Below are 72089 nucleotides of genomic sequence, written 5' to 3'. Positions count from 1 at the left end.
AAACATTTCTTTATATACAGTATTTGGCCTATTTGGAGTATGAGTGCAACAGGAGTCCCAGCTTGAGTCTTAGTAGACACGTCTGGCCAGCTTGTAGAAAACCCACCAGAAACCTACTTGAATGTGGGCTAAGAAGCATCCTGTGGAGAGACCTCACCATAAGAGAAGAAGGAGCCAGGCAAAGGACGGGAGGGATGATTCTGAGTTCAGCAAAGTGGTTGTCACTTAGATTTAACTCCAGGCCTAAACGCCACTGGACTTATATCTGAACTCCATAGAGAGAAAGCAGGGCTATCGTAAATAAAAACCAAGAGCAGCTTTACTTAAAAACAAGGTGCTGAGGCAAGAGCAGAACTGGCTGGCTACACAATGGCAAGAGAGGAATGAAACATTCTTGCCCACTTCCCAACACAACACGCTGAAGCTTTAAGCCTTTGACTCAAAGGGCTTTGTTGCCTTCACTACTGCAAAACACAGTGGGACCTTCAGACATGGTGGCATGCAGTGGTTGTCCAGTGGGTGGTGGCACAGCAGGAAATGCAGCTAGCAGAGCCAGGCCTCTCTAGGAGCACACAGTACACATCCAGGGGCATTCAGAAGTACTTGAGAAGCACAGGCAACTGAGGTTCTACAGAAGGATGCCCTGCAAGGTAGGGTAGGAGCCCATGGAATATAGATTTTTATCATTAATGTGACTCCTTTAGTATCCTCAAGCTATGGAAGCCTGGGGAAACATGAATTAAATAAAATTCTGAGATCTATGCTGGGGCAGAAGTAAAGAATGCCTGAAGTGAAATTAAAGAACAACATGACTATGTAGTTTTCTTCATATCAAAACTGGATATTCTGATGGAAAATAAATTTAGACCACAATCAGGCCACAAGTAATATATGCTTTTATATGTTTTGACAGAATAAAAACCAAATCCAAGCTGTCAACTGGTGACCTAACATCTCCAAAAAACTTGTAAAGCAAATTAATTACAGAATTTATAGTTGCAAGCACATATTCCCAAGTTCTTCTGGGTTCATGTTTTTTACTTTCAAATCTTGTTAACTTCTAATATACTTATGATGTGGATTTGTTCTTAATGCAGAACACATTTTAATATTCTTGTTTTTGGCAAGATTTTACACAAACATGTTACTTCCAGAAAGTGCCTTAGTAAGAAATGTTAATAGAAACACCTTTATAGTATTCATAGGCATTTAGTCTTTAATAATATATGGAAATCAGATTTTTAAATCCTATAATTGCTAAAAATAACAAATTAAGAAACTTAACTTTTATTCTTTGTAGTAAATAAGCACTATGGATAGGCATAGAAGATAAAAGAGAAATGAATATTAATTTAAAATTTTACTTTTTATTGATTTTTTAAATTACAAAAAATAGTGTTCTAATTGTAGAATATTTAGAAAATGTTGTAACACTTTAATAAGAAAACAAACCACAAAACCCATAATCTCAATCTGTTGGAGATGGCAACTGTTATAATTTTTTGTATTTTCCTATATTTATTTTATATACATATAGTAAAAAGGGGTTAATATTGTATAGTAGTTTTTATATCCTGTTATATCTTCACCAACTATGTTTTCTTAGCTCATTTCTCTAGTAGTTTGGAAGGTACAATTACATTTTTTTCTATTAGTAATTACTTTTGTTATTAAAATTTTGAAATATTTTTATCTCTGCTTAGCAAGGTTTAGAATGTAACTGTATCTATTAATTGTCATCTGTGTAAAATGAGAAATCTTTTAGGCTTTTACTGTCCTTACTGTCTCTTCCCACTTCACAATTTCGATTGATGTAATCTGGAATTCAGATCTAAATTATTATTATTTTACATTATCAACTTTTCTTTGAAGATATTTTTGAAATTTGTTTTGTCTTATAAATATATTATTGACAGTTTTCAAGATGTTACTCTAGGTTTAAATAGTTTCCTTTGCTTCCTACAATCTCTTTTTATTATGGCACTTTCCTTCTGTTATTTTGATCCACCCCTAGGTTGGCTGGATTGTATCCCTAAACTGTGAGTATAATACCTTCCTAGAACTGGCTAATAGGAGAATACTGGTCTTTCCTACAAATGACCTCTTGACCAAGTACAACATTCTTTTCCTCCCAAGTTTGGAAGCCAGTCTTCGTTTACTGCTGGTATTTGGTTCTCTGGAGGAGAAGTCAATGATTTTTCTTCCCTTGGGGCAGTGGTTCTCAACCCTGGCTGCACATTCAAATCACTGGGGGAGATTTTAAGAAATATCAATGCCAAGGCTCCTCCCAGAATAATGAAATCAGAATGCTTAAGGATGGAGCCCAGACACTAGTATTTTTTAAAGTCTCACCCATGATTTTAATGCACTGCTGCAGTTGAGAACTACTGCTTAAGAAATAAGCTGTTTTTTCTTGCCTCGATGCTTCTAGAGGTTTTTTTCTTCTTCTTAAATTTTGCAACATTCAACAGAATATATCAAGGTGCCTATGTCTCTTTGATACTGCCTGGTAACCTTTAATTCTACAAACTCAGCAATTTCCTCCTATTATTCCTTTGACTATTGCTTCCAACACATCCGTTCTATTTTCTCTTTTTCGTATTCTTAGGACATGTTGATTGGATTTCCTGCATCTCTCCCTTATATTTCCCTTATTTTCTCTCATCATTTTATCACTTTGTCCTTATGGTGTCATTGTGAATTCCATATTTCTCTTTGGTATTTGGCCTGCTATCTATTGCCTTTAACAACATTTGTAATTCTATGGTTTTGTTTCTCATTTCCATACAACCTGCATTGACCAATGTTAGCAAGAACACTGCTAAGTCAGTTTGGCAAGAATCCCCCACCCTCCATATCTGATCCCCCTCCATATCTGATCGGGTTCCTCATCCTACCTCACCCTCCAGGTGATACCTGGTCACCTGGCCTGAGTTCAGCTAGAATCCTGTTAGGTCAGTTCAGCCAGAATCCCCCATTACCCTTGATATTCCCTCTTAGTCATTTTCCATCCACTGACCTCCATCCTGCTTCTTTGACCATAAATCCCCACTTCTCCTTGTATTTTTAAATTAATTAATTAATTTATTTTTGGCGCATTTGGGTCTTTGTTGCTGTGTGCAGGCTTTCTCTAGTTGCAGCGAGTGGGGGCTACTCTGCTGAGGTGCACGGACTTCTCACTGCAGTGGCTTCTCTTGTTGCGGAGCACGGGCTCTAGGCGTGCGGGCTTCAGTAGCTGTGGCTCACAGGCTCAGTAGTTTTGGCTCACAGGCTCTAGAGCGCAGGCTCAGTAGTTGTGGTGCACAGGCTTAGTTGTTCCGCAGCATGTGGGATCTTCCTGGACCAGAGATTGAACCCGTGTCCTCTGCACTGGCAGGCGGATTCTCAACCACTGCGCCACCAGGGAAGTCCCCCCACTTTTCCTTGTTGTATTCAGACTTGTTGTATTCAATCTCTCTCCTCTACCTCAAAACCCCATTGTAGTAGTCTCCCTGAATAAAGTCTGCTTTTCTATTTTTTAGCAAGTATCAAGAATAATGTTTTTCTTTAACATATTCTCAGTTTAAGTTTACAAAGCAATTAGTACTGGTTCTGGGTCTTTTGGGGTCATAGACACTTTTAAGAACCTGATTCAATTTGGATCCTATTCCCAGAAGAATGGCTACATCATAAAATTTGCAGGTAACTTCACAGACCAACTCTTCAGATCTCTGTGATCCCTACACGAAGGTTCATGAACCCTATGATAGACTCCTGGTCTAGATGAAGTTCTATCTATACTGACTTATAATCAAACAGAAGGTGAAAGAGACTGGCTCAGAAATTGAGTGTGTGTCCCTGTACACATGTTACATCCATATGAAAAGGTGGTACCTCCACTGTTCTAGACTGGGTTTGATGAAACCTCTTTAAAAGGTTTTAGTGGTGTTCTGAAGGGCTGTCTGTCACTTATTTTCCAGTCATTCATTCTTGCCCTTTAGGTGTAATTGGCTGTATAACAGGTAGCAGAAATCACTTGGATTTTCTAGCAAGTACCCTTATAGCCCCATCTTCTAATATTTTACTTAGAAATTTAAAATACAGTGGTTCTAGCAAGAAAAGGAGCATCACTCTTTCTAATACAAGTGTACAGCTGCCACATCCCAGTTCTGATATATCACCGAGTGGATTTGCCCTTTCTGCCCTCTCACCTTTTTCTCTCCATGTATTATGTTTAGCCTTCTAATAGAGCTAAGGAGACACCAAAGAAAACATTATTTTCCTTTCTTTGTGGGTAAACAATATTTTTTCTGCCTGGATTCTGCCTTTATTTTACCTTAAAATTCAGACTTTGACCAGGATATGTCTAGATGAAGATTTCTATTCATTTATTTATTTTTTTCCTGGTATTTAAGAAGCTATGTTGATCTGCAGGTTAAAATTTACCTTCAGCTTATAAATGTTTTCTTTGTTTGTGGTTTTAAATATTGTTCCTCTTCTATTTGTTCAGATCTTTTTTTTTCCAAAACCACCATTATCCACACAATGACTCTTTACTCTTCATGTACCACATCTCTCTCTCTCCAAATGCACATCTTACTTATCTGTTTTCCCTATCTTATTCACTAGGGGAAAATGCATCAAGCTTATCAACTTTATTAATGATTCAGTTTTCTACATTGTCAGTTCTGCTCTCCACTGCTTCTGTTGAAGAACAAAATCTCACAGTGGCATAATTAACTTCAAAATGCTCTTTCTGCTGAGTGCTTTGTGACCACCTGGAGGGGTGGGATTGGAGGGGTGGGATAGGGAGGGTGGGAGGGAGGAGCAAGAGGGAGGGGATATGGGGATATACGTATGCATATAGCTGATTCACTTCGTTATACAGCAGAAACTAACACATTGTAAAGCAATTATACTACAATAAAGATGTTTTAAAAAATGATCTATCTCTCATCTAACTCTCTCCTCAACTCTGTTCAATTTATCTTTTATCCCTCATTTCCAAGCATATATATATTTTTTAAAATTAAGAGCATAATACACATGCATCTAAAAGTTTCTGTTTCTAAACTACATATGTTTCTTTGATCTGATTTTCCTCTACCTTTTGCATGCTCTGTTTTCTTTCCTTTATACTACAAATTCTTTGTGGGGTTATGGCTAAATCTGGTAGTTGTTCCCCAATATCTATTTTCCCTTTGGCCCTAGTAATAGAACTCTGTTTTTTAGCTGGGCACCTGGCACCTGAAATAAAACCTACATCTCCCAGACTCCCTTGTGGCTGGGTGTGCTCATAAAACTAAATTTCACCCAGTGGGAAGTAAGTGGAAGTGCTCTGTGTAACTTCTGGGAAGTGTCTCTAAATGGAATGGAGAATGTCCTTCGTTGTCTTTTCTTGGAGCTGGAATGCAGATATAATGATTATAGCTCAAGTAGCCCTCTTGGACAGTGGGATAAAAACCATGTGCCAAGAATGGCAGAACAGTAAGATAGAAGGAACCCACTGAGCAGCACCAAACCAGGCCTGGAGTGTCTACCTCTGGACTTCTTTTAGGTTATAGTGAAATAAATTCTATCTTATTTAAATTACTATTATTTGGGGTTTTCTGTCACAGCCAAACCTAGTCCTATTTGTTATGGGATTTCTGTTTACTTATATTTAAACAGTGCGATTCTTTATTTCCTCTGGAAACCGGAAGCCAGGTGAGGGGATTCTTTTTTTTTAAGTCTTTTCACTCTTTTTCTTAAAAATACTTTCAGGGACCTCTTAAAAAAATTATTTTTCCTTTTTCTTTCTTTCTTTTTTTTTTGGCTGCATGTCACGGCTTGAGGGATCTTAGTTCCCCTACCAGGTATTGAACTCGAGCCCCGGCAGTGAAAGCGCTGAGTCCTAACCACTGGACCACCAGGGAATTCCCCTCAAATCTTATAAGAAGTCATGTGGCTAGTTCCTTAATCTAACAACCTCAGGGATCCAGGCCATGTGCCGTCTTGGAAAGGAAACTTCATCTCCATCATTCCCTTCCTTTTTTAACAGAACTGTAACTTACATATCATAATTTGCATAAAATATTTTACATATATATGTAAATATATATGTTATATATATGTGTATGTGTATACACACACACACACAAACACACTTACATAACACTGTGCAGATCTAGAAATAGAGTATTTCCTACCACCTAGCAGACTTCTTCCTGCCCCCTCCGCGTCACAACCCCTTGCTCTTCTGAGCTCTATCAGATTAGATTTTATGGCTTTGGATTTCACACAAGTGCAATCATATAGTATGTAAATGTGGCAGTCATGGAGGTATGTCACTCAGATCTCCCTTTCAGAGAAAACCTGCCACAAGGAGTCAGTTGACAGTCTCCAGATGTGAGTGCTTCAGGATCTGCCTCAGCTTTTGAGTCAAGATCATGTACTTTCTGGGTAGTGCCAGTTGATGACTGAGCATGGTGGCACAAGGGTTTGCCATTTCTGGCTATGACAGACCCGTCTATGGGTAATCTTGTGTTGAAGCTCCTAACTGAGCTGGCCAAGATTTTCCCAGAGCTGCACTACAGGCTGAGGCTCTTTCTAGACAACTTTCCATCCTTTCTTCACTAAATGTCAGGCCTGAAGGCTTTCCCCGCCCACTCCTATTCCCAGCAAATCTTCTGCACCTCTAACTCAATCTTGGCAACTGCTTCTTGATGGACCCAACCACCATTCTACTCTTTTAAGTCTGTTTTCTTTTGCTTAACGTTAGGTTCAGACTAATCCTTTTTTTTGCATACAGCAGTTTTTTCTTTTTCATATGGATGTGAATATTCTAAAATATATATATTTTTGGCTTCACAAATAAAGCTGCTATGAGCATCCTTGTGCATGTATTTTGATAGATAAAAGTACTTGTTTCAGTAGGGTATATACCTAAAAGTGGAATTCTGGGCCATAGGGTATAGATAGATTTTAGTAGACACTGTCAAACATTTTTCTAAATTGATTTTTTAAAAATCAGTTTACATTCCTACCAACAATTTATGAGAGTTCCGGTTGCTCTTCATCTTTGCCAATACTTCATATTGTTAGCTACTTCCTTTTCCCCTAACTGATAATGTTCACGCATATTGTTTATTTATCTATTAACTTTTCTAAAGTGACTGTTAAAGTATTTTACCCATTTTTAGTTCATTTTTCAGTTTTATTCTTTTATTTGATCTTATTCTTTATGTAGGCTGGATATGAATCCTTTGTCAGTTATATCTACTGCAAATACCTTCTACCAATCTGTAGCTTGCCTTATCACTCTCTTAATATTGTCTTTTAATAAACGTAAATTATTTGTTTTAATAAAGTTCAAATTTTCAATCTTTTATTTTTTGGCTAATGTTTTTGGTATCCTATTTAAGAAATTTTGCTCTAACAAAAATCATGAAGACGTGCTTTCCTCTAGAAGATTTATTGGTTTACTTTTCACATTTACATCAATGATCCATCTCAAATTAATTCTTATGTATTGTGTGAGGGTGAGGTCAACATTTGAAAAAAATAGCCATCCAAACTCCAATTTATAAAGTTTTTTGTTTTTGCTTTTTTTTTTTGTATTTTGCGAAAGGGCTGTGCTATTGACAGATTTTGTAGTGTAATTCCTATCTAGGGCTTCTGTAGACACCCCCAAGCTCACTGCTAGTGTGTGATACAGCTGCCCAGATCAAAGTCTCTAGCCAGGTGCCCACTGTATCAGCAAAGATGCTGCTAGTGACAGCCTGCTGCTTGAGGGAGCCACTTAGGCCTCGCTTTCACATTCAGCTCAGCTCCACAGAGGCAGTGAAGGTCTCCAAAGCTCGGGGAAACCATCCAATAACACAACTATTGCCACCATGCATGGGCTTTCTGCTTGAAACATTTACCATTGTTTGCTACCTTTGCTACCCTCAAACTCATTCAATTTTCAAGAGCCAAAAGAACCACTGATGGGTCCTGTAGTCAGCCTCTGGGCCTCGTCCCTCCAGGTCAAGCTGCTCCTTGGTGACTGGCAAATTGGCCCTGGATGTCCTTTAATCTGGTCCCAACTGCACAGGATTTAGAAGAAATTCTTTGAAGTTTCTGGCATTTGTATGGTTTCCTTCTCTAGCTTCCAGTACTGATTTGGGGTTTTACATATAAAATTTTCTAGGTCATTTTGGATGGGACTGGGAGGCAGGTGGTTCAAATATGTGCTCTCAGACTCCCATATTTCCCCTGAAATGTAGTAAGATGTTTTTTACTTTTAGCCGTGTGGGGATTGTGGAGAAAATTCTTTATTTCGAGGAGAAAATAGTATTTATTTTTAATAGTAAACTATTTATTAATATTGGCAATAGGTATTTAATACTCATTTATTCACTTATTTGTCATATATTTCACTCCAGTCTTTTTTTTCTAGGCACTTTTTGAAATGTAATTGGGATCTTGTTGTATATCAAATTTTATATATTACTTATAAAACTTTTTATTGTACTATGAGCATTTCTCCATGTTATTGATAACTTTTCCTTTATATATGTGTTATAATCCAATTTTTCTTTGTTATATGTGAACGCATATCTGTATTTGTTTGTATAGACACAGGAAAAACTGTGGAAAGATATGCACTAGACTGTAAACAGTTAGGGGTGTGGATCTTATAGTAGGAGAGGAAGAGCATTATTTTTACTTTATAAACTTCAATATTGTTTAAAATGTTACCATAAAATGCTTTTTAAAATAAAAATGTTCTTTGTTTCTTTAATTTCTTAATTCAATGAATATATCATATTTTAGTACCCATGTTGCTATTTATGTAGTTTCTATTCTTCTTATAATGTGAATGTCTTTTGTTCTTAAAGCTTCCTACACACACACACACACACACACACATACACACTCCTTAGGATTTATTCCTGGAAATAGAATTACTCCATAAGAACATTTACAAGTCAAATACTTAATCATTTTCCAAAATACTTTTTCACTTTCTATTTACAAGCAGAATATAAAATGACCCTGTTTCAACTATAATTAGGTTTGGCAGTTTAAAGAACTAACAATGGCAAAAAATAAAGTCACTGTAATAGTCACTTTAAAAAATTAAAAAATTAAAACCTAGCCCTAAAATTAAATTAGCACTAACAGTGGCTAAAATACCTAAGGTTAACAATATTTTTTATATAAGACCCACAAAGCCCTTGTATTTTGTTAAGTCCAGAGGTAGGATGATATGGTGTTTCATGAAATCATTAGGCATCCAGCTTCTCTGTATGTTTCACCGTGGCTGCCATCCTCAAGGTCACAATGCTTGCTGGAGCTCCAGCCATTGCATCCCCATTCCAGACAGCAGGAAAGAGGAAGAGGGACACCAAAAGAGGAATAATTACTATCTGAGTCTATTTTCCTAAGGGACCTATTTCGAAGTCCAGCAATGCTTTGACATTTCAATGGCTTTATCTTAGCCATAAGGTCACACTTAACTACAAGGGAGGCTGGAAAATATATCCTTCTGTTAGAGCAAATTACTGTCTCAAATAAAGCCAGGATTCTGTTACCGGGTAAAAAGGGGAGATGGACAATGTATAGAAAACTGGCAGGCTCTGCTGAACCACTGTATCTACCATTCTACTTTCATTATAATTAAATGTTTTCTGGTTTAAATTTGAGCTTTTTTGTTGTTATTAGTGAGGTTTTATATTTATATACATACATATACGTTGCACATAAAGTTCTCCAGGATGCAGATCCTGAAATGGAAATTTGTGAACAGAAAAGTTCTTGGGGTCAATACCTGTGGGGGAAGGGAAGAAAGCAAGACTGGCAGGGGGAGAAGCTGGGCTGAGAGGCAGTCTCAACAGATGTTTCAGATAAGCCATAGAGAATTCTGAAGCTGGGACGTCTCTTCAGAATTGTTCCAAGTTGGGGTGATGGGAACAGGCTTTTATACCCTACATCGACCAGTCATTGAATGAAGGGTGACTGAGTAAAGGGAGCATGCCCATGGGTCAGGCAGCTTTTTACAGCCAAGGTAATTCCTAAAGCTGAGAGAGTAAGTCCCTTGGTCCAGAAGGGTAATTTGGGTGGGGCAATTTCATTTCCTCTTTTGTAACTTGTCTTTTCATTTCCTTTGCTCATTATCATAAGCTAGCAATAAATTTAAAAAGCACCATATAAAACTTCAATGTTCCTTTTAGTTAAATATTCCCTGTTTTGATCTGCGCATCAAAACACTCAAGAACTGCCTATCTAGATTTTACACGTGTTAAGATAAATGCCACATTTGCTTCAAATTTCTGTCTCTCTTTTTAAAAAAGGAAACAAATCTTTATCTACACAACTAAAAAGTCCCACCTCCAATCCCTTCCCATCTTCTCTCTCCAGAAATAACTATTGTCCTGTTTGTATACCTCCCATGCATGTTTTTATACTTTTAGCACAGATATGTAGCCAATGACTAACTTTTACAACTTAATAGATTATTAACATTTTAATAAATAATTTAATATCATTAATGAAGGTTCAAAATAAACAGAACATTATATTTATAAATATTACATCTAAATTTTCTTGCAAATCATAATAGAAAAGTATTTCTTCATGGAGCTACATTTGTTGATTCAATTCTCATTGTTTTTTGTTTTTGGGTTTTTTTTTGGCTGTGCTGTGCTGCATGCGGGATCTTAATTCCCTGACCAGGTATTGAACCCACGCCCCCTGCAGTGGAAGCACAGAGTCTTAACCACTGGACGGCCAGGGAAGTCCCTCAATTCTCATTGTTATCCACATCCCTGCCTCTATTAGAAAATTCTGAAAAATCTTCACTTGGCAGAAGCACCAAAGAGAGTGAAAGAAATCACTTTAGAGGGCTTCCCTGGTGGCACAGTGGTTAAGAATCCACCTGCCATTGCAGGGGACACGGGTACGAGCCCTCGTCTGGGAAGATCCCACATGCCACGGAGCAACTAAGCCCGTGTGCCACAACTACTGGGCCTGTGAGCCACAACTACTGAAGCCCGTGTGCCTAGAGACCGTGCTCTGCAACAAGAGAAGCCACTGCAGTGAGGAGCCCATGCACCACAACAAAGAGTAGCCCCCACTCGCTGCAACTAGAGAAAGCCCGCGCATAGCAATGAAGACCCAACGCAGCCAAAAATAAATAAATAAAATAAATAAAACTTTTAAAAAAGAAATCACTTTAGAGGTCAATGAACAAATCATACTCAACCTCTTCCACAATGATTCTTCTCCTCAACCTCAGACCAAGAGGAGTTGGAGTGAGGTGAGTAGTGGGGAAGCATGAACCATTCTATATTTGTTAAAAAGCAAGGGTTTATGACCAAGAAAAAAATGAAAAGACTCAAATTACTAAAATTATAAATGAAAGAGGGACCATTACTACTGACCTTATGTAAGTTAAAAAGGATTATAAGGGAATACAATGAATACTCATATGCCAACAAATTAAATAGCCTAAGTGTAATTGACAAATTCATAGACACAAACTACTAAAACTGACTCAAGAAGAAAATGAAAATTTAAATAGACTTATAACAACAAAGAATTCACCAATGAAGCCATCTTTCAAAACATCATTGGAAGAAATTAAAGAAGATAAAAATAAATGGAAAAATATCTTGTGTTCTTGGATTAGAAAACTTAATGCTGTTATGGCAATAATGTCCAAATTGATCTACAGATTCAATTCAGTCCTTATCAAATTCCCAGCTGTATTTTTTGTTTTTGTTTTTATTTTTATTTTTTTCAGAAAAAGCTGTGTGGTACTAGCATAAGGTAAATATATATAGATCAATTAAACAGAACTGAAAATTCAGAAATAAACCTTTGTATTTATGGTCAATTGATTTTTTGACTAGGATGCCAAGATAATTCAACAGGGAAGGAAAAGTCTTTTCCAAAAATGGTGATGGGATAATTAAAAATTCACATGTAAAAGAATGAAGTTGGATAGGAAATACAAATACAAAAATTGCACCAAATACAAAAATTAACTCAAAATGGATTAAAGAAAAAACAAACAAAGGGACTCAAGGAAACTTCTGGAGGTGATGGACATGTCTATTACCTTGATTGTGGTAACGGTTTCATGGGTGTATGCTTATGTCCAAACTCATAAAATTGTATATATTAAATATGAGCAGTTTTTTGTGTATCAATTACACCTCATTAAAGATTTTTTAAAAAATGGATTGAAAACCCAAATGTAAGAATAATGCTATAAAATTTAGTAGAAATCATAGGTGTAAATCTTTGTGACCTTTGATTAAGCAATGGTGTCTTAGATATGACACTAAAAGGTACAAATTACCTTAAAAAATAGATAAATTGAATTTCATCAAAAGTGGAAATTTTGTGGGTGAAAGAGCATTATCAAGATAGTGAAAAGACAAGACATAGAAGGGGAAGAATTATTTGCAAATGATATATCTGATAAAAGTTTAGTGTCCAGAATATATAAAGGACTCTTACAGCTCAACAATAAAAAGGAACAAATAACCCAATTAAAAAATAAGTACAGTATCTGAGTAGCTAGATCTCCAAAGAAGATATACAAATGGTCAATAAAAGGACGTGGAGAAATTGGAACAATCATGCATAGGACTTTAAAATGGTGTGGCTACTTAGGAAAACAGCTTGGCAATTATTTAAATGGTTAAACGGAGAGTTATAATATGACCCAGTAATTCTACTCGTAGGTGTACACCCACGAGAAATGAAAACATACGTCCACTTGTGCACAAATGTTCATAGCAGCATTATTCATAATAGCCCCAAACTGGAAACAACTCAAATGTTCATCAGCTATTGAATGGATATACAAAATGTGGCATATCAGCTGAATATTATTCCGTCATTAAAAGTAATGAAGTACTGATAAATGCCACAATATGATTGGACCTTGAAAATATTATGGCAAGTGAAATAAGCCAGTCATAAAAGGCCACATAGTATATAATTCCACTTATATAAAATGTTCAGAATAGACAAATCCAAAGAGACTGAAAGTAGCTTAGCTGTTGCCAGTGGCTGAGGGTGGAGGGAATGGGGAGTGACTGCTGATGGGTCTGGGATTTCTCTTTGGAGAAGAAACATGTTCTAGAATTAGATAGTGGTGATGGTTGTACAACTTTGTGAATTTACTAAAACCCACTGAATTTTACACTTTAAGAAGGTTAATTTTATGGTATGTGAACTATATCTGAATTAAAATAAAAGTGAGCACCTAGAACGAGGTTGTAGAAAGGCATTCAGGAACTTTCTTTCCATAAGAAGCTATCCTGTAATAACCCATGCAATAGAATTCCAATTTTGTTTCAAAATGGTATAGGATATTCATTTGGATTCCTTCAGGTAGTATTTTGTGTTGAAATCTCACCTTAATAAAAGAAGAAAATTAGAGTCAATTTGGAGGTAGCTGGCTCCATTACCTGATACAGTGAATCCCCCATTGCATGAGTGTAAATGTGGTTTTGACTTTGAGACCTTTGAGGCATTAAGATAGAAAAAGTAATTCATTATTAAAATTAAGGTCACCCATTCTACTTCAAATCTTTGTGACTAAATTTCTACTTTCCTTGAACTTCATGCTAACTCAAATGTTCATTTTTTTTAAATTTCTTTATCCTCCAGTGTTCTCATAAGGTTTCTTTCAACAGAATAAATCGATTATAAATGATTCTGTGTGCATGTAAAAAAAAAAAAAAAAAGGTATAGAAAAAATAAAAACCAGAAGGATATATTCAGCAATGCTAACCTCTGGACTGTTCATCTTTTAAATTATCTTTTTCATACTTATTCTCGATAATAGGCCCAAGCTTACATTACATTATGTAAAGAAATGGAAAAATAAAAATGAAAAAAAACAAAAAAAAATCCCAAAACATGGTTGCTAGGAGCTTTCTCTGAGTGGTAGGCAGGGTAGAGGTAAGTAATTGTTTTACAGACCCCATTCCACTTACAGAAACAGTTGGTATGATAGAAATCTCTGCCTAAAAGTTAAAGTTGACCTAAGTATAAATCTGTGAATTCAAAGTGCCTGTCAGTTTTCTATTTGTTTGGTTTTTTTTATGTAGTTAGGAATAAAGATCAGGGGTGAATGGGTCTTCTGTTTGAGCAATACTGGTAGCAGGCAGTGTCTTTGTCACCTGTAAACCCTTCAGCCACAGCCCAGAAGTTGGAGACTGAAGAAAAGAAAAGAAAAAAATGGCATTGGATAATAATGTAAAGGTCTATTTTCAGGGTTTATTTCAGGATAATCTTTGTAGATTGACAGAGCATTTAGAAAGATTTTTTTCCATTTAATATGATTTAGATTAGACAGAATAATCGCTAAGAATTATTACTTGTCTTTCAGAAGTGTGTGGGTGAGTGTTTTACCCACAGGGCACCAGAGTCAAGATCAGAAGACCACAAAGAGAATGAGGAGTCTTGCCTTCACTTGACCCTGCCAGAGGGACCCTTGAAAATATTGGGAAATAGATTGGCAAAGGTCATCTGGATTACTGTTGTTCTAGACAACAATTCTATAATGATTATTCTAGGTGAGATTATTCAGATTTTGAGAACTAGACTCCTGCCAATTATAGTGCCCCACAGATTGTTCTGGTTGTTGGTCAAGACATACTATGTGGCCAGGAGGTTAGGGTTTCTTTAAATGAATGAAGATTCTTTTTTGTGAAGAACTGAAATTTGACTCTTACTAGGAAAGGGAGGGAGTAGAGTGGTGATCCCAAGACAACAAAGCCAGGCCCAGAACTGAGGCATGCCATGCCCATGAGCAGAGCTCCACAAGACGTTTCCTTTTTTAATTTGGACTCTGAAAACAGTTATATGTAGTATGCATGGCTTTAACTTAGTTTTAATCTTTGAATAGGTAATAAACAATGAGTACAAAATTGAAAAGCTACACAAAGGCTATATAGGGAAAGGAGGTCTTCCCCATTGCCCCTTCAGTCACCAAGAGACATTCGCTCTGATCAACCTAAAACGTTTAATAGAGCATGTTATACCCCCCAGCCCTGTTCAGTGGTGCGATGAGGAACTGAGGGTTGAGGCAGTGAAGGAAAAGGTAGCCTTCCAGCTCACCCCCTCCTCTGAAGCCAGCGTGGCAGTGGCGGCATGATTTGGGCCGGGCTGGGGGAGATGGTTGTCCAGGAGTTTGAGATGGTGCCAAGCACCAGAGTGAGCAGAAGACCATGGCGTGGTTTGGAGGAACAATGAAGAGCACAGTGAAGACGAAGGTTGCAGTGTTCACTGACACTGATCTGATGTGAGGCTCAAACTCTGTGTCTCCAAATGGACACCTGAAAATGTCCCTGAAGGAGAGGGGCAGGAGGGAAAACCTCATCCTGTTCTTACAAGAATGGAGGAGAGGACTTCCTTGGTGGCGCAGTGGTTGAGAATCTGCCTGCCAATGCAGGGGACACGGGTTCGAGCCCTGGTCTGGGAAGATCCCACATGCCGCAGAGCAACTAAGCCCGTGCGCCACAACTACTGAGCCTGCGCTCTGGAGCCCGTGAGCCACAACTACTGAGCCCACGCGCCTAGAGCCCGTGCTCCGCAACAAGAGAAGCCACCGCAGTGAGAAGCCCGCGCACCGCAACGAAGACCCAATGCAGCCAAAAATAAATAAATAAAATAAATAAATTAAAAAAAAAAAAAAGAATGGAGGAGAGCCAATTGACAAATGTGTGGATCAAAACAGGAGCTGCTCTCCTCTCCCCCTGCGTCCCGCCACACACACACAAACAAACATTTTTAAGCCATAAGGGTACAAAATATTTTTTTTTCTTCCCCTACAATCTGCGGTTTTTCTTGGCTTGCTCTGTGCTTTTCCACTCTCCTTTCACCTTGTTCTCCCTGCTGTTTTGCCCCCCACCCCCTTATTAGGCCAACATTTGTACTTTATTACAGTATCATTTATTTTTACCCTATGAAGAGTGTAATTTTGATAGGAAAGAGTGTTCTCATTTGACTGTCAAATGATATAATTTTGTGACTATTTAAGGCAACTCATTTAACCTCTCTGAACCTTAATTCCCACATCTGTGAAACTGATGAGTACTTACATATTTCCCAGCCTTGCTGAGTAAAGCAATTATAAAACACTCAGCAATGTAAAAAATAATATACACAGGTTTGTTCATCAGTCTGTTCTCTGCACTTCAGACCTTTGCTGTAAAGAAAACTACCGATTCCTGCTTCGAGCATTATGTGTGCTGCAGACTGGGGGCTCCTAGGAAAGATCTCAATGCAGAACTAGCCCTGGAGAAGACACATTTTTGGAGACTCTGCTGGTCTCACGATAAGGGTGGAAGTCTACAAGAACCTGTTTCTTCCAAGAAAGAAAGAAAAGAAAAAGAGGGACTAAGAGCTGTGGCTTGGAGGAGCAGACCACCAAGAGGAAAGGGTGGCAGCAGTTCTATTTAAAAACTGAGATCTGGGCTGGCCTCAGTGTGGGGAAGGAGAGCCTGGGACTTTGTGCTGAGACAAGAGCCTCAACAGGATCAAATGACTTGCAGTAACCTTAGAACACATTTCCTGTATGAGGAATATCCATGTAAGGTCAAATCCTTATAACTGGATAAGTCACCTAACCTTATGAGGCTAAATGAAAAAAGTTGAAACCAAAACTGTACGTCGGGCTTCCCTGGTGGCGCAGTGGTTGAGAGTCTGCCTGCCAATGCAGGGGACACGGGTTCGAGCCCTGGTCTGGGAAGATCCCACATGCCGCGGAGCAACTGGGCCCGTGAGCCACAACTACTGAGCCTGCGCGTCTGGAGCCTGTGCTCCGCAACAAGAGAGGCCACGACAGTGAGAGGCCCGCGCACCGCGATGAGGAGTGGCCCCCGCTTGCCGCAGCTAGAGGAAGCCCTCGCACAGAAACGAAGACCCAACACAGCCAAAAATAAATTAATTTAAAAAAAAAACAAAACAAAACTGTACATTTATGATTACAATTTCATGTATAGGGGATTTTTATTATTTTTCCTATATTCCAAATTTTCTATAATTAGTATATTTAATTATATAATCAGGAAAAATGAGTTAAAATCATTTTATAATGGAAGCAATCTAATAGCCCCAAATATAGAAATGGTAATATAATTATGGCACTTTAAGAAACATTTAAAAAGATAAAATAAAGGATATAAAAACCAATAAGACACCTTGACTATTCTCTAACAAATATAACGAAAAGCACGCACAGTATAATTAAAACTATATAAAAATATAAGCACTAGAAGGGAATATACGAAAATATGAAAGTTTTTAGTCATCGGCAAAGCCCATTAATAATTCCCAAGGTAAAAACAGAATGTGGGTAATAAAGTCTAACCTTTTTTCTTTTCCTCTAGGCTTCGTCTAGTTTCACTTGCTCATAGGGTGTCACGCACAGACGCCTCACACTCGGCTCTTCAGACCAGAGTTCCTTGTGCAAAATGGCCGCAGCCGCCACCTCAGCTGGCAGGGTGGAGGGGGAGCCGTGGGCAGAAGCGCTGAGCAGGACGCCTTAATCCAAGATGGTGGCGGCAGGCCGTGTGCAGAGATGCTGCTCCACGATCCAGTGACCGGCAGGAGCAGCACGGCGCCCCTCCCGCGAGAACTCCCCCGCCTCCAATGAGATCCCTCTAAAGCAGCCCCGCCCACTAGAGTGAGCGCTCCCACCTCTCCATTCTGGGATCAAAGAGTAAAGCTTCCCTTTGCTTCTGAACCAAACGCAGTCTCCTTCTATTGGCTGTAACAACACTGGGCAGAAGGACCCTTGTTGGGGACCCACTCAGTAGGGTTCAGTAATATTTTCTGAAGGTTTTTTAAAAGTATGAGCGATTTAAATTTTTTTTCTAAATTTTAAGCATTCTTCAAGGTTGTTTCATTACTTTAAAACTTAAATATAATACAAAGGAATACAAAAAAAAACCTTTTTTTTTTTTTTTTCAGTATTCCTAGGCACTGAGGACAGCTATGAACAGAAGTGTAAATCCAGAGTACGAATCGTTCATCCGGAATGATGTGACGCAGGAGTGGTGGGAGCTAGAGGTGGTGTCGACCAAGAGGAGGGAGTCTGAGGCCGAGGATGGAGGGTGCAGGGGCTTCCTGCTTCTTTCTTGGGGCCCACAAGGATGAGATGGGCTGCGTGATCTAGGAGAGTGGGCTATATCCTATGAAGTTGGGGGGCTCCTGTTGTTCTCCTAATGTATTTACTTTTTGTAATCCCCAAGACTTTAATAAGATCTGGTTCAAACACACTGGCCTCTTTCCGCTTGAGCAAAAAAAGATCTCCGTGGCCATTCTTGGGGACAGCCGTGCTCCACGGGCTAGAATGTAATGCAAAGAGAAACTGCAAGAAGATGAATCTCCTGGAAGTGCAGCAAGTGGAGGCAGGAGCTCTTGACTCAGTCTTTCCTTTCTGAGTTGGGAAAGTGTCCCCCACCATGAGGATTTGGAAGCTTCAGTGCTTTATTTTTGCTCTGGTTGCAGGCATTTCCCATCAGCAGGTAGGCAGCTTGGAGGCGGGGTGGGAGGTGGGGGAGGAGTAGGAGACCAAGAGCCCCAGGAGAGTGTACCTGTCGCTGTGGTCTGAAGTTGCTAACTGCAGCTGTTAAGTGACCAGTGTTCCTTAGCAGACTTCAGTTCTGACCACTTTCAAAATAACAGCCTAACGGTTCAACTTCTTCTTCAAAGCCCCACTTCTTCAAGACAAGGTAGAAGAGGTCATATCTCAGTGGCATTCTCAGAGATGATTTTTTCACCTCCAGAACCAGTTGTTCACTAAATTGTTACTTCCTAACTAGCTCTTTCACCTACCCCCAAATCTCCATTCCTGCCACCACTGCCTGAGTTGCTCCATGATTTTATCTAGATCACTGCAATAGACTGGAAATTGGTTTCCCTGCCTCTGTTCTTAGGAAGCCTACCCCAAAACTACCAGGGTGTTTTTTTTAAACAGATTTGGCCGTGTTACTCCCATATTTTAAAACTTTCTTGGCTCTTCATTGATTACAAGACACAATCTAAATGTCTTGGTCTGAGATTTAAGACCCTCTAAAAGTTCTCCCCATCCACATTTCCCACTTCATCTTTTACCACTAGCCCCATGTTCTAGCTACACAAGATTACTTAAAGGTCCTTCTTTCCTTAGTTCTTTTTTTCTTTCCTTCCTTTTCTCTCTCTTCCTCTTCTTTATTTTTTTCTTCTCTTTTTAATTGAAGTACAGTTGATTCACAATATTAGTTTCAGGTGTACAGCACAGTGATGCAGTATTTTTACAGATTATACTTCATTAAAGGTTATTGCAAGATAGTGGTTATAATTCCCTGTGCTGTACAATATATCCTTGTTGCTTATCTATTTTATACACAGTAGCTTGTATCTCTTAATCCCATAACCCTAATTTGCTCCTCTCCCCTTTGGTGACCACTAGCTTGTTTCTGTACCTGTCAGTCTGTTTCTGTTTTGCATATACATTCACATATACTTTCTCTTTTTTTTAATCTCTATTTCTTAAAACAAGAAGAACAACAAACCTCAAAAACATTGAAAATAAAAATGAAAGAAATGAAAAAATCTGCAATCTAACAACCCCAAAACATAATTAGTTTGTATCATTTGATAGTAAATTATTATTTCTTTATGTGCATACTAATTTTAAGGTATAGATGTTTTTATTACCCCCCCTTTGAAGATGAAGAAGCAAAGGTTCAGAAAAATCATAACAAGTTTTCTCATTTTTTATGCTCCTTTCACAGATCTCATTTACAGTTTTTTTTTTTAATTAATTAATTTATTTATTTATTTTTGGCTGTGTTGGGTCTTCGTTGCTGTGCAAGGGCTTTCTCTAGTTGCAGCGAGCGGGGGTCACTCTTCATCACGGTGCACGGGCCTCTCACTATTGCAGCCTCTCTTGTTGCGGAGCACAGGCTCCAGATGCGCAGGCTCAGTAGTTGTGGCTCACGGGCCTAGCTGCTCCGCAGCATGTGGGATCTTCCCAGACCAGAGCTCGAACCCGTGTCCCCTGCATTAGCAAGCAGATTCTCAACCACCAGGGAAGCCCTCATTTACAGTTTTAATCACAGGTTAGGAGGTATGAAATTTAGTCCTTAAATGCAGAAGACACGTAACTTGCTTCACTTTTCTCTGACTCAATATATTAATTTCGGTTTCTAAGCCCATTCTTCTGGGTGCTATGGAAATATAACTTCAGTCAATTTGCTGTACCTTTTCCCTTTTCCCTGGATCGTATGTATGTTCTAGGGGGCTTGCTATGACTCCTTAATGTCATCTAGCCACCTAGCATCTGCCGAGGTGTACATCACCTTGATTGTTCCTTGAGCACCGTTTAATGCCAGCCACTGAAGAGACCTCCACTGTAACAACCCATGTGGACCTATCTGATTTCAGGGCTCCCTCTGTGCCATTTTTGGGTGTGGCAGATCATTGTTCAGCTCACGCCATGGCAGGGCTGGGGAGCTCTGCAGGGCTCTCAGCCATTTACCATGGCACCATTTCTTCTCTGGGGTCTTGCCTCCTTTCCAGAGCTCAGCCTGTGGAGTAAAGACACTCCCTAGCAGTGTCTCTGCTCTCTGCTTCTCCTCCCACTCTCCATTCCTAATCTTTTTCTAATCTGGGTCTTTTCTGTGCTCTGAAGGAACTAGAATCAGAAATCTGAAAAGACTCCTTTTCTCTGCCTGATGTTATCTCGACCTTTTCCTGAGATGAAGAAGGTCTCATCTGGTGTTTAAACAGAGGGAAGGCAGAAAAGGCAGAAAAGGAAATACTGGGGAAAATTGTTAATATTTCAAAAATACTCTTCTGACACAATAGCATAGACAAAATTTTGTTTTCTGCTTTTTAAATTGACCATAAGCATACCAAATATTATCACTTAGTTTTTAAAATTATAACTTTTAATACTTGGGTAATAATGTATTGTTTAAATTTCATGAGGGTGTGGGAATTTGTTGTGTTCTTTTGGTCATGAGGGACAGTTAAGTTAGCTATAATAGGGCAGGCTTCACAGAGAGGGTGACTGGAGAGAGGCTTTGTATCAAAAATGATTTTGGGACCCTCAGCAGATTCTTACTGCTGCTAGCAATAAGACGTTAGAGATATGGACTTAAATTAGACACATTTTATTTGGGTTTCCATCCTTATTTATATTGAACAAAGAAGTTCTATAGTTGCAGGCTTCCCAAGAGCCTGACGCTTTGTGAAAGATTAATTTTGTACCCCATGTCCTAATGCAGTTTGCAGTTGCATAGACGGCATCAAAAAAAAGCCTTTTGGATACACAGAGAACTGGAGAAAATAAGTAAAAATGCTCTGCTGTTTAAAAAAACATAGTTTTCTGGCTGCGATGCAATATCTAGTACACTAGACTTCAAATCCAATGGTTCACATTTAAATTTCCATGGCACTTTATTTTGTTTGCATGTTATAGGACATAATGCAAAGCAATGTTACTTCTAGAATTTCTATGTAGAATGACCTCAGATGTGGCAAACTGGTTGGAAGGGGGATGATGGGATTAAGCAAATTATCCTGAAGCAGGGCCTGCATAGCCAACACAAGATTTTTCTTTCTTTAGACTGTGTATTTGGGCTGATGAAGGTTAGGTGTGTGGGCCAGGACCAAAGTTCTACCCACTGCCACCTTAGGGCACAGCCACTGGTGTTAGGTAAAGGCATGGAATGTACCATGGAATGTAAGCTGACAGACCTTACATGCTACATGATCTTGAGCAATATACTTAACTTCTTGAAGTGTTAATTTTCTCATTTGAAATACTGATAACCATGCCTACCTATTGAGGTTGTCATAAGGATTACAAAGTACCTGGCACATAGTAGGCACCTCAGTAAAGGGTAGCTATTAATATTATTATTATAGCCTGTGAAAGGGTCTATGAGCATACACAGGATGATTACGGAGGAAAGATGAGGTTAAAAAAATTAACACCAGTAACAAATCACTTAGCCTGTGATGACTGTCCTTTGGGGAGTTTTAAAAGCTGATCATTGCTTGATTTCATGATATTACTGTTCCTCAGGCCCCACAAAGTATTATGTGACATGTTTATTAGTTTAAATGATTTAGCTTCTTGAGACTTTAGATTTTGTAACACCCTCTGTGCTACTGAAGGTTCTCTGGGGAGTTACAAAACCAGGATTGAGATTTCCTTTAAAATATTAACAGAAAAGTAAATAAATACAGTATCTTTCTCTTCCTAACATAGAGAGGATCATTGTCTTCCTAACATAAGACACCATTTAATAAATGGCTGGCTTCATACCTAGGCTGACAACAGGATGCTGTTTTACCAACCTGCCCCTTCCTTCCATCATGCTTCCTCCCCGCCCTCCACAAAGAAGCACTGGAAAATAAAAGCTGCAATTCCACTTCAAAGCAATGGTCCTCGTGCACACATAGGACATTCCAAAGGGCAGAGCAGAGCATATGCTAGAAACAAGAAAAGAAGGAAAACCAGAGAGTGGGGGCCAGTAACCATAGCATTTGAGGAGTAGCTCTGGGAGAAGAGACAGGAGGGAAACCCTGTTGTGGGTGTGGGAGGTGATGGGACACGACCAAGGGTAACTGAATATATTATTACCCAGTGCACCCTCCGGACACCCTTAGGGCAGTTGGCTTCACTCAGTCTCCTCCTCAAAACTTCTTCTCTCAAATAATCTCTCTAAAAACATAAATGCCAACTTCTATATAAATGCCAGTGATAAGCCTTAGTTGAGAATGTTCCCACTTACCCTTGGAAACCAGGATTTCTCAGGAAACCTGAGTGCTTGGCCCAGGTCTGCTATGAATGTTTTGGGAGAGCTCCAGGAAATGACCTCTTCGGACTTCAGCACCTTCATTTGTATTCTTTTGTTTAACAAATTTTTGTGTAGCATCTACCAGCCAGATATTGTGATAAATCCTGATGATAAAACAGAGAACACAAGAGACATGGTCTTTGACTTTATGATGCTTGTTGTGTAGTGGATGTAGACCAAAACCAAACGAACAACTAGAAATAATTACAAATGATAGTTGGTCCATCAAAGAGGTAAGGAAGGAGCATTCAGGCCAAAGCAGCGTGGAAGACAAAGACGCTGAGGCTGGCGAGATAGGTGCCCATGAGGACTGATTGCAGAGCTGGTGCTGGGGAGAGCCAGGGAGGCGAGGATGGAGAGGCTGCCCCGTGGGACGATGCTGCAGGGACACGTCGGCATGGGAGGGCCAGGCCATGGGTTTCACTTGAAGAGCAGTGGGAAGCCCCTGATGATTTTAAGCAGAGATGAGATGATCCATGTAAGGTTTATGAATATTTCTATATTCCTGTCAGTTTGAAAATTGTACTTTCTAACTATCCCCTCCAAGTAGTTATGGCCCAAGTAGTCCCTTTAATATGAGAAAATTCTCCAACCTAAAGAATAGTCCTTGGATTAGAATATCCCTTTCTAGGTACCCGCTGAACTTTCCTCCCACTTCTCTTGCATTTGCCTGGAATGTTTACCCCTCTACCATTGTAACAGATCCCCACATCTGAAATTTCTCGGCATCTCCCTACAAATCCCACGTCAAGGAATATCAACTGTACCTTATTGACTTTTGATGAAGTACGTTCCAACTTGCCTTCAATTCCCTGTAACCCAAGACAGTCACCTGACTGAGGTCTCCAGCCTTAGAATTCTAAACCACAATCCACCTTCTCTATGAAATCGTTTACTTTCCCATACAATTTGCTTGAGAACTGTTTGATAAACTTCTTGTCAAGGAAGAGAGAAGGAAGCCAACAAATATTTGCATTGTGTCCTGTCTCCCACAGAGATAAAGCTGTTCTCTCCAAATTATGGCCTCCAAAGACATCCTAAACCCTTTAGGCTTAAGTGTTTTAGGATATCCAGTGAGAACTCAGCAAACACCACATGGCGAGGAACCATAACCACAGTGTCTGCTTTTAAGCAATTTAACTCATGGGATCTGAGCAAAGAACTAGTCTTTCAAGACTCCATTTCTTACAGAAGTACATGTAATTTCTTCCTCATGCCTTAATTTAGTTTGGCAATATATTGCAGTTCTTGTGCAGCTTTTGTGTTTTACAGCTTGATGTGGGAAAAGGAGAAGAGACGGCTCTAATGCCTTCGGATTTTGTATGAATTGTTGGTGCCCAAAGCCGAACTTTTCCAGCAGCTGGTAAACAGCTTTAAGATTCAGAATCTCTTCTCTTGGCTCTCATTTGCCTGGAGAGCTGTAAATGTCAGTTTTGTAACTTCCTCACAAACAAAGCCCGTTGGTAAGTCAGTGAAAGCAGGCGGGATGTGTGCTCATGATGAGCATGTTAAGACACTTCATTACCTTCTCTTCCTGACGGTGGTGCAAGAACAGAGCACGGAAAAGAGCCTGCACAGCTTACAGATGAACTGTGTTTCTAAAGCTTATTTGAAAGATATACTTAGCATTCAACTGAAACATGCAAGTCAGATGAAAGGGCTATTTTCATCAGGTTTCCCTATAGGTTGAACAATTTGGAATAATTGGATTGGACCATTTGGTCAGAAATGAGGGTAATTACAATACCTAGACCATCTTCTAAGGATAGTTATACTTATTGAATAGGAATTAAAAAACAAAACGGCTTTTCTTACCTTTTACATTTATTCTCATCTTTTCTAAAAACTCCCCCTCTGCCTTTTCCTGTCGAATTATGTCTAAGTTGAGGTTATTTTAAAATTTCAGTCTCTTCAGAATTATCTGTTAGTTTTTTGTTTTTTTTTTTTCTAGAATGTGAAGTCCTCCTGGCAAAGTCTTCCAATCTGTTTTCCTTGAACCTATAAGAACCTTGTTAACTATGTGATATGGAGTAAACCAAACGTTTGTGTAGTGTCTGTCTGCCTAGGAGATAAAGCTGTTCTTGCCATTAAAGTTCTGGAAGACATCAATAACCCCCTTTAGCTCTAGGCATTTTAGAAGTGTTGTATCACCAAAACAAAAAACAAAACAGAAAGAAAAAGAAAAGACTGTTTTACAAACTCTTTGGATGTATAGTGAGTCTCAATCTCTTGTAGTGAGATAATTAGTATACTCTTGGGCAAATAAGCGATATGAAGAAAAGATTGACACAGAAATGAACATGTTGACTATTTTTATTCTTCAGCAGTAACATAACAATAAAAATTCTTCAAAATAAGTTATTTTTGACCAGGTTTTTGAAATAAAAAGAGTTGCTTAATCTTGCTTGATCTAATGCAGCAATCTCTTGGTTTTTCTATTTTAGTGTCATGTGTTGAATTTTTCTAAAAGAATAAAAACTAATTCATTCCAGTAAATTAATAGTTAGAAAGAAATGTTAATTTATAATAATCTCCTTAGTTTTTGCCAAAGGCGTTGGAAATGACCAGACCTACTTGTAGATTTTAATAGGCCATTTTTCCAAATGTCACAGATCCAAATGACCAAAATTCTATTTTAAAGGCTTCTATACATCACTGAGTTTGGTTCAAAACTTTTCTCGAGGGTTATGCCAGTTTGAAAATTGTCCTCAAAACCACAGTGACCTACTCTGAGGATTGAAATGCTTTGCTTAAGGAGCAAAGGATATATTTTGTGAAAAAACTCTTAGATTAAAGAACACCATTATTATAACAGAATGATTACAGAAAGTGACTTATCTATTGTTTGGTGAATTCTAGTTTTCTGTTATTCTAGGAATGAGTCTCAGTTTCTTCATTTTCTAAATTAGAATCTCCCATACATATAATGTGTGGTGGTGATAGAGTTGGTGGTGGTGTGGTTTGTGTGTGTGTGTGTGTGTTTATCGGGGGAGATGGTTAGAGAGAATGTGATACGGTCAGTCAAGTTTATGCAATTTGTTTTTATTATTTGAAACGAAAAGAGCACACTACAACTCATGAGATAGTCAAAACTGGAAAAGCCAAACTACTACCCCTCTTACTTAAATGTCCAGCAAGTTGACTTGGCTGTTACAGGCATACCTTGGAGACATTGGGGGTTCAGTTCCAGACCTCCTCAATAAAGCAGATATCACAATAAAGCGAGTCACACGAATTTCTTGGTTTCCCAGTGCATATACAAGTTATGTCTACACTATACTGTAGTCTATTAACTGTGCAATAGCATTATGTCTAAAAAAAATGTATGTAGCTTAATTAAAAAATTCTTTATTGCTAAAAATGCTAACCATCATCTGAGACTTCAGTATTGCTGGTAGAGGAGATTGCCTCTATGCTGATGGCTGCTGACTGATCAGGGTGAGGTTATTAATTGGTCTAATTTAAATATTATTGTGTCTGCAGGGTATAGGGAGGCCCAAGGAGAGGGAGAGAGACAGGAGAACTCCTGGTGGGTGGAGCACTCAGAGTACACACATTTATGGATTAAGTTCACTGTCATATGAGTGCAGTTCCAAAACAATGACAATAGTAACATCAAAGATCACTGATCACAGATCACTGTAACACACATATAATAATAATGAGAAGGTCTGAAATACTGCGAGAATTACCAAAATGTGACCCAGACACAAAGTGAGCAAATGTTGTTGGAAAAATGGTACCCATAGACTTGCTGGGCCCAGGGTTGCCACAAACCCTCAATTTGTACAAAACACTATATCTGCGCAGCACAGTTAAGCAAAGTGCAATAAAATGAAGTATGCTTGTATTTGTAAGCATAAGATAGCATGAACCTAAAATAATGCATGTGGACTCTTTGGCACCTTAACTCACTTCTTGGGGAGTTTCCTAGGGGAGTCCTTGATTAAAGGCATTTCCCTCTTTCATTTTCCCCTCCCCTTCCTGTTCTTCCGTGATGTCCAATGGAGATGATGAGGAAGACAGTACAATATGTGCAGCTAGTTTCTGCTGACCTGCAGCCTGCTCTTGAATACGAAATTAGATCTTCAAACTGGTGCTATCTGCATTTTACCAAAATACTTCACTGATGTGTAATAACTCATTTAATATAAACAATGAATGGCAAAAAAAAAAAAAATCAATCACAATCAGAGAGACTTAGACCCAATTTCTGAACAGAGTAAGTTGAAGGGTCCCCAGGTGTTTTCTCCTAACAACACCAAAGCCATACAGGAGGGGGCCAGAAAGTCATGCTAGTTGTTTTAAGGGTCCAGTGTTGGGATTGTGTCAGAGGGGTGTGAGCTCCTTTGTTGATAGGATTCTGTGGTTCTGAGACCCGGAAGCCTTGGAATTCCTCTGAAGCAGGGACAAGAATCTCTACATTTTTTCATAGTGTCCCAGGACAATTGAAAGGGACCAAGACTCCAATTCTTAAGGAGACATGGCTAAAGGAAAGAAGGAAGGAACAGAAGAAGAGAGAAAGAAAGGGGAGGGAGGAAGAGAAGAGGGAGGAAAAACAAGGACAACAGAAATTTGGTTAATATTTAAAGGCCAACAAATATGGTGTACTTACTTCTGAGCACTTTCTCCTGTTATATTTTATGTGCATGTGTGTGAGAGAGAGGAGAGGAGAGGAAACACGAAGAGAATAGGTACGATTGGCTTCTATTTTAATCTTCATTTCACTTACTTCACCAGCCATCTTTAAATTAGTTCTTCTCAACCCATCCCCAGCCCCTTACCCGTGTGCCAACCACCACCCGCACCCACCCCCCCGCCCCTGCCGCCTGCCCCAATACACTAAGATCCAGCACTCATCCTGCTTGTCCTCAGAAGCCTTCCCTGACCACCCAGCCCAGGGCAGTCTGCTCCCTTGGTCTCTCACTTACTATTTGAACTAGCCATTTGGCCCATATCAATGACAGGCTGGTGGTGCCACTTATCTCGATCCATGTGTATGCCTTACCTAGATTCAGGGTTCTCAGGTGCAAGAGCTACTATCTTTTTTTTTTTAAGAGCTACTATCTTGTTTTTTTAATTGTATCATACAGGAGCTTAGCACAGTGCTTTACACATTGTAGTAGGTGACCAACAAATATTTGTTGAGTGAGCAATTAAACAGTTGAGAAAATAACATATTCTTCAAGACCACCTTGTTGGCTAAAAGAACAACAAAGGTTTAATAATCTTCATGAGCAGGAAATTTTTCTTTATGGAGAACTGAGCTCCTTCAAGTTTCAAATTCGAGTGACTTCAGGTTGAGGCTAATTCCATTTCTGCTCTTGTAGTAATGCCTCACATTTAACAGACAAAATATCCACCCAGTTATAGTATCCATTTCAAGTTATATATTTTAACAAAAGAGAAATTTTGAGGAGATTTGTGTTGAACTGGTTAGAAGGAAAGAAAGGAATCAGTTGCTGGAGGAGCATTATTTGTGCTTTCACAACCCCCTCTCAATATATAAAAATTTCCTTCTTCATATTTCTCTCCAGAAGCACCATTTTTCATGGTGGCCAAAGACCTACGTAGGACTAATTTTCCTTCTTACTGTATTTTTGTCCAGATCAAACTGTTCAGCTTAGATTAGAAGTCAGGGGGGTATTTATTTATTGTATCCTGGACAGGTCTGAAAATAGACTTTGTCACAACAAGCAGCAATTACAGAGCATTTAATATTTATAAAGTGTTTTCCAATCTTTTACCAGTTTGCCTTTGAAATAGTATTGTGGATGTGGGCTGCTTATCTTCTGAATTTCCAGATGGAGAAAGGGCAGAGAGGTTAAGTGGTTTGCCTGAAATTTAATAGTAAGTTACTAGTAGTGCTGCAGTATTAATGCTTCACAATTCCTGAGTGAAAAATGTTATCCACGTTTCCTTTCTAATTTTGAACAGAAATAGAACCCTAGAGCTATCCCTTAGACACTGATTTGTAGGATGGTAGAAGTATTTGTTTCCTGGTTTTTATTTGCTAAGAGATCAGAAAGAGCTTTAACAAAATAAAACTGATTAAAGAACTTTTAAGTAACTTAGTAATGAAGAAAATAATTTTGTGGTATAGAGGTATATATAAAGCTATATAGGACTTTTTTTTTTACTTTGGTAGCCAAATAGTTAAAAGCTCCAGCTAAATGCTAACAGTAAAATTCTCCTTTATTAAACATTTAAAATTTTCCTTCTATTTTATTTGAGATAATTTTGCGCATTGAGAGAAGGAGGATGAGGTCAGACTGCTGTCATGGGGTGGAGGTAATTGTTGATGGTGGCTGGCTCTCCGTTGACATCAGTTTCCAGAGGCCTATACCAAGACCCCATCCTATTGACTTATCACTCCTGAATTCAGTGAGTGACCTGGAATGACCTGGTGCCTTAGATTTTTTTTCTTCTCTAGATCCATCTAGGTGAATCATAGACGCTTCTTTGCACACAACCAAAGAAAGCCATTTGGGGATGCTATTTTGTTCTGAGTAGGCCTCTTGTGTTGTGATTAGTTTTCCTCTTGGGAGATGGACTGCAAATGCAGAGGTGCAGCTGTTAATAATATATAATTTTACCCAAGTTAATTGCTACGTCTGCTCATATACGCATGTTTTTCAGTTTGGTGCTCACCTGCATGTGGAGCAGGGCTATATGCTTCTAACTCAAACATTGATGAAGCGAAATATCAAGCTTCTGTCAGTATTTAAGTACAGAGCTAAGGAATCCACCTCTTTTTAGGCCCACTAGCCAGGAATCACCTTGACCAGGCTTCGAAAGAATGCCCTCTTTGGTGGGGCTCTGGAAAATCTCAATGGAGAGTAACTCGTATCCTCCCTCTGCTTCTCTGTGTCTCAAGAAATGCTTTAGAAGGAAGAGAGATTTGCATACCTAGGAAGGTCTCCACAGCTCAGATATTCTTGGCCTCATCTTTGAAACCGCTCGTCAAATAGAGGTGAGGAACCCTGATATATTTGGAGAAAAAAAAGATCAAAGCAAGCAAACCACAAAGTCATTCAAAAGTTACTTCTAAGGAAGAGAAAAGTGTTCTTATTTGAAGTAGCCAATCTCCTTCATTCTCTGAGAGAAAACTTTTTGGCTACCTTAGTTCACAGTAATTCTTAGAATTTTCATGGAAGGAGAAATAAAAGGAATCAACTTCAGCCCCTCTGATAGCTACAATCGTCTTATGCCTACATAAAGCCAAGTCTTTAGAAATACGGCCTTCAGTCCCTGTTAATATATCGGTTAAAGTCTAAAAGTCTTTATAGTGTTAATATTGACTTATTTTTTGATGACCATAATTATTCTTTCCTCCCCCCCACCACCGCCCTACATATCATTAAGAGCAGGACTTTCCTGCCCCAGGAGATTTAGAGTTAAATGAATAAGTCATTTTGGCAGTAAACACTCTGAAGCAATGTCACTATGATAATCCAAGGAGAATTTAACCATAGAATATATATCTTTTCCATTTCACTGCTGGCATGTTTATTACCAATTTATTTCATTCTATCTATCTCTGGAAAAAAGCTTGACATTAAAGATATTTTTCCTTTTTTGAAAGTATGTCTTTGGACTGTGAGGAAGAAACATGGGAACTTATGGTGGAGTATTTGGGTACGTGTACCCTAATAAGAGTCAGCATTTTCACCTCCTTTTATCAGTTTTTTAAAACTCCCTTTTTATGGAGAACCCCTAGGATAAGCCTTAGTTGAGCTTCTGCATTAATAGCAGAAAATAATAATAGATGACATTTATTAGGTGCTATGTGAGAGGCAGTGAGACAACCACTTTGCATGTAACACTCTACACAACAATCCTATGATAATACTAATACAAAGCAATACTAGGGTATTATTATCCTGAGTGAGAAGATGGATGAGACTAAGCTTAGGATGGTTAAGGGAATTGCATGTGGTCACACCGCTCATGGGAAATAAAAATGGAACAAGAATCTGGGCAGTTTTATTCAGAGCCATGTCCTTGGTCCTTCCAAGAGCTGCATCTAGCTGCTTTTTGTGGGTCGGCACCTGGAGAAGTAGAGGAACATCTTCCCGTAGCTAATAGGCTCTCTGTTGCTCTATGTTGAGTACCAAAACACATAAACTTAAGAAAGTATTATGTCCACACAACACTGTGGAAGGGAATGAAACTTAATTTATGATAAAGAATATATGTATGCTGATGGGCTGAAAGGACCAAAAGAGAAGGACAGAGTTACTTTATTTTGGTGGACAAAAATTATTGTTATTTCCTCAAAGCCTTGAAATTGCTGGTTAGGGAGGAAGTGCCAGCCTGCCAATCTCTAGGATTAGTGATAAGGAAGTGTAATGGTCTCCCCCCACCCACTACCAGTAAAATGATTTCAGGAAACCAGGAAGAGTTTTTAACAAAGGCTGCCATCTGATAGTCAGTGATTTAGGAACCTCAAGAGTAATATAATAATCTTAGGGAAGTTGGGATTGGAGAAATAATTAATGTGTTTAATGGATGAAATTACACTGAGAATCAATGGACATACATATATTGGATATATACGTGTGAAAAATGAATCTTAACCCCCTTACCTCACACCATACTAAAAAAGCAATTCCAGATGGATTATAGAACTAAATGTGAAAGGAAAAACAGTAAAGATTCTAGGAAATAACATAGGAAAATATCTTTGTGGCTTTGGAGTAGAAAAATATTTCTTTAACAAGACAGAAAATACTAACAATAAAAGAAAAGATTGGCATATTGGACTTGGATAAAATTAAGAGCTTCTGTTATCAAAAGACACCATTAAGTGAACAAAAAGGCACACCACAAAATAGAAGAATATATTTGCAATGCATAGAACTCACAAATGATTCATAGCCAAAATATTTAAAGAACAACTATTAATCAATAAGAAATAAACCAGACAATCCAGTAGAAAAATGTGCAAAAGGCTGAAACAGAGATGTCACAAAAGAAGATACTCAAATGGCCTATAAACATTATTAACCTTCAGGGAACTACAAATGTAATTCCACTATGCCTTTACCAGAATGACTAAAATTAGAAGGACTGAAAATACTAAGAGCTGGCAAAGACATAGAGAAACACACACTGCTGGTAGGAATGTAAGTTGGTACAATCACTCTGGACGACAGCTTGGCAGTACCTCCTAAAGTAGAAGGTATGTATATCCTATGCCAAATTATTTCACTCCTAGGTACATACATAATATTGTGTGGGCTGAAAAGTTCGTTTGGGTTTTTCGGTACCATGTTACCAAAAAACCCAAATGAGCATTTTGGCCAACCCAACAGAAATGCATTCATATATTTACACAAGACATGTTCATAGGCGCATTATTCATAACAGCCAAAACCCGAGAACAACCCAATTACTAAACAGCAAGAAACTGGAGAAATGAATTGTGTGTATATTCATATGACGGTATACTTGAGAGCAACGAAATGGAATGTACTGCCAACACGTGCAGCAAAGTGGATGAATCTTGTAAATGTAATGCTGATTACGAGAAACTAGACACAGAAGAATACACACAGTAAGCTTTTATTTATAAGAAGTTCAAAGACAGGCAAGACTTACTGATGGCAATGGTAATAGAACTCAAGGTAGTCATTATGCAGCATAATCTCATCTGCCCTGACTGATACACTACCTTCTCTCTGAAGCTTTACCCAATATTCTCCTTCTGCAATCCAAGAGAATATTGCTTGTGTTTCTATTTAGAATTTATATCATTCTGCCTTGCCTAATAATTAGCAATGTCTGTTTTCTTTTAATGTCTGTTTTCTTCTCTCTATCACTAATCCCCATCCCATTGCATACATATATACTCACACACTACCTCATTTCAATAGGTATACTCAGATAGTGATAAAGAAGATAAGGTTGAGTTTCTTAAGGATACTCCTAATAAATTTTTTAAAATAATATTTTTACTGAAGTGTAACATACATGTAAAAAAGTGCACAAATTATAATTATAAATATCAATTAATTTTCACAGAGTGAACAATCCCATGTAATAAACACACAGATTAAGAAATAGCACTTTTTTAGCACCCCAGTTATTACCTTTCCAAAGGTAACCAAACCCCCAAATCACAGACCATTATGGCTATTTCTCAGAGGGAGGATGTACTCACACCCCCACCCCCCAAATTTTGTTCAGATGTCAAGATTAATAATGTTGCACATATACCAAGATGATATGAGAAAGTTTCTTACATACTGAGGCTTTCTGGGGAGACCAGGGAACACCTCCCAAGTTGGTCTAAAACTAGCTTGAGTGATCAAGAAAAGGAGACTGGCCTGAGATTTTTATGGTAGTCAGAGGATGGGGCCAAAGAGAGTGTTCCTTCATGTGAGAAGGGGCCTGAATGGTTTGAACCTCCTACCAACGTCAAAGAAAGGAGCACCCAAGGTTTTTTTTTTGTCAGCTTGTACAGATGTGGGACAGAAGAGAAGCGGGCGGGGTGAGACTTAAAATATGTCAGTAGTCCAACATCAAAAACCGGAGTCAGGCTTTTTATTACATGAAGACAACCTACATTTATTTCTTGCTCATGCTGCTTGTCCATCAGGGTTTGAGTAGGGCCTCTGGTTCATGACATGTTTACTCTAGACTGTCAGGGCAGAAATTATCTGGAACATTGCTAATCACTTTAGTGGAAAGAAAAAAAAAAAAAGCCAATCTCACATTACTTTGTAAAGCTTCTGCTGGAAAGTGACATACGTCACTTGTACTTATATTTCATTGGTCAAAGCAAGTCATATGACTCTGCTGGATGCCAAGGGGTAAGAAGAGTGCAATCTACTACGTGTTTAACAGGAGGACAACCAGGAACACTTGATGAGCTACACTGTTGTCTACCACAGGTGGTTCTTAAAGGATGAGTAAGGTATTGATAGGTGAAGAAAGAACAGTGTCAAAACTGAAGGAATAACATGAGCAGAGATGTGGAAGGGTGGATGGTGTGGCCCAACAAGAGAATGCCTAAAATGAACACGTGGGAGATGAGATTAGAGACAAGTGTTCAGTTTAGTAATAGAAAGCCTTGGAAATGAAGTATTTTGGACTTTTAGCATTGGATGGAATGAACAATTTTGAGAATATTGAACATGTATTTTCAGTAAGATAATTTACATAAATAAGAAGTCAGGAAGTTATTGTAATAGAGAAGAGTAGATCAAGGTCTGAACTAGGACAGTGGCAGTGGGGATAGAAAAGTGGAGGCTGGGGTCTTGGGAGGTCCACCTGGTTATGAGGTGAGAATAAATAGTGAAAATTATTCCATTTCCTTCTATCCTGGATGAATGGAAGAATGGTGGAGACATTTCTAGGGCACAGAGGACAACGTGGGGGTGAATTAATATACCTGCTTCTGAAAATGCCAAGTTTAGTATGATGGAAGGGCATTACTATAGACTGTTTGTGTCCTCCCCCCAAAATTTATATGTTGAAATTCTAATGCCCAATGTGATAGTATTAAGAGGTGGGGCCTTTGGGAGGTGACTAGGTCATGAGGGTGGAGTCTTCATGAATGGGATTAGTACCTTTATAAAAGAGATCCCAGAGAGCTCCTTCACCCCTTCTGCCATGTGAGGACACAGAGAGAAGATGGCTGTTTATGAACCAGGAAGTGGGTCTCCACCAGACACAGAATCTGCCAGCGCCTTGATCTTGGACAGTCCATCATCCAGAACTGTTGTTTCTAAGCCACCAAATCTATGGTATTCTGTTATAGTAGCCTGAATGGATTAAGACAGACATCCAAATGTAGAGAAACACTCAAAAACGATTGTCTAGCACATAAAAAAAGAAAGAAGACTGGACTTATAGATTCTAAAGTCCACATCAGATAGGAGATGTTGAGGCCAGGGAACTGGATGAGGTTGCCCAAAGAGAGACTGTGAAGTTAGAAGAGAAGACTGAACTTTGGAGCACATCTACAATTAGGGAGTATGATGAATATAACAGACGTTAGTAAAGAAAGCCAAGAAGAACCTATCACACAAAGAAGGAGCACATGCTGCAGGAATAGAGAGAGCTGAGCAAAGGGGGAATGACTCACAGTGTCTGATGCTGCCGAGAGGACACACAGGAGGAGCACCAACAAAGATGCCGTTGGATGTGGCTGTAGAGACGTGATGAGTGACGCTGGGAAAGCCATTTTATAGAGGAGTGGCATTAGATGGCAGGAGGGTTAGGGCAAGAAGGGGGAATAAGCAAATATAGATTACACTTTGTGTAACTTTGGAATTGAAAAGAAGGTGAGTGATGTGTGGGAAAGCTTAGGAGAAAGGCAGAGTTTCTGGAAAGCTTAACTGTATATCTTGGCATGCCATCCTATATACTTTCTTTAGGGCAAAGGTTTTAGTTAAAAATAAGTTATGCTAAAAATCTAACTATAGTTCTTGGTAAATTCTAAAATACATCATCAGTACTTTATAGGTGTGGCCAAGGAGAATTCCACAAGGGTGGGCATGTGACTCAAGAGGGACCAGACAGAATGAACCCAAGGACTGTGTCTGGAGTGATCCAGAAATTCTTCTGCTGGGTTTGGAAGCCGGCCGAATGTAAGCTGAGCACGGCCAACGGCCATCTTTTCCATTGCATGGGTTGAGCCTGCCTGAGAAAGTGCCAACACTGAGGAAAACAGAGTGAGAGAAACAGAGAGACAGAGTCTGAGATAGAAGCCTGGCCCCGGTGTGCCCCCCTTTTAGCTGTGCCTGTTCTATGTCTGTACTTTTCTGGTATGTAAGCCACTCAACCCCACTTTTTGTTAAAACTAATTTGTATTGGGTATTCTGCCTTTGCAACTGAGAAAGTCCTAATGTAGTACAACATCACCAAAAGCTAGGTACACACACTCTCCACAGGTACCTTCCACATTACAGAAATTAACATCTGTTAAAATCTGTGCAGCTGTGATTATGAGAACTTCTGAATAGAACTGAATTTAACATTTGTCTTTCCTTAGATTGTTGATGAGTTTCACTGTAGGAATAGGAAGAATGTAATGAGATAAACATTAACTTTTGAGTCATCAGTGTACATAGTTTTCTTTGAGATATAGTTATGGAATGCATATGCATCAGATTACTAAGTTGTTGTTTTCCACAAATGAAAACTTTAAAAAAAAATGGCATTGCCAGTAACAAAAAGGTAATATCTTTGATCTTTTTTAAGGAAAAACTTTCCATCTCTATGATGCAATCTCAAGATTCAAAAATCTAAAAAGACTCTTTCCCTACACACACTGCATGAGCTGGTCTTCCTTATTTGTTTTTGGATTAGTTCCCAAGTGACATCAGACACAGCTGCAAGACCCTTTTCTCTTTTGTGTGGCATCAGGCAGCATCAGTTTGTGAGTTGCAAATACCCAAACTCTCTCCTGAAGATTAGCCTAAACTAAATTGCCCTGGGGACAAGAGATGAGGAATTCCTCCTCCACCTGCAGAATTAAAAAAAAAAAAAAAAAAAATCTAACTTTCAAAAGGAGCAGGAAGCAGCTTGTCCACAATAAATCACCAGCAAGAAAGTGTTCTGAGGAGGAAAACGTTGATATTCATAGAGGCGGCATTTTTCTTTCAGCAGAAACGATCTTTCAGTGAATTTGAAACTGACAGCATTGAAGACCTAGTCACCTGAGATTTTGAATGCCATAAATTTAGGGAGAAATGTTATTGTGTTTTATATACTTGAACATGTGTCTTCCTCTAATTGGGAGGTAGTTGCATTCAAATGTCCGAATCATCTACAGCATTTGTAAGCTCCACACACTGAAGACCACTGTTTTCTTTTTGTTTATATGTCAAGGAGTTTGACTAATCCATTTAATTATCAGTGGGAATAAAGCATCAATGAGGATAAAACTATGGTATGACAAAGAGTGGTTCTTTGGACCCTGCATATAATTATACATAAATTTTCTTAATGCATTATTATATATGAGAAAGAAAGAGGCAATGGCTGTGGGTCAGAAGACTGATTCCTAGGCCCTGCTTTACTGTTACCAATTTAGAACCATGGACAAATCCGTTAATCTCTCTGGATCTCAGTTTTTCCAGCTGTTAACAAGGGGTTATTGGGGAGGATTCTATTGAGACATTGGTTGATGTCTTAGTTACTACTGCTATGTAACAAATTATCCCAAATTGACTGGCCTAAATCAACAACCATTTTATTGTACAAACAGACTGTTTGGGTCAGATATTCAGGCAATGCTCAGGTGGGCAATTCTTTTGCTTTTCAAGGCAATTATTGAGGTCACTCAAAGGTGCTCAGCTGGCAGGTGAGATAATCTTGAAGGCTCAAGACAATCTCACTCACATTTCTTGGTAGAGATGAGCTCAATCTGTAGAATGGAACAGCTGCACGTGGCTTGTCCAGCATGGTAACTTCTCTGGCCTGGTGGTCTCAGGGTGGTCAAACTTCTTACATGGTAGCTGGCTTCTCCCAGAATGAGCTTAATAAGAGAACCACGTAGTTCCAACTAGCCATGGAAATGACACACCATCATCTTCACTGCACCCTATTTATCACAAGGCTGCCCAGATTTAAGAGCAAAGGATATAGATCCTACCTTTTGATGAGAGCAAGGTCAAAGAATTTGGCAGCTATATTTTAAAACCACCACACCTACTTATACAGTCCCAAATATTATTTTTCATTATTCTTCTCCAACAGTGTCTCCATCCCCATATTTTTAAAATTCATTCATCACATATATTAGTCCCTACTCTGGGTCAGACATATTGGGTAGCCTACAGTAAAATTGAAGAGCAAAACAGAAAGATTATTCCTGCCCTTATGGAGCTTATAGTCCAATGAGGGGCACACACATTAATAGAAGGCAGGTAAGTATATAATTACAAACTCTGCTACGTGCTGCAAAGGTAAGATACAAGAATCTCTGTGGTTCCACAACAGAGAGAATGGTACAATCAAGGTGCTGGGAGGCTCCCCTGAGGAAAGAATGTTCACTTTAAGATCTAAAGAACGTGTTGGAGTTGGCTATGTGACGGGTATAAATACGTCATCACACAAGACTTCCTCTTGTTGCCATGTTGCCCCTAAATCTTGGTCTCCTAACTCAGAAGACCCTTTCTTCTACCCTACTTGACTGCTTCTTAGCAGTAGTTTATTTCAGAAGTTACATGTTTGAAATTGAATATGTACCCAACCTCTTATTTGTTCTTGTCCCCAGAACCTCTACTGGCTCCCTACTATTAGCTGGATAGAATGAGTAGATTTAATATGGCATTGGAGGCCCTCCATGTGCTGGCTCCAACCTAACTTCCTGGCCTCATCTCCCCCTGCCCTTTTTGTATCCTGTGCTCCAGCCATACCAGCCTACTTGCTATTCCCAGAGCATGCATTAATTTTCATGCCTCTGTGCTTTTGTTCTCACTGGTCTCTTTCTGAGGTGAACTTCCCCCCTTGTCTCCACCATTAAAATACTGTTCATCTTGCCAGGTCTTGCTCTAAGGTGATCTCCATTATGAAGACTTTCCTAATCTCTGGGCATAGTTACTCTATCCTCTAAGTGTTCTCTATAGCTCTTTACTGATACTTCTTTTCCATTCTGCTTTATTAGCTCTTTTCTGACTCCATTAAATTTTAAGATCCTTAAAGACAGGAACCATTCAGAAATCATGCCTCTGCCCTCCAAATAGCTTATCACAGTACTTTCCCCAAGGCAAGCATTCAATAATTGCAGAATGAATGAATGAATATGCATCATTTTGATCAGGTTATAGGGATACAATGTGCAGGGACCTTTGCTACCTTTTTGTACATTCAGCATTTAGCATAGCAGGTGGTACCCAATATTGATATTTCACTGTAGATAAGCTTAGAGCTTTCATATGTACATATTTTAAAAACCACTGAATCTATTAAAATGTTTTGCACACAAACCTGAATACATCTTTAAGCACTTAACACTAAATTATAAATTCTTTGAGACAGGAGTTGTGTCTTCTCTATATCTGTGTATTTTATACTCTAAGATATTGTTTTATATACAAATCACTGATATGAAATATAAGTGTTTATAAACCATTTCTTAAGTTCAAAAGTTATTCAGATAGTTTTCATGTTTATTATATACATATCACTCTGCTAAGCGATGAGCGAATATGGGTGTATATATACATAGATATTAGAACTCTGGGTAAACACAGTTTGCCATGGATTTGGATATGCTATGAAGGAAGTAATCTATCCTGAAAAGTTATAACCACTTCTAGTAAGTCTTTGCTATAATAACTCAATAATCCTTAACTAGGTCTCAATCTTGTCCTTCAGTATTGCCATTATACACATGTTGCCACTGTACTTGCTCCCATATTGTTTTTCACTGTATTTGAAGAGGATGAAAATGATGACTATCTGTGTGGAGCTGTGAAGCCAAAAAGCTGGAAGTAGAATTGATGGTCATAAAGTGACAGATGATTAGAGCTAGAAGGGGCTAGAAGACTAGTGAGTCCAGCTCCTTTATTCTACAGGAGAAGCAACTGAGGTTCAAGTTCACACTCTTGCCTTTGTATCCCACGATGCTCAACTTTGGGGAGTCAGAAGTTAAAGAAGGGGACTTCACAGATTAAAGGAAGCCAAAAGTTTATTGACTGTTTTTTCTCCATGGTCTCATCCAAACAGCACTGTTCCAGAACACACCTGTTGGATCCCAGTCAGAGCTTAGTAAGCACACACTTATTTATACCACAAATGACATCATCCATCCATCTTGGAAGCCATAGTGCTCACCCCCACGGCTTCTCAGCAGTTGCTAAGATGTCCCCTGATTTCATCGACCTCTGTGTGTCTCGGAGCCTTGACCTTTAAGCCTCCCTGGTGCCAGAATGTCTGCAGCTGTAGGATCAAAGACCCTCAAGGGAAAAATCCACTCTAACCGAGATGGAGATGGGATGAGTTATTAGGAAAACCAGCTATATACCCCGGAACCCTTGTTCGACTGGAAAATGCCTGAATTGTAACCCATATATAAACATCAAGCCCTAAGACCTAAACACAACACAAGCCAGAGACAGAGTCTCCTGCCTGCCAGGCCAGAGCCACATTCCACCTGCCTCCGAAAGAACTTGATGTGCCCAGCACATAGTAAATGCTTAATAAATATCTAAAATAAATGAGTGAATGAATGAGGTGGCATGTAATGAAAGAAATGAATGTGGCAAAATTATGAGCAAAAGATCAAGTGAGAAGTTAAAACTTTTTAAATAGGGGGTTAGATATTTAAGTGTAAGTCCTGGAATTAAATCTAAATTTTGTTTCCAGTTTACTGACAATCAAGGCAAAATGGCAATGCAGTGGGCTTCACCTAGTTCTTATTGTGGAAAAGAATAAGTCATTCCAGAGCATCAAGTTTTCCTCACTTCTCTATCTCTTGGGAAAAATGTCGTGTGAGAAATCTTTCTACTACACCGAAGTGTCATTTTATGTCTTGAGGAAATGTGAAGATCCTTCTTCGGTTAGCAGCCAAAATGGTTGTTTTGGCAACAGTTTGGTAATCCTCCTCCCAAGTGGTGGTCGTCCAAAGTCTCTGCTTAAAGAGAGTAACTCCATTTTGCTTACCATCCCCTGGTTGCCTGTAACTGCTGGTTCTTCACAATCCTCGGCCAGGACCTACTGTTTGAAGCTGAACCTCAGAGCATTCTTAAAATACTTTCTAAGCCCTCTCTACTTACAGATGCCCTTCCTACACTAGTCTTGTGGACCTGGATGCTAGGGTATTTTCGCAGTACTATACTTAGCACGGCTTATAATCCTTGACCATGTTAGCTCAGGCGCCCCCTTAAGAATCCCTTAACAAATAAAGTAACCTGAGCAGAATAAAATCCTTGTTGATTGATTGATCTGAGACTTGCAGTGCACTCAGCCCAGTTTTGCTTTACAGCTCTCTGCTCCCTCCCACTCAGTCTGTCCATTCCACTTAGATATTTTCTCCTGTTTACAGCCAAGCTCCATATTTTGCCTCGTGTTGTTCACTATCTCCATAATAGCGTCCATCTCGCTATCTGCAGTCATAATTCACCTTTGAGCTTATCTTCTTTATGATATTTGCCAAACAAAGCATGTGAGCGTTTGCAACTTTAAATTCATTTTTAGGCCTGGCACGTATTTCTTTTAGTCCCAGAATTGAGGGGCTAAATGGACCTTACAATTAATTTTGCCTCCTTGGTCTTATAGATGAGAAAACTTAGGAGGCCCCAAAAGATGAAATGATTTTCTTTTCAGACCTTAGCCTGGTGAGTATTGAACCCATTAAAACTTCTTTGTGGTGTTTATTTTCTGTATCCTCTCTGTTTTGTGGACTAGGAGATTTCATTTTCCAATTCTTTGCACCTTTTCTTCTGGCCAGTACCCTGCATATTCTTAATCGATAATAAATTCATGAACTAAGTGAAATGATATCATCACCATTTATTTATATTTTACTTCAACCTGAAAATAATTAATGCATTAATAAATAAATTAGGGTCACTTTAAAGTAAAAATAAAATACATAAAAACTTTGTCATTTGGTTATTTCAAGGCAGAACTGATAACAGGTGAGTTTTTTCACTGTTCTACATCAGTCTCATCTTTAGAGCATATTGATTACAAGCACCTTTTTTCACCTATCAGTTCTGACAACACTTTGTACTAAAAATATCTGTTTTAATACTATGAATTTAAAAAGCCATCATTATTAGGTAAACAACCTATCCGATGGGTAAATTCCCTTTTTGAGGATGCCAAATGGGCAATGAGGGTCTTGTTTATGATAAGTAGATTTAGAGAAAAGAAAAACAATTCAGCCTGTGCATAAGCTTCTACAAATAGGAGATGTGAGACGTGTTCAGAACAAAGAAGGGGTCATCCTTAAAAAACACAGGAAGCTTTGATCTTTTTCCCTGCCTAGAGCAAGGTGAAAGGGTAGAGTCTTAAACAAGTCTGATCTGTGTATTTAAGTTAAATGATAGTTTCAACATGTATGGGCAAGCAAGCAGAAGGGTTACTCAAATGGCAAAAAGTACCGGCTCTAGACCTGGTGACTCTACAGATTCACCAAATGTGAAACAAATTCCTTTTTATTCCTCATAGGTTTACTATAGGAAATAGTGAGTCCTCAAAAGGGAGTGATTAGATAGTATAAGACTGCAAATTTGGCAGAGTAATAAAACCCCAGTAATTTCAGACATTTTACATTATTGCCCATGATTTAAAGTTCTGTACTTTTTTCTAGGCTTGTTATGCTTCCTAGGCTTGTGACCACTGATACTTTTGACAGACCTTGGAAACAGTGACTCATTTATGAAGACCCACATATTTGAGAGAACACCCACAGGATAATGAAAGAAAGGTGTGACAGCTATACTTGTTTTGACTCATCCTGGGGAAATGTATAAGCCCTTCAGATATTTGCACATTTTTCCAGAGATAGCATATTTGTCACTACAAGGTCCATCCAGTTACTATGTAATGACTTATAGATGTAAATGCTGTGTAAACTGTGTCTCAGAGCATCTCTGACATCTACCCACTCAACTGCTGTAGAGAGCTTAAATCTGTTTGGCAAACCTAGCATAATACCTAGAAACATTGCTTCTAATGTAGAAATCCATCCTGGCTCTAGGACTTTTCATTTCTGAGATGATAAGTGTTTGATTTTGGGGGAGTAGAAACTTGTCACTCCTGATCTCTCTCCCCCACTGACATACAAGTGAGTTAGTATAAATTCTGTTTTGAAATGGACAAAAGAAGCATCAGGAAGCTGTTTTTTTCTGTCATATCTGCAGTCTTTGCTTGGTAGATTCCACTACCTCCCAGGAGGGTCCAGAAGGAAGATAAAGAGAAGAAAAATGACAGAAGATGATAAGGCTGGACCCCTCCCTTCATTGTTTATGAGCACACCTGTGGTTTCCAGAAGGGGCATGGTAACAGTAAGTCGAGGGAATAGACACTTGTTCCCAGGCAGTACTCACCAGCTACTCAGCCACTGGATCCCGTGTCCAAGGCAGAAACCCAGTTATTGAACCAAGTCACAAGGCCACACATGGACAAGCAAGGGTGATTTGGTGTGGAGTCCCAGGGGGTTGGCCCCAGCTCTTAAATAATTCTTGCCTCAGTCGTGTCTCTAAATTGGTCTGAAGGACTGGAGCAGGTCTGTCTGCATGTGGAGTCCAGAGCAGAGTCTACCATCTGGGGAACAGTAGGGCCACTATAGTTAATGCGATTTGCACACGAGAGCACCTGGCCAGGCTGAAACCTAGCCCAGAGCTCGCACTCGCCAAGCTAGGTGCCTCACACCCCCTGTGTTGGCATATTGGAAGCACCTGTTCATAAATCCCCAAAGGACTCCCTATTGCTGAGGTGACCCAGCCAGGAGGCAGATTTGGCCCAGAACTCACAATTAGGCAGGTCCTCGAATTCACACTTCTAGAGGTATGCCCCAAGATGTTATGCCTACAGTTACAGAGACACCCAGGATTGAAAGGAGAAGACTGGTTCATCATTCACCTTCAAACTGTGTCCCACTGCAAGACCATTTGTCACTGGTTGTGAGACGTCTGTGTGAATCCGAAAAAGGCAGATCTAGTCCTGAACCAGCAACCATGGTTTGATAATCGGAGAGTGAGCTAGCTTTGAATCCCGCTCTGCCTTTGGCCAACCTGCACAATCACCCCTGGTGGCTCTGCCTATGTATCAGTTTTAAAAATAATCTGGGGGGGGCTTACCTGGTGGCGCAGTGGTTGAGAATCTGCCTGCCAATGCAGGGCACATGGGTTCGAGCCCTGGTCTGGGAAGATCCCACATGCCGCGGAGCAACTAAACCCGTGAGCCACAACTACTGAGCCTGCGCGTCTGGAGCCTGAGCTCTGCAACAGGAGAGGCCGCGATAGTGAGAGGCCCGCGCACCGCGATGAAGAGTGGCCCCCGCTCGCCGCAACTAGAGAAAGCCCTCGCACAGAAACGAAGACCCAACACAGCCAAAAATAAAAATAAATAAATAAATAAAATTAAAAAAAAAAAAAGAAGACCGTACTCAGCCCTCTTAGGGGGACTCCCTAGAGCATATAGCTCGGGTGACGAGAGGGAATGGGCCGCTAGGACGCATAGGACATCTCCTACAGAAGGCCACTTCTTCAAGGTCAAGAAACGTAACTAACCTACCACATACATAAAAAATAAAAAAATAAAAAAAATAATCTGGGGGCTTCCCTGGTGGCGCAGTGGTTGAGAATCTGCCTGCCAATGCAGGGGACACGGGTTCGAGCACTGGTCTGGGAAGATCCCACACGCCGCGGAGCAACTAGGCCCGTGAGCCACAATTACTGAGCCTGCGCGTCTGGAGCCTGTGCTCTGCAACAAGAGAGGCCACGATATTGAGAGGCCCGCGCACCGCGATGAAGAGTGGCCCTCGCTTGCCACAACTAGAGAAAGCCCTCGCACAGAAACGAAGACCCAACACAGCCATAAATAAAAATAAATAAATTTAAAGGAAGGGTGTTTTAAAAAAATAAAAAATAAAAAAAATAATCTGGAAATCACTTTGCAAGTGGCAAAATTATACATATATTTTTTTGTCTGAAGTACTAACTGCTCTAATAACTAAAAAATTCCACAATTTTTGTAACAATGTTTTAACACATCTTTATCTTAAATATATCAGGACTGTCACTAAATAGAAGTGGACTGGGTCTCTTTCACTCTTTCTCACTGACCCCTGGGAAGCCCCAGCCAAAGAACAGGAGGGAGGGTGGCAGGAGCTGGAACGAGGCAGGCCTGACAACTTCCATGGCAAACGCTGCAGCTAACTATGGCAGTTTGTCAGCTCTAATCATTTTTCCTGAAGGAAATGTCATTGCTTCATTGCATTGCAAGAAAATGATGTCATAGTGTGGGGTCCTGATCCATTTCCTGACTTTTAACCTGAGTCTTGTAACCTTTTTCAGCTGCACTGTACCCAGAAAAAATGAAACACATTGAATGTAAAGGCCAGTGTGTCTCATTAAGGCCTCTGAGGGCCCAGGATGGGGGTAACTTCTGCATATATATTAATGACCAAAGTACAGTTTTGTTTGGGGGTCACGTCCTGGATATGGCACGGGCCCAGGACCCAGGAAAGTAAATAGTCTTCAGGATGTGTCTGTAATTTCTTGGCAGAAACCTTTCCTATATTGTGTTTAATTCGTGGGGACAATGTTAAATTTAATTAGGAAGGCTTGCTTAGTTTTTGCTTTGTGTTGGTGGTCTTTGCTGTTAAGCTCTGTGTGAAAATGAGTAATGGTCCCCGAACTGATATTTAAAATTTTACACTGAATTTGTGTCTCCATGTCTTAGGACTGGTTACAACTCCAGACTAAATGACATTATTAAGCTATTTCCTGGAATGTCAAGGGTTGAAATTGCCCTGTCAAGAACGACTCTGTTCTTTCAGGGTTTCAGAGAGCAAGGGCTCGGATTGCATTCTTGCTCTGTTATTATAAGTTTTTCCCTGGCAGGAAACCGCTGGATCTCAGAAAATTTGCATATATCCAACGAGAGTGATCCGCTGTATAGAGGTTTTCAAGATTCCATGACAACACTGTGGAAGAATCTCATATGGGGAAAGGGGATTTTTTTTTGCTTTCCCTAAGCCCCATTTTAAATAGTTTCCTTCCCACAAGCTGATGTGTCCACATTCAAAGAATTATAAGTAACCCAGCCTATTTTCCCGCCTTGGCATCTGTCATTAGCCCAGTAATATCAACAGCCCCACAAAACTGAGAACAGGCTGTTTAAAGTAAAAGTGCCTTATTCCTTCCAGTCGGTAAATTGGACTTTTTCTGGGCGTGTGATGGTGAGCATTAACCATTTAGTTTCCCCAGACAAGGGCATAGCAAAATGTCTGCCCATGTCTTTGTACATGCGAGACCAAGAAAGAACCACACATATTCCTTGATATCTGATTAACAATTTATACTAGGGATTCCAGTTAACCTAAAGCACTTGGTAGTGGTCTACTTCTCTTATGTATCCATTTGGGATCCTCAGAATTGTGCACATTTTGCTGAGAGCCTCTTGCAAAAGTTCCAGGAAGCAACTATTGGAATTCACTGGTTCAACAGTTAGTGCTATAGTGGCTGGAACTCCAACCATTGATAAAATGCCCAAGAGTCACCTTAAATCCTTTTGGAACAGAATAGGATATAAATAAGAAAGCAAAATGTAAGTAAATAAGTAACAATGGTGTCCAATTCTAGCTGGGAATGCTCAATTAATATTAAAATTAATTCAGACAGTATACTGATAAATTCGAAGTCCCTACTTGTGTAATCACCAGGCCTGGGAATACATATCTTATTGCTGTATTAAGTGACAGATAAACATGTGTTGATTGAAGGGCTGAGCACTGGGAGGCACCTAAAGGGCTTCCATACACCAGCAATTGAGCAGTGTGTCCTTGAACATGTCACTTTGCCTCTCTGAATGTTATGCTTTCCATTTGTAAAATGAAGTTACTAAATACTATTATGTCTAAGGTGTCATGTCTAAAATTTTCTGTACTTCTCCATTTTCAAAAGAAAGGGCTTTATATAGACTCATATCAAAGGCATCTAATAAATGTGTTGAATGAACCAATATCACTAGACACTAATTTTGAGCACTAAGGGTGTGTTAGACTTTCTGCTGTGTGCTTGACCCATATAGTATCATTGAATTCTCTCAGCAAGTCTGGGAATTAGCTATGCCCATCAGCTCCATTTGATCAGAGAGGAAACGGAGGCTATTGCCTAAAATGACAGAGGGCCAGGATCTGAATCCAGGTATTTTTCATTCCAAAGTTGCACCCACTTTCTGCTACGCTACACCAGTGCGTCTGAATCCAGGTATTTTTCATTCCAAAGTTGCACCCACTTTGTGCTAAGCTACACCAGTGCATCTCAAACTTTAGCCCTCAGCTGGAGGAGGGCTTCCGAAAGCAGATTGGTGGACCCAACCCCAGAGTGTCTAGTTCTTACAGGTTCCCAGACGCTGCTGATGCTGCTGACCTTGGAACCACATTTGAGAACCTCTGTACTGTGCTCTCAGGGGCTACAGATGCAGGACCAAGACACAGAGACACAGAGGCTATAAGAAGCAGGTCTCTAGCCAAGACAAGAAAGACATTTTACATTTAGAACCACTCAACAGCTGACTGGAGTTGCCACTTAGGAATGGCTGAGCTGTCAGGGGCATATGAATCTTGGGACATTTGATGAAAAATTCATCTAAAGTGCCTCTAATAAGTGCCTCTCTTCCAATTAATTAAGTAGTTTGTCTTAAGTGCCAAAGACAAGCTATAGAGAGGTCAGGAGGGAGGACCACAGTCCCCCTGCAGGAGAGCGTTCTCATTATCCCCACAATTCAAAGTTTTAATTGTGTTTTGAAGATTTAGAGTCACTTTGGTAATGGCAATGAAGAAAGGGTGTGAAAGCGTTTCCTTAATTTGGGTAATATGAAATTACAGTTCAATGAAACATCACACAGGGAACAAGAGGAATTTAAAGAAACATTCATTCACTTCCAACTTATATTTCAGATTTTAAAATTCTATGACAACACTGACATAATTTCAATTTTTGTATCATAGCATGTAAATCAGAAAAAACAAGGTTAACCATCAAAAAGGGCTAAAGTGTACAACTACTTCAATTTTTTATTTTATAAGAACATAGAGGAAAAATGTTTAAAGATCAAAATTATTTTAGAAATATTTCAAAATAATGGTCACAAAGATGACAAATTTAAGAGGAACATTGCTTCAAATTTATTGTCCATTCTTTTGACCCTAGGAAGAAAAAAAAATACAATAGTGTTTATTTCTACAATTTATCAGAGAAAATAGAGTGTCATTTCTGACATTTAATTTAGCCTTTTTTATATCACAGGAGCCCAGTGAAGAATGACTCAAGTAACAGCATCATGGTACCTCTTAAGGATTTAAGAGGAATCACCAGAGAGAACAAAATTGGTGATACTGGTGGAGGGGGATGGCAGAGAGATATAAAAAAAGAAATACATGTGTAATAAAATTTCTGGCATAAGCGTGAAACGGTCCAGAAGAACCATTACTTTTGTGGAGGGGCTGCCTAAAGAGTAGGGAGTCTCTCTGTTGACTATCTCTTTTGGTGGTTTGCTGTTTGTTTTGTCTGGTTTGGACTGGTTTGGGGTTTTTCAAAACTTACAGAAGGCTAAAGGGCACTTTCTGAAATCTTTGACTGAGTCAAGAATTTAAATTTGATTAGCAGTGAGGGGAAGATAGCAAACATTTCTTGAGGCCTATCAAGTACCATGCTCAGTGTAAAGGCTCTTAATAGTAATTATATCATTTCATTTTGCAACATGTGAGGTAGGTGTTATCTCCATTTTACCAACAAGGACCTTAGGCTCAGAGAGATTCAGTATTCATTTGTTCAAGGCTACTCAGATAGTACATGACAGAAGAAGCAATTACCCCTCAAACTGTCTGATTTCAAAAGTACCATATCAGGTTCTCTATGTTTCATAATGCTGAAAGCAATTCTTCATTAAACCACTGCTCCTTGGTATGGAAATTCAAATCTACTTTTTCTATGTATTCCTTTCTGGATATTCTTTTTGGGTTCCATGACCATAGTAAATTTCCCCATGACATGTGAATTGTCTTTAAATTTAAAATATTCCTGCTGTAGGTTTAGGTAAGATTTTAGCTATGGCTAGGAAGACATAAAAATGACATCCAGTATCGCGACCTGCTTCTCTTTTCCTCTTTTGATTCTCACACTCCCAGTCCCACCTTTCTTGCTCACCTTAGACAGTCCCTGTCCTCGAGGAACTCACGTGCTCAGAGAGGAGCTGAGTACACATGATGTCATGCAAAGGAGCTTGGCTGTATCCTGAGAGTGAAGGGGAGCCGCAGAAGGATTTAAAGCAGGGGAATGATAAGCACAGATTTGAACCTGAGAGCTCCTTCTAGAGCCTGTGTGGAGGATACTTTTTAAGAAAGACAGACTGGAAGCAAAGCAGTCTGAGTGAGAGAATATGGAAGCCAAACGAGGGTCATCACCGTTGGTACAGAGAACGGAGGACACATTAGAGAAATACTTGAGAGGTACAGTTGTCAGGATACGGTGACGGTCTCAGGTGTAAGGAGTCAAGGATGACTCCAGGTCTCAGGCTTGTCCTGAGTATCATGAGTGTTGGCAACTGAGATGCAGATACAGGAAGAGGAGCAGGTGTTGAGGACGAAGAGCTAATGCACTCCACGATGAACACCTGGAGTTTGATGTGTCTGAGGGACACCAAGAGAGTGTCTAGAAAACAGTCAGATGTAGAGCTCATTAGAGCAGGAGAGGGGACTGGGCTACAGATGCGGATGTGTGAGGCGCCAGCCCAAAAGTGGTAAGTGAGGGTACCAGTTTTTAAGTGGTGAGCAGAGCAGAGGACCTTTAGGAGGAGATTGAGGAGGAAAAGCCATGGAGAAGGAAGAGAACCAAAGAGAATGGTGCGTGGAAGTCAAGGGAGATAATTTCATGAAGAAAGCAGTCAAGGAAGATGTGGATTGAAAAGAGACCATTGGGCTTGGCTATCTATAGGTCATTCACAGCCAATCTTTGCCATGGGAGATTCAGTAGAAGAAAGAAGTGATACATTGTTAAATTAATTCAGCCTACATTGAAACTGTCTTATAGCCCATGCCCTTCTGCACTAGGTTTATTATAAACTCAAAGCAAAGCATCATTGATTTTTTGATATGCAAACAACTTGATGGAGTGTCCAATGGCAAATTTTAGTAACTCATTGGCTAGAATCCCAGGTAGAAGTCCTCTGATTTCTTCTTTTAAGTTCTTACAATAATTTTTTTTTTAATGATGAGATGTGAAACTGAATATTTACCTTAAGTGACAAGAGTGGGACTCACACATTAAATCCAATCACTCTGTTGTGCCTCTCATGGTCCAGAACCCCTTTGCGTCTTCCTGGACTCCTCCTTTGTCCCACATGCTACCTGTTATGAAGTCCATTGATTCTACTTCCTAAGTATCTCTCAAATGTATCACCTCTTCTCATGCCCACTATCACTACCTAACTCAGGTGTTGTTATTCCTCATCTGGGCTCTTGATCCTCCTGGCCCAAGTCTCATTTCCCCTCAGTCCTTATAAGTCAATGGAGAGCCAGAATGTGTTTTGCTCATTTTTCTGTACTTTAGCATATCTGGCTCATAGTACATGCTCAATAAATGTTGAGGAGCAAGGATAAATAAGGAATATTATATTTAGGGCTTTAGGTTCATAATTCTTGATATGTGACAAGAGAGAAGTCATTTCTGGTGAACAGAAGATACTCCTCTTGTCAAATAGGTACTAATTACTGTCCAGAACCTAGTAATTCTATTGCTTTAACAAGGAACTTTCTGTTTCATCCAGGACTCTAGGTTAATTATATGATGTAAGAGAATAAATACATTTAAGAACAACCTTTTTGCAAATAAAATAAAGTGGAGTCATAAGCGTCTTACTTATTCAATTATATACTGCTAAGTTTTGGGGGGTTTTTTTTCTAATTTTTTAAATTGAAGTGTAGTTGACTTACAATATTGTGTTAGTTTTAGGTGTACAGAAAAGTGATTCAGTTATATATATATATATTTTTTCAGATTATTTTCCATTATAGGTTATTACAAGATATGCAATATTGTTCCCTGTGTTAGGCAGTAAATCCTTATTGCTTATCTATTTTATGTGTAGTAGTTTGTATCTATTAATCCCATACTCCTAATTTACCCCTCCCTCACCTTTCCTCTTTGGTAACCGTAAGTTTGTTTTCTATGTCTGTGAGTCTGTTTCTGTTTTGTATATAGATTCATTTGTATTATTGTTTAGATCCCACATATAAGTGATCTCATATTTGTCTTTCTTTTTCTGACTTACTTCACTTAGTATGATAATCTCTAGTTCCATCCATGTTGCCGCAAATGGCAATATTTCATTCTTTTTTATGGCTGAGCAATATATAATACTAAGTAAGTTTTTAAAAAGGCAAGCAACAAGATAATTCTGGTTGGTTTGATATGACAGATTGAACATGGAGCAAAGAAAGGTGCTTTACTCAAGTGGTTACAGTGCGCTGTGGATCTGTGACAACTCTCAAGCCTCGCTCGAGCACCGTTGCTGGTGTCTATCACTTCTTGAGCTGGCATAGCAAGGCCATGTGGTGCACCCCAGTGACACATCAGTGTGGCTTAGGACAGCTAGAGAGCCACCCATTGCTGCTGACAGCCCTCCCTTCTGAATGGTAATCTTCTCAAATGAAATAAAGTTTTCTTTCAAAATCACAGACTGAGAAAGATCTGGCAAGGTCTTCGGAGGTCGGCTGCCAAGCCCTGTGGTCTCAGAGATGAGGAAGCTCAGGTGCACGACTACTGATGTGTGCAGGGTGCACTGCTGCCTTGTCCACTGTCCTCTCTGGTTCCTAGGCTGGGTCTGAGAGGGGAAGTGTCGTCGTGTCATTCCTCACCCCCCACGGCTCCCACTGTGTTTCACCCTCATTATTTCCTCTATTTCTCTCCCTTTTTTCATCTGAGGCGGGAACTCAGGCATCCAATAGTAGCTGTCACGTATTCTCCTCTTTAATTAATAAAATTTAAAGTACCCAACCAACATTGTTGCACTCCTAAATGGTTTTGTACTCACAGATTAGCACCATTACAGTCATTCTGAAATATTCACTAGTATAAATTCAGTTTTCTTTGTTGAAAACTGACTTTAACTGATTGTAGAGGATGGAGGCTTCTGATTTCTACTCAAGTTTCTGCCCTGTTATGAAACAAAAATTTCTTCTTTCTTTTAAATCTCTTTCTAATTTTTAAAAATATGACATTTAAAACATTTAAAATTTGTTAAAAATTATATTCATAGTAAGAACATTTTAGATTAAGAGTAAGGGGCAAGGAAAAAAGTCTACTAGGATATTTTATATTAAAAGATAATGTCAAAAGGAAAATATGTTGAAGCTCACAATAATTTATAAAGTAAAAATGGACAAAAAGCAGTTCTCTGGTTACTAACCCCACCCCACCTATTGCTCCCTCTTTGACAAAATATCAAGCTTTTTAAAATACATTACAATGGACACTTTTCCTCTCTTAGTAACTTGCTATCACCCTTGGCATGGTCCCACTGATTTAATAGAATGAAAATATCCTGGAGAAAATAGCTTCCATTTCTAAAATATGAGTTAATTTTTGTCTGTGAGAAACATAAGAAAAATTGTCCATGAAAATCATGACTATGCCAAGTCACCTGGAGTACGTAAGACTGGAGATGCACCACCTAAGAGGTGTGGTCCAGTAGCGAGGAGCCTGGTCTCTAGGCCCTTCAAGACCTGGGAGAGAACCCTGACCCTACGTGGCCACCTTGACATCCTCATCTGTGAAATGGGGTCAATGAGCTTTGGAGTGCTGTCAGGAATAAAGTAGGCAAATAGTAACTATCCAATAAATAACACCTACAATTATTCTTCTATCACCCAGTTTTATGTCACCATTATTATTATTCCAGAGAAAATTATGAGATAGAAGGAATAGTAATGCCCTGAATTGCAATTATTTTTCTAGATTCTGATTTTTCGACTGACCACTTTGAGGTGACCACATAACAGAATTTGTGAGGAAGAAATACAGTGGATTCTTACAGTTGCACAGTACTGCTTGAGTTTTACTGGATCTACCCAAGGGGATTATTTCCCAGAAGCACCAGAAACACCTTGCTATAGCCCAATGTGGGACCTCAGAACTTTAGGATAAGAGTCATGGAAGAATTTCTTTCAAAACACATTTCTATTGCTAATGATGCAGAGTACGTCTGCTGAAAGATTTGGAACCAGTATATTGCTGTTAATTTGCCTTTTGTTTGCCCTCCACTGATAAATAATCTGTCCCCATGTTTTAAACTGCATTTAGAGGGTTTACCTACATCTTTTATGGCAAATATTTCTCAGTTCATTGAAAAAAAAAATAAAACCATTGTATCACATGAGAAGGAGAAAATATTTTCTTTCCCCCTTTCATTAAAAAAAAAAACAACCCCAAACATAACAATGAATAATGAAAGGAAAACAAACGAAGCCATTCCATTCCATGGAGGAGGGGCAGAGTAGCTGCAGGGGACAGCTGCAGCGCGTCTGGCGTCCCAATTCTTTCCTTTCTCATCACTTTATTACTTACTGGACCAAGAATGTAGACAATTTCAGCTATGGTTGTTATGCATTTTAGTTTTTCAACTTAATTCTGTGTGGTGCTCATTTGCCCTCTGCACTGAGTCCTAAGCCCACAGTGTCACTTCAGGGTGTTGCAAGGAACCACACAAACAGGGGTCTCTTAGTCCTCTCCCAACTCCACCCCTTCCCACGAGGCCCTTGAAATTTGGAAGGACTCACTGCCTTAGTCAGCCTGGGCTGCTGTAACACACTACCATAGACTGGATGGCTTAAACAACAGACATTTCTCACAGTTCTGGAGGCTGGAAGTCCAAGATCAAGGTGTCAGAAGATTCAGTGTCTGGTGGGAGCCCACTTCCTAGTTTGTAAACGGTCCCCTTCTTTCTGTATACTATCACGGTGGAGAGGGACAGAGCACGCTGGTCTCTTCATTTTTCTTATAAGGGCACTAACCCCATCACGGGGGCTCTGCCCTCATGACCTCATCCAAATCTAATTACCACCATCACAGTGGGGGTTAGTGCTTCAATGTAGATTTTGGGGGTGACACAAACATTCAGTCTGTATCAGTCACACCATGCTTTTGTGAGTGTTTGTCAAAAACATCGAACCCTTCATGCCTCTTTCAAGCATTAGACCTCTGGTTTTAGTTGGGTACCAGTTGACTGTATGCTCATACACTGTCACTGTGTTACCTTCAATAAGATGCTATCAACTGTTTATGTCCCCTCCTAAATCCATATGTTGAAATCCCAATCCCCACTGTGATAGTATTTGGAAGTAAGTCATTTGGGAGGTAATTAAGTTTAGATGAGGTCATAAGTGTGGGGTGCCCATGATGAGATTAGTGTCTGTAAAAAATAGGAGACAGAGAGATTGCTCCTCTCTCTAGGAGCAAGCCCAGGACAGGCCTTGAGAGCACACAGTGAGCAGGCAGCCATCCACAAGCCAGGAAGAAAGGCCTCACCAAAAACCAACCATGCTGGCACTTTGATCTTGGACTTCCAGTCCCTGGAACTGTGAGAAATAAATGTGTGTTGGTTGAGCCACCCAGTCTATGGCATTTTTTAATAGCAGCTTGAGCTGACTGGGACACAAGATGACTTCAATTCTACTAAACTGAAAAGGCACAGGAAGGAAGAAATAATGAATGTGGTGATTCCTAAAGGGGTGCTTGATTCATTTTTGAAAACATGTTTTTAAACTTGCAGAAACAAACCCTTACGAGGGAATATTTTTCATCATAATATTGACTGTTACATATAGATCTGAAAAAATTGATTTTGTTTTACAGTACAACCACAATTTCCCCCAAATCCTCCTTCAAACCATCACCTTTTTCTTTTTTACAAATTTTCATAGCTCTTGAGTTTCCTGCTATGTACTATATTTACATAAAAGAATTTTACTTTTCAGGCAGACACTTAAAAGTGGGCAGGTTTTAAAAGCACTTTCAGTGTTCTGTTTATATGAAAAATGTGTGAATCAGCAGCATATTTCACAGTGTTTATTAATAGTTTTAAATAAACATTTAAAAATATTACTTATCCCTTTCAGCACTGTAGAGAATCTAGCAACATAACTACACAGAGGTTCATTAAAAGTAGAATCACTACATAGAATTCTGTACCCCAGCAAACGATCCACCTTTCTTTCTAAGAAAGTTATGTGTTTTCTAGAATTTTAATAAACAATGCATTTATTTCACTGCTAGAAATTGTGCCTAATGTAGCTGAGATTTCTGCATGGTAACAAAGGTTTGTTCAGGCTTCCTGAGCTCCTTTTGGTCTCGAGGCAACAGCGGTGTATTTATTAATACAGGACATCATATCCCATTATGTCAGCCACTCATCCTCGCTAACGAAACGTGATCTGCCACCCCTATGGATTAAGTGGTGTCAAGTCATCCAAGAATGTTCAACAAAGACATGCTTGTTAAATTTATCTAGAACTCTCACCCAAACCAGTGCTGCATTTTATACAAATGGGAAAACTGAGATTCTGTCCAGAATTGATACTTAGTGCATTCTGTGCTAGGAAGAGAATTTTCATCAGGATCTCTTGGGGGCATGTGTTAAAAACGCACGTTCCCTGCCTCCAACCCCAGAATTTCTGACATAGTGGGAATGGACCTGGAAGGGATGCAGAAATCTAGTTTCACAAAAACCCTGGGTGTTTCTGATGTCACTGATTCCCTTTGAGGAACGCGTTGTAGTTGCATTGGGTCCTGTACCTAGCTCAGAAACCACACAGCAAGAAACTGTTCTGAGCAAGATGGGCAAAGGCAAAATCCTGAAGTCACAGAACTTTGCTCTGCTTTCAATTAATTTTCTCTCTCTCCAGGCACTTTAGGTGGTCTCACTGTTGGGTTTCCATGGTAAGGCGCTGTTGGCTTACCAAGCTCGGCGTATATTTTTTTCATTCTTTTCTCCCTATCCTCCACCCTACATTAAACCTCAGTGTTGTGAGGGTCATGCTTAAAATGACAGCCAGATGTCTGATTAGCTATGCATGCTAAGGGGTTATGACTGTCAACTTTTAACGTGTGGTTCTCCTACGCATATGTTCCTTAGTAAATAGTCTAGAAAGTTAGGACATTTGCCACAAGGGAGAATTCTCAAATACTAAACTTCTACATGCCCTGGCAGTACAGCGGGGGCGGTGATTTGGGTCTGCTTGCCTTGTTTCTCGGCAAGTTCCTTGTAAAATCAACTCTGTTCCTAAGAATGTACAGGATTTCCTTTGCAGATTTATGAAGAAGTTGAAGAGGACAAGACTGACCACAAAAAGCATTGAGAGTGCCAAATTCTTGTCTTCCAGCTTTACTGGTTGGTGCTGATAGGATGAAACTGGAAAAAAATTGGCTAACATAACCCAAATTCACTTGACCCTGACATAATCCTAACTTGAATCATAAAGCCAGTATAAGAGTTTGCAGTGAGAAATACCTCTTTTCAGAGGGAGGTTGTTCAACCCACAAAGGAGGGACCCAGTATCAACTGTAGGAATTTGGAATCAGAAATCACTTGTGCTGTTTTCCCAGTGACCCCGCTCTATCCCTCCTGGAGGCCAGAGCCTTGCATCTTAATGGTCTGGCAGAGGAGCAGAGGAGGCAAGGAGGGGGATGAGGGAGCCCAGGACAAATCTGGCCTGATGAAGAGAAATAGCTCTGGGTTCTGAATCTGGTCCTACTAGTCATTAAGCTGTGTGACCTTGGGCAAGTTATACAAACTCTTTAGCCTCCGTTTACTATCTGTGAAATGGGAAGTACACCGACACATACTAAATTCTATTATTATCATATTAAAATTATTATCAGCCCTTTTGGAAAAAGTTAGAAAGCTAAATCTGATGTTGATGTATTATATATCAGCCTCTTAGCTGGAGTAGAAGTAGAAAGAGTAGGAGAATTTTGGTTACACAAGATACAGGGGTAAAAAAGAGAGACAGATTAAGTATTAATATACCAAACTTTCCATTTTAGCATTTAGGATGGAACAGGAACTGGTTGCCCCTTTCTGGAAACTTACATTTATGTGTCCATTCCGGATAAGTCTTGCAGAAAGTGTGATGAACGCTGTCAGGGACACACAGAGCATGGCAAAGCTCAGGCACAAGTCTAAAGCTTGAAGTGTCAGGTGGTACTCTTCATAGTGTGGTGGGTCTACACAAACTGATGGGAATTTTGCATATGGAAAAGGAAAGGCAACTGCATAACCAAGGTAATTGGTCCCTGCAATCCCCCAAAAGGAGTAGAAGCAATACGGGCCAAGGAGAGCAGATGCCAAGGCTACAGTAAAATGAAGTGGACATCCCAGGATGCTCAGAATCACAAAGGTGAAACTAGCTTCCCACTGAAAATAAAGCAGAAACAAATTGTTACTTTGGGAACTAGATTTTTCAGAAGCTTTTTAGCAATATGTGGAAAGAAAGAGATGCTGGCTATTAATCTTTCCTACTGGGAAATGAAGGAGAAATGGGTTACAACCGTCTCTTTAGGCCCTTTTGCCTTCCTCTTGAACCTTCACTATGGGAGAATAACATATCAACCCACTGAAGCAAAAATGAAATCAACTCCACTCAATACATTTATTTACTTACCTCCTATCATGTGTTGAGAACCAGTCTGGGTGGGAACACAAAGATGAGTGAACAGAATCCCTGCCTTACCCTAGGACCTTGTTATTCAGAGTGTGGTCTATGGTCCAGGAGCACTAATATCCCCTGGGAACTTATTAGAGATGTAGAGACTCAGGCCTCACTCAGATCTACTGAATCAAAATCTGCATTTTAACCAGATCCCCAGGTGATTCACACATATATTAAAGTTTGAGAAGCCCTGCTGTAGCCATGGGAAGAGGAGCTATAATCAAATCAAGGTAGTCTTTCTGTACCTTGGGATTTACTTGGCTCTATACTGTTGAAATGCAAGATATCACAGACTTTTCATCCTTTTTTAGGAGAAGAAGTAACAGGGAGATTGGAAGGAGATACCAAATTGAGGAATTGAGACTTGAAAATACATTATTAAAAACAGAGGATCCTATAGATCCACTTTTTCAGAATGAAATTCAGGAAGACTAACACTGATTCTGTCCTCCCCAGACTACACTATCTAAATACAATAATCACAGGAACTGGTAGAAAATGTTTGGAGCAGGTATCAGATAAAAATTATGCATTTAAAACATCATTTATTACTGAAATTCATCATAGTAAGGCATCTATTAGATAGGATTCAATTATAATCAGAAATCATTCTCTGTGTTCCATCCTGAACTAGTAGAGATTTGACCTTCAAACTTTCTCTGCCAACCTACTCGATGTCTATACATTTACCAGGTGTCTCTGAGTCCACTCTTTGTGAGCCAACAGTAGGAGTATACCAGTCATGATGGCCTGCGAAAGGAAAATGGAAAAACAACATCCCGTGAGAGAAGGTACCTCTGGAAAGAGTTCAGTTTGCTTCACGGTTTGACAACTTTATCATAAACCAGAAGGAATAGCAAATGGCTAAATGGATTTATGGCTCTGATCACCTCCTCATCCATGATGACAATGAGGAAAAGAAGCCATCAGTGTCACAGAGACATGATTCACACAAGCTCATTTTTTTGATTTTCTATGTTGCCGTTGCCATCACAATTATAACCTTTACTACTGTAAGATGTCACTGCAATGAAAGCTTGGCTTTAAAACCCTTGCCGTATGTTTTATTTTGATTAATTGTCTATTGTTCATCTTTTTCCAATTTGCTAAATTTACAAATGGGAGGAACTGAAAAGGAAACGTGTCACAGAACCACACCCACCCCCCAAACCCTCCCGGCAGCGGTATATCTTTTACCCTTTGCTTTCTTTTGAGATTCTGTGGCCTCAGCCTGCTTGGTGAGCCCTGTCTCTCAAATAACAAAGATTATCATTAGAATGAATGCATGATGGGGCATTTATTGTTCTGGGGGTAGTGGTGTCCAGCTTTTCAAAAGAGAGTTCTTCATAGTCTCCGTTGAAGAAAAAGCCCCCAAATGCAGAATGAAAATAGTTCCACAAAGGAGGGAATGGTGTCACCAGAACTGAGCAATAGATAATGAAAAAAAAATTCTGGGCTCATCTTCGCTTCGGCACCGGGTCTGATGGAGACCTTTGTAATCAGAGTCTGGAAATTGCTTATTCCCAACCCATAAATCATTTGTTCCTGGTCAAGGAATGTTTTGAGGTTGGGAGAGAAAACCAGGAAGAGATGTGCCTGAAATAAGATACAGAATGAGGACAGGTTTAAAAAGAGTTACAATTTAGGGTTTTGACAGAGAAATAAACATGACTGTATGTATAGTATCAACAGGGGAAAAAAATCAGAGCTTTTACCAATATGGTTTTGTGGGTTGTTGCTTTTTGTAGCTCCAGGTCTGGCATATTTATTGTTTTGAGACCTAGCTTTTCATTTTCCTGGCATATTCTATTTTGAATATTGGATTTAGAGAATCTGAGAGCAAGGGAAAAAAAGCACGCACACGTACACTCACACAAAACTTCTCATGTAGCTAAGCCTGACATTCCAGACTTTGGCATCGCCATACCATATAACTCCCATGGATAAAAACAGAACCATCTGCAATCAAAAGAGGTTGGCTTGATTCTGCAAGAGGAAAGTTTCCAAGGGACCCTATGGAGGTTGAGCCAGCATAAACAGTACAACAAAACAGGAGAATTATTAAGAGCAACTGTAGCACTGATGCTAAGCCTGGGGCTAGTCTCTGCTTTCAGAGGCAAAGCGTTCAACTGACACGTCACTCCTCTGTGTGAGAGAAACACTAAAGCGAACGAGATAAAAAGCAAAGGAGATGTCTCTGCTCGTTGAAGTCCAAGTAGATAGCTGACATTATCAGATGCTTAGATTCCAGGTTGCCTTAACTACTTTGGCACAAACTGTTTCTTTCCTTTCAAAAGTTGAAAAATCCTGCAGAATTGCAGTTGCCTGTTATTTCTGTTGTAGCTGCCAGCTTCAATTTTGCTTTGTTTACACAAAACTTTGAAAAAGATCTTTCATGGGGGAAGCTGGTGTATGAATGCCGTTCAGTAACTTGTTAAATCCACCCTGAGGACTGTGGCTCAGGAGCCAAGCATACCCATCTTTCCTGGTGCCCGGCCGTGTGTGGGAGATGGAGTGCGGGTATTCCCCCAAGAGTCACAGGCTTTCCTTTTTCTTCCTTTCATTTTTTAAAAAAATTTATTTTTAGACAGGGAAGGGGAATAGAATAAAAAAGGAAGAGATTTGGGACTTGTCTGGTGGCCCAGTGGTTAAGGCTCTACGCTTCCAGTGCAGGGGGCATGGGTTTGATCCCTGGTCGGGGAACTAAGATCCCACATGCTGTGCCACACAGCCAAAAAATTTTTTAAAAAAGGAAGAGATCTGAGGGAAGAGAAGTCAAGTGGGAAAAGGAAATGTGGGAGGGTCTGGGAGGTGAAGAGTTGGGTAGAGCGGGGCGGTCAGGTTGTGAGGAAGGGCGGAAAGGAAGCCATGCCTGGGGAGGGTGGGGGTGCAGCTGGAGGCCCAGCCCTGCACTCTCCACCCTCGGCTCTCCTTGACAGGCTGTGGACTTGCTCTGTGGGGACAGTTCCAAGGACATTACTTGCAAAAGTTGCTGCTAATGTTTTGCATGCTAATTATGACCCCTCCCGCTAAATCTTTAAATGGCCCCAGTAAGGATGCATTTCCCAGAAGCAGATGAATTGAAGGAAGCAGAGAGCTTCACAACAGAAATAGAAACTTTTAGAGGAATTATTATAACATGGGCTAATTTATTCACTTACGGACATCTATTTTGGGTCTACTGGGAACAAGGGATGTGATAGGCACTATGCCGATGGAATAATGATAATAACGTTTAACATTTATTGAGCACTTATTCTATGCCGGGCACGCTACCGAATGCTTTACATGTGTTAATTCATTTAATTTTCATAATGAATGACCCTAGGATGTAGATAGTCTCCTATTTTTAAAATGAGGCACAGAGAAGCTGAGTAAGATAAGCAAGCTCACCAAGCAATAATTATACAAATAATGGCTCCAACTCTCAACGGAATCTATAGTCCAGGTGTGAAAGGAATGAAGGCACTGTGGGGGAAACATGACCCAAAGCAGGTTTGAAGGATGGACGTGACGTCAGTGGGAGATGCAGAGGGAAGGGCAGTTCAGGCAGCCAGGGTAGCAGCCGGTGGGAGGGTCAGTTCCTGGCAGAGAGGAGTAGGAAATCAGGCTTGAAAGCCATGTGAGGTCAGGGCGTGGAGGGCCTCAAAATCCAGGCTAATATATCTGAACTTGGTTTGGACAATGAAGCAACACTAAAGATTTTCGAAGATGGGGCTAGACCAGCACAGCAGAGGTTTAGAAAGATGGGCCTGTCATTGTATGCTTGCTGCGTTGGCCTAGAGGTCTCTGTAGGACCTTGGTCCTCAAGCTTTTTTTTTTTTAACCTTTACCCATAGTAAGAAATATATTTTGTAACATGGTCAAGTTACAAATATTTTTACATCTAATCAAAATAACAATAACTTTATTATGTGTAATACACTGTAGTATTCTCTATTATATTCCATTCCATTCTGTCCCATCCTATTCTATTCTATTCATATTCTATATGTTTAAATGCTAGCTACCCAACAGGTTAATTTTATAACCCATTAATGTATAGATTCCCACAGATTGGTTATCAAAGTTTCAAGGCATAAAACCTGAGTGGGGCAGGAAGTGGTAAGGAGGTGGACAGGTGGTGCATAGTGAGAACGAAGAAGAAAAAAATGCATAGGGATTTGCCTCGTAGGAAAAATAAAAGTTGGCAATGGATTGGATGTGGTGGGGTGGGAGTGGGGCTGAAATGGGCTGGTTTTGGGCATTGCTGCCCTAAGCACTGTCCTAAGGACCAGTAGCACCTCCTCCCTTGGGAAGCTGTCAGACATGCAGAATCTCAGCTTCACCCTAGACTCACTGAATCAGAGCCTGCATTTTAAGATCCCTAGGTGATTTATATGCGCATTTCAGTTTGAGAAACACTAGTTTAGAGGAAAGGATTGAGTCAAAAGTCACTCCGGGGTTTGAAATTGGGTTCAAAGACTGGGAAGTCAGGAGAAGGCATAATTGCTTTTGGTGGTAAGATGATTACATTTTTGGACCAGTTAAGCTTCAAGAAGCTTAGGATATCTAAGTGGAAAATGGACCATCAGCTGATTGGAAATCACAGGACTGTTGATGCTATAAGAGACTTGAGCATTGGTGCAATCAAGTCCCTTCTTTAATGAACGAGGAAACTGGAGCTTGCATGGATGAGTCCAGCCCTACCTTTCTCCGAAGTTCCTGTCTCCAAGCAGGGGTCTGGGTGCTCACAGTTGGCCAAGTCCCTGGACCCTACAGACTTTAGGTCCTGTTTTTAAACTCAGTGCACTTCAGTCTGTTCATCAGAGCTTGATCTACAGGCCAGGATTTCCAGGATTAAAGTAGAGCTCAGTCCTTACGGCTCAATGATCTCCTTGCTACATACTTTCTAGCAGCTGATGACTTTCAATAACGGTTCAGAAATCCTAGGAAAACTGCTTATCGTGTGGCTGTCAGAACTGAGCTAGGAGAGTCTGAGGAGGAATATTCGTGAAGAATTTAGAAAAAGCTTTGAAAGAAAGGCACCGAACAAACACAAAGTATGGGTCACTTCTAAAATCTATCTCTTCCAATCTCAAAAGAGATATGGAGTCATTTTCAAAAGGAAATATGTTTGAAATGTACAAATTATCTTTCTACCAGAGGAAGATACACTTTTCAGGCAAGTTGAGAAGTGATTGGCAGGGAAGGTTGTGGGATGAGTCAGAGACCTTTGAAGTTGACCCTGATCAGACAGAGCTGTGGTTCACTACCAAACTCACTAGGAAAAAAATCATGTTGTTCCAAATTTAGACATTATTGAAAGGGTGAGCATTCTTATTGCTTTCCTTCTGGTGAGGATTTTTTCCTGCTTTAGTGTAAATACCAGCTTGACCTTTATTCTTTGCCACCTAATTAGAGCTCAACTGTATAAGGAATTCTGTACTGTCAGAATGGAGAGCATGGCATTCACCACTCATTCGACAATAGGTATCAAGCAATATTTAGCACGAATACCTAGCATGTCACTTACTCCCTTTCAAGTGCTGGAGATATAGCAATGAACAAAATAGGAAAAAAAAAATCCTGCCTTTGTACAATCTACATTTGGGGGGAAAGGACAAACAAACAGACAATAAGTCAGTCAATTATTTTGTATATTAGATGGTGTTATGAGGGGAAAAGTAGAGCAGGGGATGAGAGATTGAGAATGCCATTTGTGGGGAAGGTCTGCAATTTTAAACAGGGTAATGAGGGAAGGCATCAGTGAGAAAGTGACATTTGATCCAAGAATTGAAGAAAGTTAGGGAACAAGATGTATGTGAGAAAAGGCTTCAGGCAGAGAACCGGCAGTGCAAAGGCCCTGAGACAGAAACATACCTTGCCATGTTTGAAAACAAGGAGCCAGCGTGATGGGAAAGAAAAGAGCTAAGGGAAGAGTGGTTGGAGATGAGGTCAGGAGGTAACATGATAGGGAACTCAGCAGGTCGTCAGGGAACAGAATGGGAGAGTGAGGCAGGTGGCAAGGGATTAGGAACAAAGGGTTTGGACAGAGAGTAGGGCATAAATGAAAGGCATTGTATTAACTAGCATTTGTGTAGGGCTTTAAAATTGGCAAAGCTCTTTATTATGCAGTCTCTGAGCAAATTGTGTTCATTCTCTTTGCGCCTCTTAGGTTAGACAGTTTCACATGGGCTCTCTTTACCTGTGCAATTCCCCATTCTACAGGTAAAAGCAATGAGGGACTGGTTGAATGAGGGCACTGCTCTAGACTACATACCAAGAATGTTAAAGTCAGGATTTGAACAGAGGCCCACCTCCCCAAATCCTAACTCTCTGACTCTACTTCCCCATGCTGTCACTCTCAAAAAATCAAAAAGCCGCCAATTAGCTATGTGCTAGAGATTTGTCATGTCATTTCTCTGGGTCTGATTGGTCAAACAGATGTTTGGTGTAGAAAAAGCATATATTCAGTAATCTGTGAACCTAATCAAATCACCAATATCTGTTGACTATATTATGATAGACCCTGCAGGGATAGGCAAAGAATTATAAGAAAGGGACACAGGATTGAGCTATAACCATGGTTTTGTTAAATTTTGGGCCAGTTGTAAAGTCAGAATTTTTACAAAGTTAACTAGAATAGAAAATATCAGAATTCACTTCACATAGAAGGTTAAATATTGTTTTGTGAAACATATGTTATATAAATCTAGTTATATGTATATTTCAGTATCTCTCTTTTTACCTTGAGAGAAATATATAGATGTATTTATGTACATTCCAGGTCCTGATGTAAAATATTTTTCTTACTCTGGGTCACCAACAAAAAAGTTTGGTAGTCATTTATATAAATGCCATCACTGCATTCTAGTAGCTGTTTAATAAACATCTCCTTGAATGTGTGGTTTGGGGTAGTTGTTGGGGGAAAGAGGAAAAGTTCAAGACTTGGGTGGTGGTGTAAAAGAATACATAAATAAAAAAAAGAAAAATACCATCAAATCGTTTCCATGTTCAGTTCCACGCTCCCACCATCCCGCTTTCCTCCATCTGCACACCATCATTAAACCCCACTAGACCAAATTCCTTTAATATTGAGATCTTGTTTTATTCTCCATTGTAACTCAAGCATGTAGTAGGCTATCAATACATATTTATTTATTAAGTAAATTAAAATTATATTTCCTAGGGTCTTGCTTTTAGATGATATCTCTGTTAAGTTTGATTTTTTTAAAAACGTAAAGTATTGCCCCTCCTGAGAGTGGCTACATTTTAAGAGAAAACTCCATACGATCAAAAAGCTTCAAAGTCAAATTGTCTAGTCTCTAATAGTGAATGTCAGGCATCCCAGGAAACAACGAGAGAAGGACTTGTTGGATGTTCGGGCCTTTGTAACCCCTCTTCGATCATGCCTCCATGGCAGCCACCTACTCCCAAGACTACACGCGTTGGTTTCTTTGACCCAGGGAGCTGAGGTACCAGTGCCATCATTCACCTGTGTGACCATTCAACGGACAGACATTGAGCAGTTACTTAGTACCCACGTGTATTTGACACATGCAAATTTGGCAACATGTGAAGTTAGTAAAGCCCATCACTCAACTTCTTCAATTATTTTCAGTTTAAGCAGTTGTGTTCAAAGAAAAAGATGGGAGAACTAAGATTTGGGGCTTGTAAACCTTTCGGTCACATAAACACACCCCGGTGTTTCTAATAAGAGCATTAGTCTGAAAATTATTTTACTTTGTTCTTCATTTAAAAATTATTTTGCATGGTTCATATTTTTTTCTACATTCAAATTTCGAAAGATAGATTCCGATTTCTCAGAATGTCCAGGTAAAGAAGATTAAAATAAAATAATTTTTGAAGAATTTCTCAAACAGCATTTTCACTATAGTATACCTGATATGTTGTAGATATGATTAAATGATATTAAGAAAACCTTATATTTAAAAGATAACTAATAGAAATCAATGTTCTAAGGTAAAATCTGATTTTCTGTAGAATTTTGATGTCTTCATATTGTTGGAAAACTTTTAAAGGACATGTTATTCTGGTCCCTCTTTCCTTCTCTCTTTCCTTTATTCTCTCAACATATGTAATAAAAATATTTTCTTACCAAAGCTCCATTCCAGATGGGACAAGCAATCCAGACACTCCATCCTGTGAACCAAAGCTTGTAGGAGAAGACTGGGAAGAAAGCAATAACTCCAGAGAATACACTGAGAGCCCCCAGAGTAATGAGAATCCGGCCAGCAGTCTTGTATAAGCCCTGCATTTTCCTCTGTGACTTGGGTCCTAGGTCTCAAAGATGTTTTGTTACCAAAACATGAGAGTATGTCAAGCCTCAATAAACAGAAGTTTCTTAGAGACAGTAGCCATGACACATGTGGACTGTTGATCTACTTGGAAACAAGATCATATTTGTTTTCAGTGAAATAATAATAAAATGTAGTGATATAATCCTTGACATAAATTTGACACAATAAATTCTAATACTAGTTTTTCTCAGAGAGAGACATCATTCCTCTTGTTGGGCTACCGCCTTCATTCCCTTCATTCTGCTCTGTCTTGGGGAGTGACCACTTCCTGGCTTAATCAGATTCAAAGGCTTGCTGACTGAGCTAATTGTTTCTCAACTCAACCTGCCTGGTGGTTCCAGCATAAAGCCAACATCCTTTGTGCACAATAGACCCACATTCCCAGCACAATTTCCCACAAAACAAAGTAAAAATAAGCACTCTGATCACTTTTCATTACATTTAATTTCAATGATTTAAAGCAAAAACAAGACCTCTCCCCCGCTTCAGAGTTCAATTCTACTACGATTATTTTTTGATTTTTGATACAGATTTATCCCCAAATAGGCACAAGCTTCATTATGGACTTCTGCATTGTTTTCACTAAACCAGCTTCAGCTCAGTTAATTTATTATTAATTCAATTATCGAGTAAAGGGCAAAGATGGAAATGTATGCAGTTGCAAAATAAACTTTGAGGAATAATTCATTAGTCGACTAAAATACTGATCTCCATTCTAGAATCGTAATTCAGAATTTAGATGGCAGGCTCATGTACATTGAAGCAATCACAAAAGTTCATCTCTTAGTTTCTTACGCATTTGAGAAAGTGGTGTGTATTTGCTTTTGACTCAGAGGACATGTTTGACTGTCCTTCCAAGATAACATCTGGAAAAAGACAACTTTCTGAAGCGATCTGATTAAATTTTCTATGCAATATTAATACCTTTTTTTCCCCTTAAATAAAATTAAGAAAAATAATTTTATGGATGGAAAGGTAGTGGTTTAGAACATGGATTTTGGAGTCAGACACAGCTAGGATCCTGTTCTGGTTCCACTCTCTACCAGGTATGTGTCCTTGGGCAAAGGCAAGTTGCTTAGCTTTTCTAGGGCTGTTTCTTCATATGGGAAATGGGAATAAAGTTAGTGTTTATGTCACCAGGTGGTGATTGTTAGCATTGAATGAGCCAATACACGTAAAATCCTTAGCGCTGAGCTCCGAATAGCAAAGATGCTTGGGAAGCTACCTGTTATTTCGTTGGGACATTGCATCTTTGGAGTTCTTTCAGTATGGGACAAAGGCACAGTCTTCACTGTTTCTCTTACCTGTCGTCTTATAGACATTAGGTTTGACTCTTCCTGATCAGTCTGGTAAAAGCTCCCAAAGGACCCTCCCATGTACAGTGAGGAGTGAAGCTTCTCTCTGACTCTCTGCCATTTTCTCTCTGTCTTACTGTCTTTAATCACCTTTCCACAGTGTGACCCAGATTTTGAAGAAGTTGCATTCCTGGATATACAGAATTCAGGAAACCAGCTCAGGCTTTCTGCTATAGTTGTTATTTTCCATCTCCTCTTAACATTGTGGGAGTGTAGTTTCTGATATTTTTTTTTCCCCAATGCCACTAGGTAAGTTCCTCAAGAGCAGAGGGCTTGTACGTCTTATAAATCCCCTTGATGTATGACATCTCCAACACCTAGAAACATGTCTAGCCCAAAGTAGATACTTAGGACACACTTGTCAAATTAATTAATGAATACATTCGACTTCCCAGCTTCGCATTTGGGGCCCCATGGGTTAGCCATCTGGATCTGTGTGTGGGCACCACGGTCAGTGTGTACTAATGTCAGTGTGTCCCCTTGTTACAGAGGCAAGCCTTCTGGACTGAAGAAAGATGTGTTTGTGTTCGTATTTGGTTTGAGCTGTTTTGACTTTTTCCTTTACTTTTTATCTCAAGGTTATAGCTACATGGTATGTCAATATACTGTGGGTCAGATCACTCTCTCCCGTTTGCATGTTTGGAAAATAAAGACTGTTGAAATACTCATGTTAAACAGTACAAAGATGTCAAACAAAGGGAATATGCTTTGTTTTAATCTGGGGGGGGGGCTTTTTCGGTGTTTGTAACACTGTAACACTAACCCTGACTCTGTCACTGTGACCTGTAAACCTGAATTTATTAGTGATTAGGAAAGTCGTCGCCACTTGTTATAACAAAAGAAGGGACAGAGGGAGAACTAGGGATTTCTCTGTGTGTTTTCCCTGCTGTAGGAAATCTTTCCACACTGATTTCATTAACGCAAGAAGACTTTCAGGAAGAGCAGCTACCGGCAAAGAAGAGAAAATGTAATTCTGCTCCTGGCCCGGGCTTCCTCTCAGCTCGGCCACGTCTCCTGTTCCCAGTGTCTGGCAGCCAGGGAGGCTCACAGGGTCCCTGCCCCTCCAGGGCCTCTCCCTCCCATTTGGCACTAACTTACTGGAAGGCCGGTCTGTAATCCCCGGTGGAGGTGGTGTTTGTCAAGGTCTTTGCAGGCTGCTTTGCAGATCCTTCCCTCCCCCTCACCATCTTGGCACAGGGAAGAATGGTAGAAGTTCTACCAAACTCTTCAATCCAGCTTTGCCACTGGAAAAAAAAAAAGTCCCAAACAGACTGACATTTTGATTCCAACACTCACCCACCCAACCCCTGCAAAAAAAAGAAAGAAAAGGAAATGTAACCTGGACCCCCAAAGAGGCGGGATAATGTCAGTGATGCTGGGAGGGAGAAGCTGTTTTGGACATTCTCCGCCTCTCTAGATACACTCCTTCACATGTGAGCCCTAGAAATAACAGCTCTGTGTGTGCTCAAGTCTTAGGGTTTTTTAAAAGTAAGTTTCAAAGCCACAGAAGGGGTTCCATTTTGCCAAGATAAAAGAAAATGGAGCTCTAAACAAGAGATGGAAAGAAAACGCTTTATTTCCCCAGGAGCTTTAGGTGACTACCTTCATTTGTTTACACATTAGAGAGGCAGCTCCTCTAGCAGAAAGAGCATGGGCTTTGGCATCAGAGAGACCTGGCTTCCAACCTCTTACATTGCTGGTGGGAATGTAAACTGGTGCAGCCACTTTGGAAAACAGTGTGGAGGTTCCTCAAAAAACTAAAAATAGAGTTGCCATATGATCCAGCAATCCCACTCCTGGACGTATACCCAGGCAAAACTATAATTCGAAAAGATACATGCACCCCTATGTTCATAGCAGCACTATTTACAATAGCCAAGACTTGTAAACAACCTAAGTGTCCATTGACAGAGGAATGGATAAAGAAGATGTGGTACATATATACAATGAAATGTTACTCAGTTATAAAAAAAGAATAAAATAATGTCATTTGCAGCAACATAGATGGACCTAGAGATTATCATACTAAGCGAAGTAAGCCAGAAAGAGAAAGACAAATACCATATGATATCACTTATAGGTGGAATGTAAAATACAACACAAATGAACATATGGATGAAACAGAAACAGACACACAGACATAGAGAACAGACTTGTGGTTTCCAACGGGGAGAGGAGGTGGGGGAGGGATGGATTGGGAGTTTGGGATTAGCAGATGCAAACTATTATATATAGGATGGATAAACAACAAGGTCCTATTATATAGCACAGGGAACTATATTCAATATCCTGTGATAAACCATAATAGAAAAGAATATCTATCCCTCTATCTATCTATCTATCTGTCTATCTGAATCACTTTGCTGTACAGCAGAAATTAACACAACACTGTAAATCAACTATACTTCAATTAAAAAAAAAAAGACCTGGGTTCCGTACTGAGGATTCCATCTGATATATACAAAAAGGAATGAAAAAATTAGAAAATTAATACCCTGCTAACCTCAGTGCGGCAACTGATTCAAGCACAATGGATACCTTCACAATGGAAAATATCTTAACCAGGATAAAGGTTAAGTCACCATCTTAACCAAGTGATCAAACTTTAAATCACCAACACCAGGGCAAACCGACCTCACTGCCTCCTGATATGATGCATTGCCTCCTGATATGATACCATTACCTGTGTAGCACTTTTGGTAAAAATGTATAGCTTGAATCTAATCACAAAGATACAGTCAAACTCAGATTACTGGGACATTTTACAAAGCACTAGCCTGGACTCTTCAAAATTGTCCATGTCATGAAAGATAATAAAAAGGTTACTGGGACAACTGGGGAAATATAAACCTGGAGTTTCTATTAGATAACACTAGTGCATCAGTGTTAAGTGTCTTGGGAGTAAGACTGGCATTACAGTTACATAAGAGAATGTCCAATTGGTGACTAGGTACGTTAGTGTTCTTTATGCTTTCTTCCAGCTTTTCTGTAGGTTCGAAAATTTCAAATTAAAAGGTGGGAGAACAAAAGGGGGGGAAAAAAAGATCTATGGCTTTAGTAATGTGCAAAAAATGAAAGGCCTAACTTTTACTCAGACATCCAGCCATGCTGCTCAATAATCCTTGAGAATATTGACGAATGTAGGTCACAGTGTAAGGAATGCCCCTTCAACACCAAGATGAACCTGTCTTCCTAGCATAGGAACGATGGACAGATATGTTTGATTATACCGTGAAGACACAGCACTCATGTAGACACACTAATGGGTATCGTTCATATACATTTTTGTCTTTTCAAATATTCCAGGTTCTTAACTGGATTAAAAACATTTCCAATGCTCATTCATAATGCACACTTCCCTCTGCTTTTTACTAGCTGTTCGGCTTCAACTTTGAGTGAACCCTCCCTTCTCATAATGGCTTGGGGTTTAAGGAGAGCAAAGTTCAATTTTTATCATCCCTAACTGGGAATTGTCAAATTTAAAGGCTTTCAATCTGCAAGATGTTTGGACCTAAATAGAGATTTGTGCCTCAACGTGTACTTACCTAATTCAGATTTTATCTGCCTTTTTGTATATCTGACCCTCAGATGTGTTTTGAAATCATCTGGAATTTATCAGAATTTTCTTCTGTTTTCACAAAGAAAAACAACTCAAGTGTGTCACCGGCAAACTTGTGCAGCTTGCTGTCGGTTGGCTCTCCCAAGCCCTGCAGCTGGAAGGAAGTGGTCTTATTGGCAGACCTGACGGGCCAGGCAGCCTCCCACAGGCTACTGTGGAGATGTCTGTCTTTTAGAAAGGTCGCTCCTATCTTGTTTTATCATGGAGATAGAGGAGCCACAGATAGAATCGATTGTGACAGCGGCACTGATTGATTGGTGCTTTGGCCACCAAGGAGAGGGGAAGAAACTAAGAAAACAGGAAGAGAGAAAACAGTGGGGGTGTCTGGGGAAGAGAGGTGGGGAAAAGACGGAGAGGAGAGAAGGACAACAAGAGAGAAGTCAGAACACAGAGGAAAACATTCCCGAGGCCAAAACCAGCTTCTTGCGTCACTCTCAGATCCAAAGCCTGGGTTTGGACAGAGTTGATTCCGGGACAGAGGAGTGATGGGAGCCATGGGCCGTCCGTGTACATTTTACAAAAGTTGTTTGTAGGGAGGACAAAAGGGAAATAAATAGAGGGAAAGGGCAAAAAAAGCAGAAGGAGAAAGAAGCTGCTCTAAGTATCCTGAAGTGTTCTCAGATTATGCTTGTTTTTAAAGTTGCTTTTAGGGACAAACTTTTAAGTCCTCTTAAATGGAAAATGTATATTCATTTAGATCCTTCTCTTGGCATTTTTGAAAGAGGAAAGGACCAAATTGTTCAGTGAGAAACGAAACACACTTTTTGATCCAATTATACCCACGTGAAAGGCAAAAGGGAGGGAGGAACAGTGAGGATGCGTTCACTAAAGCCCTCTATGGTTGTCTTCATTATTCCCATTTTACAGATGGCAAAACTGAGGTTCTTGGGTGTTAAACAACAAAAGTGACCCAGCTAATTAGTGTCAAATCCTGGTTTGGAACTTAGGAATACTTGACTCTGACGTTTGCAATTTTTGTTTTTCTCTAGTAGATCAGTATACAGGTGTACTACATCTTTTAAAGCACATATGTACAACTGAAAATTGAACCATGAAGTACCAAAGCATATAGGGCTGTACTCAAGCCAAGGACATAATAGGAATGGAGATGATGCTGCATCTGCACAAAGGAGACATTATTAGAACTGCTGATTCTACTCGCAGTTACAAAAAACTGAACAAAGAGATTCCTTGCTATTTCTTTTTTAAAAATTAGAACAAAGAGGGAACTAAAACCAAAGTTTCATTTCTGTGTATTGATGTAAAAATCCCAGAATTCCTATCTAGAGCATTGCTGTGGCTAGTTTTCCATTCTGCAGTGCTTCATGTCAGGGCTCTTGCCCTTGATGTGGAGATGGACTGGGATGGTTGCTGTATGGAACGTTCCTGAACATCTGCTTGAGGGGGTGTGGGCTAAAACAAATGAATATGATGAGGAGCAGCCTGGTGTAGTAGACAGAGACCAGGGCTGTGTGACCTTCAGTAAATCAAAACCTCATAATCTTGGTGTCCTTCTCAGTAACATGTGGAGCTTAGACTAGATAATTTCTAAGACTCCTTCCATAGCCAAGATTCCATGGCTTA

At 39.6% G+C, this 72089-nt stretch overlaps 1 protein-coding gene across 2 annotated transcripts; it reads right to left on the bottom strand.

Moving 5' to 3' along the window:
* Window positions 1–47608: 47608 nt before the first annotated feature.
* TMEM212 (transmembrane protein 212) lies at window positions 47609–65488 on the bottom strand. Of its 2 annotated transcripts, XM_059922003.1 has the most exons (4): window positions 65330–65488; window positions 57919–57978; window positions 56610–56933; window positions 47609–47670 (listed from the first exon to the last, which is right to left on the bottom strand). In XM_059922003.1, the coding sequence occupies exons 1-4, from the start codon at window positions 65486–65488 to the stop codon at window positions 47650–47652; spliced, it is 564 nt and encodes a 187-aa protein (XP_059777986.1). In that variant the 3' UTR covers window positions 47609–47649. The 2 variants fall into 2 exon arrangements, with proteins under 2 accessions (XP_059777986.1, XP_059777985.1); XM_059922002.1 differs by lacking the exon at window positions 47609–47670 and having other exon boundaries at window positions 56538–56933.
* Window positions 65489–72089: the final 6601 nt, after the last annotated feature.

This window comes from Balaenoptera ricei, chromosome 4, assembly GCF_028023285.1.
Source record: "Balaenoptera ricei isolate mBalRic1 chromosome 4, mBalRic1.hap2, whole genome shotgun sequence".
In the NCBI taxonomy this organism is placed as follows: Eukaryota; Metazoa; Chordata; class Mammalia; order Artiodactyla; family Balaenopteridae; genus Balaenoptera; species Balaenoptera ricei.
The sequence above is the reverse complement of the archived record's forward strand: the minus strand, read 5'-3'. Positions and strand labels throughout refer to the sequence as shown.

Coding starts and splice junctions, on each gene's coding strand:
- TMEM212 (XM_059922002.1), bottom strand. CDS start 65,488: ATGCAGGGCTTATACAAGACTGCTGGCCGGATTCTCATTACTCTGGGG. Junction 57,979..65,329: donor CCATCTGGAATGGAGCTTTG/GTAAGAAAATAT, acceptor TTCCTTTCGCAG/GCCATCATGACTGGTATACT. Junction 56,934..57,918: donor AGTGGACTCAGAGACACCTG/GTAAATGTATAG, acceptor CTTTATTTTCAG/TGGGAAGCTAGTTTCACCTT.